Genomic DNA, 72,089 nt, shown 5'->3' with positions numbered 1-72,089 from the left:
TTATGCTGCATGGAGCTCTAGTCCAGCACAGGGGGGTAAGTCCCTAGAGCAACCTGTTGAGGTCACAGATGGGTCAGTGATAATATAATTTTTTTCTGGGAAATCAGGAAAATGGCAGAATTCTTTCCCTCATCACATCCGTTGCCTTGTACAGAAAACTGCCAAAAATACAGGAAACACTTGAGTAAATGAGAGATTACCAATTACATTTTTTTGCCAAAAGAGATACAGTATATCTGGTTCACTATCAGAGAAAAAAAGTAGCACTGGATGCTTTTACACAGTCAAATGTTATAAATAATTACATCAATATATAATTATAATTACATCAATATATAAAGAAAAATGTAGCAATACAATAATGTGAGATCTGGGCTCTGGTCAAAAGTAGTGCACTACAGGGAATAGGGTGCCATTTGGGATGAGGCTTAACTAACCACACACTATAGCATGAGACTAGATTCTTGATGTGTTGAATTTATGTTAAATATACAGGATTCGAACATTCCATTCCGGCTGAACAATGGATATGTAGCATTTTGCAACAAAATCAGTTCTAATGCACATCTAAAATCTGTTAATAAAAAAGTCTAAGGACAGTAATATTTTACACACACATAAAGGTACGCATAAGTATTCATTTCTGATGAAAAAACACAAATGTGAAAAATGTGTGGATCTAGCATTTTGGAACTCTGCATATCTTCTCACAGGATGTAAATACAACAAGACGTTTCACATAGCGACCATCTGTAGTTTTTCGTTTAAAGACACAACAACAACATTCTGCCTTTGAATATACTAAGTCTGCACAGTCTCAAAATAATAGTGTCTCACAAGTAAATCACTGTGGGGCCTGGGGAGCATATCAAGTTCGGACATTGTGCTTTTTTTCATATGTGATTTCCTTCCACCAGCTGTAACAATGGGAGGTTATAATTTTATTTTCCATTCCAAATAAGGGTTGACTGTCACTAGTTGTTCAGCGGCTCTGCTGGACCGGAATAAGGCAAAGTGGTGCCTGGGAGCAGTGTTTGTGTTTGTATGTACAGTACCAGTGAAAAGTTTGGATACACCTACTCATTCAAGGGTTTTTCTTTATTTGTACTATTTTCTACATTGTAGAATAATAGTGAAGACATCAAAACTATGAAATAACACATATGGAATCATGTAGTAACCAAAAAAGTGTTAAACCAACCAAAATATATTTAATATTTCAGATACTTCAAAGTAGCCACTCTTTGACTTGATGACATCTTTGCACACTCTTGGGATTCTCTCAACCATGCATTCCAGGTTGTCACCTGATGTCTTCACTATTATTCTACAATAATAGACACACACACGCACACGACACACACACACACACACACACACACACACACACACACACACACACACACACACACACACACACACACACACACACACACACACACACACACACACACACACACACAACATGCTTTTATACAATTATAAAAAAATTTGGTATGGATAAAGGGAAACTTATCACATTTCCTGGACGTCTGAATGTTATTCCAGTCACCCAAGTCACAGACTGTTCTCCTTGCTACCGCACGGCAAGCGGTACCGGAGCGCCAAGTCTAGGTCCAAAAGGTTCCTTAACAGCTTCTACCCCCAAGCCATGAGACTGCTGAACAATTAATCAAATCGCCCCCCGCGCTATTTACATTGGAACCCCCCTTTGGTTTTACACTGCTGCTTCTCACTGTTTATTATCTATGCATAGTCACTTTACCCCTACCTACATGTACAAATTACCTCGACTAACCTGTACGCGCGCACATGAACTCAGTACAGGTACCCCCTGTATATAGCCTCGTTATTGTTATTTTATTGTATTACTTTTTATTTTTTACTTTATTTAGTAAATATTTTCTTAACTCTATTTCTTGAACTGCATTGTTGGTTAAGGGCTAAGGTCTACACCTGTTGTATTTGGCGAACGTGACAAATAAAATAACATTTTATTTGAAATTGCTCTGCCTGTGTCATTGGATGATGAGAGGAGAGAGAGGAATGGATGATGAGAGGAGAGAGACACTGAAGGATAGTTTTGAGGTATGCCAAACCCCCACATACAAACATCCGCCAAGTATGCAGGAAATTGAGATTCCTTTCACGCACTGATGCAGCATAGACATATAATGGAACATAATTTCCCATTTTAATAAATTCACTGTGTGTGTGTGTGTCTCTGATGAACTGAATAGCTGTGGTTTGGGGCCTGTATTTCGAGAAAGGCCCGTGTGATGGACCACTATGTGTCTCGCTCTCACACACATCATCCCCCCAACACACACAGGCATGCACACACACACACACACACACACACACACACACACACACACACACACACACACACACACACAGTAAATACCTAAAAATGGTGCTCCCATAGCTCTCCGTCACAGACCAAACTTTTCATGCATCTGCTTTCCTCGGGCTGACTGTGACTTATCATTTCTGAATGACGCTTCATAAACACACAAACATGCACACATGCACACGCACACACAACATCTCTCTCTCTCTTTATCTCTCTCTCTCACTCTGTTAAACACAAACATTGAAAAACACAAGGACAGCAGTGGGAGAGTAGGTGAGCCATTTACTAACAGGTCTGATTTAGCTAGTCATTACCTAGTATTCAAATAGATAATACTTGCAAACTGGGTGCTGACATTGGGAAACCCAAACAAAGATACAATCGTGAAGATAAAAATACAGGCCCGGATTCAATCTGAATGCGGGTTTCGAGCATCGCTGCTTTTAAAGATGGAATCAGCATTAGGGGAAACATCGACACTGTTCGCACCGGCCCCATTGTTATTGTTTTGGTTTTGTTGCCTAAGACCTACATATTTTGCAGTAGCTCTCTTTGTGGCTTGTAATATCCCAAGCAGAGCTAATATGGCACAAATGGGTTTTCTCCCTGGTTGGTCATTCAAATGGTTTTTCTCCCAGTGTACCGTGAATAGGATCTCTGTGAACACGGGAATAGACCTTTAAAAGCCACAATGCCTATAACCTGTGATCAGATTGAATCCTTTAGACCTTAGTTGAGTTGGCTTTCAGAACGTATACTGTTCTAAGCACACTCCTTATGATTGGTCGATCCACTGCCACATCCAATGGGTGAAAACGTTGTCCATGACAGCACAGCATATTGGATTTTTCTAATTTTCTGTTTTGGATTTTCTAATTTTCTGTTTTGGTTTCAAATGTTACATTTTATTTTGGATTTTCTGTGTTGTATTTCCAATAGGTGATATATTTTTGGTTGGGACAGATTTTCTGAGTGCTCCCCTGAAGCTTTGTTGGGTTGGTTGGGGTTAGTGAACTGAGCCTCAGAACCAGCTGGCCGAGGGGACTCTTTTCTATGGTCAACTCATTTAAGGGCTTTGTAATGGTAGGAGTGGGGTTGACTTGTTTGTAAATTATTCTAGCATTTGGTGGCTATTTTTTGAATATTTATCAGAAGAGGGAATTCTCTCTCTCTCTCTCTCTCTCTCTCTCTCTCTCTCTCTCTCTCTCTCACCCACACAACAAAATGAAAAAATAATCACCAGTACATTGCCTTCCCCTTTGTGTTTGTAGGCGAATATTTAATGTGATAGTAGAGCCAGAGACATTGTGTACAGGGGTCCCCCTGCTCCCTCTCCCTGGACCAGGGCTATCGGTTAAAGCTGTGGAGCCATTCAACAGGAACACACACACACACACCAATTTACAGCTGATTATCAAGTTACCATACAGACCCAACACAGGAGGACTCTAATGATAAAGACACAGGGAAGCCTGTTTGAAGCAGAAGCGTGTACAATGAATTGGTGGATAAAGTCAAGGATGGATGGTTGCGTCATCCAGCAAGTTAGAGTAGATTTTTACTCCTGGTGAGTCAGTTTCCTCTTAGATCTCAGTCAGAAAGGTAGTGTGTGTGTGTGCCTGTGTGCCTGTGTGCCTGTGTGCGTGTGCGTGTGTGTGTGTGTGTGTGTGTGTGTGTGTGTGTGTGTGTGTGTGTGTGTGTGTGTGTGTGTGTGTGTGTGTGTGTGTGTGTGTGTGTGTGTGTGTGTGTGTGTGTGTGTGTGTGTGCGTGTGTGCGTGTGTGTGTGTATTAAAATATTTCTCAAAGTTTCTGTCCTTTTAAATATAGAGCCACTGATCCAGTGTGTGTCATCTGTAGTGTGCCTTCAGAAAAAATTCACACCCGTGGACTTTTTCCACATTTCGTTCCACTTTTTGCCGACACAAAATACCCCATAATCTCAAAATGGAATTATGTTTTTCAAAATATTTATAGATTAATCAACAGTCATCTGTAAGGTCCCTCCGTCGACCAGGGAATTTCTAACACCGATTCAACCACAAAGACCAGGGAGGTTTTCCAATACCTCGCAAAGGGCAACTATTGGTAGATGGGTAAAAAAACGCAGACATTGAATATTCCTTTGATCATGGTGAAGTTATTAATTACACTTTGGATAGTGAATCAATACACCCAGCCACTACAAAGACACATGCGTCCTTCCCAGCTCATTTGCTGGAGTGGAAGGAAACTACTCAGGGATTTCCCCTTGAGGCCAATGGTGACTTTAAAACAGTTACATAATTGAATGGCTGTGATGGGACAAAACTGAGGATGGATCAACAACATTGTAGTTACTCCAAAAGACTAACCTAGATGACAAAGTGAAAAGAAGGAAGCATTAACAGAATAAACATATTAAAAACATGCATCCTGTTTGCAACAAGGCACTAAAGTTATACTGCAAAAAATGTGGCAAAGCAATTCACTTTTTGTCCTGAATACAAAGTCTTATGTTTGGGGCAAATCCAATACAACACATTACTGAGTACCACTCCTCATATTTTCAAGCATAGTGGTGGCTGCATCCTGTTATGGGTATGCTTGTAATAGTTAAGGACTGCGGTTTTTCAAGATAAAAAAGAAACGGGAAATCAAATCAAATGTTATTGGTCACATACACATGGTTGGCAGATGTTATTGCAAGTGTAGCGAAATGCTTGTACTTCTAGTTCCGACAGTGCAGCAATATCTAACAAGTAATCTAATAATTCCACAACAACTACCTAATACACACACATCTAAGTAAAGGGATGGAATAAGAATATATACACATAAATATATGAATGAGCAATGACCGAGCGGCATAGGTAAGATGGAATAGATGGTATAAAATACAGTAAAAACATATGGGATGAGTAATGCAAGATATGTAAACTTCATTATTAAATTGGCATTAATAAAGTGACTAGTGATCCATTTATTAGAGTGACCAATGATTTCAAGTCTGTACAGTATGTAGGCAGCAGCCTATCTGTGTTAGTGATGGCTGTTAAACAGTCTGATGGCCTTGAGATAGAAGTATTTTTTCAGTCTCTCGGTCCCAGCTTGACGCAACTGAAATGACCTCACCTTCTGGATGGTAGCGGGGTGAACAGGCAGTGGCTCGGGTGGTTGTTGTCCTTGATGATCTTTTTGGCCTTCCTGTGACATCGGGTGCCTTAGGTGTCCTGGAGGGCAGGTAGTTTGCCCCCGGTGATGCGTTGTGCAGACCGCACCAGGAGTGGAGCTAAGCACAGGCAAAATCCTTAAGGAAAACCTAGTTCAGTCTGCTTTCCAACAGACACCTTTCAGCAGGACAATAACCTACAACACAAGGCCAAATCTACACTAGAGTTGCTTACCAAGAAGACAGTGAATGTTCCTGAGTGGCCGAGTTACAGTTTTGACTTAAATCTACTGGAGAAAATGGTTGTCGAGCAATGATCAACAACAATTGTTGCCAGAGGTGCTTCTACAAAGTATTGACTCAGGGGTGTGATATTTCTGTATTTCATTTTCAGCACATTTGGAAAAAAATCTATAACATGTTTTCACTTTGTCATTATGGGGGTATTATGTGTAGATGGGTGAGAACAATCTTTTTTATTTTTTATGAAAGAACACAATGTGGAATAAGTGAAGGGGTATGAATACGTTCTGAAAGCACTGTATATGCAGGCATACAACAACACACAAACACACAATCCCTCTGTGTGGTAACATTGCAGCATTCCACAGAGTACCAGTGAAGCATAACATTGCTAACCTCAATCCAAACCAAATGCTTGGAGAAATGATACTTAAACTTGCATGAGAGCAGCAGAAATATTTATAACTGAAGTGTCATGTTGAACATCCCTTTGAAGAAACACATATTTATTATTAATTACCCTAAATTCTGAGATTTAATATGGGAAATCTTTTTCAAATATGGAATGAGATTAAGGGAAATTGAGAGAAAATTACAGTGGAGAGGACAGATCCATGTAAAAGAGCATTAGCTAAAGCTAGATTAACACCTAGCGGTTGTTATGAGCCTCTGCTGTCATACTCTGATCTGTTTCACCTCTTTTGCGTTTGTCTCCACCTGCCACCAGGTTTCTCCTATTCTTCCCCATTATCCGCTGTGTATTTATACCTGTGTTTTCTGTTTATCTGTTGCCAGTTTGTCTTGTTTGGTCAGGTCTTACCAGAGTGTTTCCCCGTTTCTCCAGTTCTTGTTTTCTTGTCTTCCCGGTTCTGACCTTTCTGCCTGTCCTGAGCCTACCTGCGGTTCTGTCCCGGATTGACTCGGCCTTGGCTTACGAACCTCTACCTGCCCTCGACCTGCCCTTTGCCTGTCCCTATGTAAAAATAAATATACTAAGAACCGAACTGTCTGCCTCCTGTGTCTGCATCTGGGTCATATCCTGAGTCGTGATAGTACAATCTGGCCATGACTGACCCAGCAGACTCGGACACTGGCTCCCTCCAAGGAGCCACTATTGGAAGACACGAGGAGTTACTGCATAACCTTGTGTAGGGACTCCATACCTTGGCAGAATGCCATGACCAAGTCTTTCATGCATTGTTTGAACAATTCCGTTGACTTTCTACTAGACCGCAAGCCACGGTAACACCCAGTAAAAAAATAAAATATATATATTAATTTGGTGCCTTTTCCCTATATTACATCCAGATCTCCCATTACTCACACTCCTCTCCATGCTATCCTGCTGTGGGGTAGCGGTCTAAATCTCTCCGGGGAGATTCTGGGGCCGACGAGAGCTTTATGGACGCCCACCTGATCTATTAGGCTATGGGTTCTATTCTGGGTTGGAGCCTGTTCTGTCAGGCACATTGCCTCAAGGCTGCATAGCCTGCCCCTGGGCGTTCACCTTCAGGCTTGGGAAAAGCCTCAGACTTCTCATCCGTTCTCACGGAGTACCAGGACCTCTAGGAGGTTTTCAACAAAACCCTGTGCCCATGTATCGACTACCGGGGCCTTAATGACATCCCGAACCAAAGGTTCCGTTTACTCACGGTCCCGGGCAGAGGGTATGGGGGTATAATGTCACACCCTGATCTGTTTCACCTGTCTTTTTCTGTTTGTCTTTTGCCAGTTTGTCTTGTTTTGTCAGCGTATTTCCCGCTTCTCCAGTTATCTAGTTCTTGTTTTCTAGTCTTCCCGGTTCCGACCTTTCTGCCCGTCCTGACCCTGAGCCTGCCTGCCTGCCGTTCTGTCCTTGATTGACTCCGCCTTGGATTACAAACCTCTGTCTGCCCTCGACCTATCCTTTGCCTGCCCCTTTGTAATAATACATTTTCTAAGAACCAAACTATCCGGCTCCTGTATTTGCATCTGGGTCATATCCTGAGTCGTGATATCAGATCAACAACCAAGCATCGATAATGCATACAGTACATGGAGTAGAAATGGGGCACAGTACCAACTGTTAGGGATTGACACAATAAAGGCCAGGCTACACTTCAACTCTTCATGTTCTGTGTCTGGAGCCAGGAGGGTTCTGTTCAAGTGTATGTGTCCACTGAACCTGAAACCTGGGATGCATAGTGAGGGACCCAGACTCTAGTCAGACAAGGACAGAATAAGCAGCAGAAGATAAGCCAAACTCAGGGTCTGTGTTTTGAGATGAGTGTAGTTGTATTAAAGAGCCAGATAGCATTTCCAACATCAGAATACTCTTCTGGTGAAAGCAGGCTTGCCTCATTTGACTAAATGTTTAATGTTTTAGTGGTATTACTTCTGGTTTTGCTGGGAACAAATACAAGGAATTCATAAATAATAAGCAGGAAGTGGTACTCAGGAGAGGCTGCTTTTAGTTTTGGACATGGAACCCTGTTATATGTTTAGCTGCAGCATTATATGTGCAGGAAGTTGGAGCTCTGTTCAGTGTTGACCTACTTTCATATGGTGGTTTTTGCAAGTCATTCTGGGTTCGAGGTAGAACCATATTACCAAGTCCAGAGTGACAGGAGTGGAGAGAGGGTAGATGGGAGGAGGAGCTGACAGGGAGGAAGTGCCTGGGGGAATAGAGATGCTTGAGAGATTGAGATGGACACAGAGATACAGATAAACACACAGAAATCCAGAGGAAAAGAGAAATATAGAGATAATGAGGTAGACAGAAATATATCCACTCAACACTTACAACACCAGCCTGAAAAACAATGATAGACACTTAAAGTGAACGAAGAGAGACAACTTCTCATACAGTTAAAACAAAACATCCTTACCCAGGTCTCAATGGTCTTGCATGGCTTCGTCCTTAGTTATGTCTGGTCTGGAGGAGACTTTGCCTTTATACACCACTGTCTGAGCCTGTCTAAATATAGCTTTTGGTCTTAAACTTCCTGCTTTCTGGATCGTTTAGGATTACATGGCAGAGTTGAGATAGGGCGGTCGAGCATTGACAGCGTGCAATAGCTGCTCCTCTCACCAGCTGTTATCACTGGGAAAAGGATGCTCGGGCCATTTCTCCGTAAACCTGCCCCTGATACAGCAAATCCCTCATGAGCCTCAGCCAACAAGCTCCCTGTGCTGACAGATTAACCCTCTAGAGTCAAAGCCCTGTCTAAAATGGGGGGGTTCTAAGCTAACAATACCAAGGAGAATTTGGATATTTGATTTTGAATATTAAGACCCCTTAATTAAGATGTAAAAAAAATACCCCCAAATTATTGGATGAAACATTGAATTTGGCCTGACTGCTATTAGACAATAGAAAGGTGTTGAATAACAGATTCAATACATGGACAAACAGATCTAAAGGAAGTTTGTTCTGAAGTGACTGTACTACATCTGAGAGATATAAGAAAGTTCAGGAGTATTTAAAAAAAAAAGTATATATTTGTACATGTATGTATTCCCTTAATGTAGGCACTAAACTATCTCCATATGTACTACATTCATTATTTCAACTGTTACCGTTGGACCTTCAGATGAGTTTTGTGGGGCTTGTGGGCGTCCTAGGGCCAAACGAAGAACCCCAACGTGTCCGTGAGAGTCTCAGCTCTCCGCAGAGGAACATATAAGATCTCCTAAGCCTGTGTTTACCACAAACCATATTTCCGGCATTTATCCAAAAACACTATTCTTATCCCCATAGGCTTTGGCCAACGAGCCATGGCGGAGTCAGTGCGAGTTAGTGCCTATAAAAAGACGCCATAACTATTGCTCTCTATAAAGGACAAACATTTCTGTATAATCAGAATTGATGAGCAGGTACTGCACATGAGTCATTTGTTATCAACCTCACTACAGATACAATAGGCCATTAATGAATTCCGTTTCATGGGTAAGTCAGATGGATTGTGTACAGGCAGGGTCCTATTTCTGGGTTCCTGTCCATATAAGATAATTTAATATGCAGATGATATACAGTTTCAGTGAAAGTTAGATTAGGTTTGTACATGGCAGTGTGAATCTCAAGTTTAGCGTCCAGCTCTTAGTACAAGACAGTCAATAATATTGAAAAGGTTCAGTAAAAATATTTAGCACAGCCTAAAAGGAATGTCCAACTACAAAATATAAACATAACACATTCAAATAACATTTTACTATACTGCATAAGAAAATGCAAATTATCCAGATAGGCTATTTTGAGGGTGGGGGTTGGATGGTGAGAACAGAAGTAGTTAATCTGGTATGACGGGGTACTTCAGGGTAAATGTCAATCACTTTGGTGAAAAATGCAAAACAGCACAACATAAATGGTCATGTCTGATATGAATCCATCCACTTCCTTGTTCCTTGTCAACACAACAAAAGATTCTGAAAGCAAAGCTGAGTATATTGATATTTTTTTATTAATTTACTTGAATATATACGTAAAGTCATTTGCAGGTACGAAAGTACATCTCTCTGTAAGTATCATTACTTTGAGTTGATATAATATGGAACATTCTCATCTGTCTTTACTTCTCTTGCCGAAGTTGAGAATGGTATTCTTAGAAGGTGGCTGGATACATTTGAGGTTGCTGTACTGCATTCCTTAAACCAGTTGCCTTCTAATCACTCTGGCAGAGGATTAACCGGAGACTGTGGACTGACTTGACTTCCAAATACAGCATTATGTTATCCTTCTTATTCTCATCTGTACTTTATTTACAGAGGAGAAGGACATTGAGATTGTAAAATATATTTTACAAGAGAGACTATGCATTAAAGTGGCAGCAGAAAGAACAAATCATTTATAGTGCAAAAAGAACACTGCTGATATAATGCTACAGATGGACCTTCATGTACCTAAGATGCATAGGTAATGCTGTACATTGCAATATAAATGTCCAATACGCACAATAGACCGACTGGGGAGGTGATTCCCCACAGTCAAAGTCCTGCAATATGAGCTACAATGCTAATATTTGTGTACACTCTTCACAGTTGTGTTCTGTGGGTGTCATTGAATAGGCTGATACCCCATTTCATGAACGCAAGATCCATAGTTAAGGCTGTACATTGCAATATGAATGTGCAATATGCACAATAAGTTATGCAATAAGAGCTACAATGCTTATATGTGTGTAAACACATGCTGTGTTTATACACATATAAGCTGTGAAGCATGGTGTTTACACACACCACCATGCTGTGAAGCATGGTGGTGGCAGCATCATGCTGTGGGGATGTTTTTCAGGAGCAGGGACTTGGAGACAGGATTGAAAGAAAGATGAACGGAGCAAAGCACAGAGATCCTTGATGAAAACCTGCTCCAGAGCTCTCAGGCCCAGACTTGAACCTGATTGTTCATCTCTGTAGAGACCTGAAAATAGATGTGCAACGACACTTTCCCATCCAACATGACAGAGCTTGAGGATCTGCAGAGAAGAATGGGAGAAAGCCCCCAAATACAGGTGTGCTTAGCTTGTAGCGTCATACCTAAGAAGACTTGAGGCTGTAATCATTGCCAAATGCACTGTAAATTCATTTTTTAATCCATTTTTGCTTTGATTGAACTTATTTTTTGTCAAGAAAACTGATGAATGCAACTGTTTATGTCAAATTGTTCTGTGTTGTACTTGTAGCCCCGGTTGTCCTGAAGAGAAAAAGGTAAAACACCTAATTGTGAGGCTAAATATTTGATTTAATCTTTATTTAAATAGGTAAGCCAGTTAAGAACAAATTCTTATTTATAATGACAGCCTACCCTGTGCAAACCTTAACGGCACTGGGCCAATTGTGCGCCGCCCTATGTGACTCCCAATCACAGCTGGTTGTGATACTGTAACGTCTCTCGTGAGAATGAGGATCGGACCAAAGCGCAGCGTGTTAAGTGTTCATGATTTTTATTTATCATAACACTTAACAAAGTGAAAAAAAAGATAAACTATACAGAAAACAACTACCTACAAAACACAGGTGGGAAAAGGCTGCCTAAGTATGATTCCCAATCAGCGACAACGATAGACAGCTGCCTCTGATCGAGAAATACACTCTGCCAAAAACAAACAAATACAAAACATAGAAATAAAGATATTAGAATGCCCACCCGAGACACACCCTGGCTTAACCAAAATAGAGATTAAAAGCCTCTCTATAGCCAGGGCGTGACAGATACAGCCGAGAATTGAACTAGAGTCTGTAGTAAACACCTAGCACTGAGATGCAGTGCCTTTGACCACTGCGCCACTCGGGAGCCACAAAAAAAAATTCATGTGAAATACTCTGTGTAAATACTGGAGTGATGTATGATTGTTAATAAATGTCATATACCGATTTTTTTATACTGTGCCCATGTGTATAGGCTGCAAGTATATTGGAATTAAGTTATTTTCAAGCCGTTAAAACAACGACCTGAAAAATAATTATTTTCAACTTTCACTTTCAACCAAAACCTAACTTGGCTTGGACTTCGTGCATAGTCTTTTCAACATCTTTTGAACAAAATTTTACTAGGTGGACTGTTACGTCTACTGGTATGACTTTGACTGGGGTGACTTATTCTCAACAGACAAGCAATGCTACGGGTTGGCTGAATTAATGGTGAGACAATGTATTAAGTCCAGGGTTGCTAATCAGAAGAGAATTGATACTAATTGTTTGGTCTTGGTGTCTGTTTGTTTGGGCCATTATTGCCCCTGGCTTCCCCTTGATGGATGGAGCATGGGGGGCGCAAAACATAAAACCACCAGACATGTCAGACTGCATTCAGTAGTGATTTGAGGCTCCATCCTTGATGTAATTACCAGTTCAAATATCATGACGGAGATGACCACATGACAAACTGTCTCATACCATGTAGAATGTAAAATGGTAAATACCTAAATGTGGTATGTAAAAGATGGTGTTGAAAAATAATACATTACATTAAAACAGAGGTAGATTATATTTTATTCAAACTATTAATATATTTTGATAAAACTCACTATGCAAAGACAAAATCCAAGACACTGCACATATTCCACTGTGATGCTCAATTTCTCACTCAGCTCCTGACCTACACTGAACACAAAAATAAATGCAACATGTACAATGCTGGTTCCATGTTTCATGGGCTGAAATAAAAGATTCCATAAAATTTACATTTGCACAAAAAAGCTTATTTCTCTCAAATGTTGTGCACAAGCGTGCAACTGGCATGCTGACTGCAGGAATGTCCACCAGAGCTGTTTCTTTTCACAACCATAAGCCGCCTCCAACGTCTTTAAGAAAATGTGGCAGAAGTCCAACATGCATCACAACTGCAGACCACGTGCAACCATCTCCAGCCCAGGACCTCCACATCCGGCTTCTTCACCTGTGGGATCAGCAGAGGGGGTGGGGAGCTGAGGGGTATTTCTGCCTGTAATAAAGCCCTTTTGTGGGGAACAACTCACTCTGATTCGCTGGCCTTCAACAATAGCTATTCATTCTATAGTTTACCTTTTCATTCTCTATTTCATTGTTAGTTCATTTGAATTGTAGCCTATGCCTGTCACACGGATGATTCGGTAAGTGTTGGTAGTAGGCCTGTAGTAAGCCTGCTTGTAGTAGGCCTTTGTATACAATTGTTCATCTACCTGTTCCTTTTGTTTGTTTACATTTTGCACCTGCACTTTTGAACCACTGACAACAGCAGTAAATGAAATCATCCACTCCTCAACACACCACTCCCTGCTTTGTCTTGCCATGAAGACCACCTCTCTGGACCCCAACACTATGTTGTAGCATTCATTAGTGAATTACTTAGGGTCCACATAGTCATCGTGATGAGTGGTAGAATTCTGCCCAACCATGGTAAGAGAGCTCCCCTCAGTGGTCAATAGAGCAACTAAGTATCTTCTTCACAGGGGTTCCCAAATGTTTAATATCAAGGCACCATGAATACAATAAGCCTCCAAATTATGGAAGCTCATTCCCGCCACAATTTTCTTTTTTTTAATGTCGATACTATCTAGGTGCAATATAAAAAAGTTGAGATAGTAGATCATACATATAGCATATGTTTCTTCTTTTGTAGCATTGTGTGGCGATTTCCATCTACAGTATACATGTTACAGAGATCAATCAGCACAGCATGGCTGCCGGCAAAAGTATGGCGAGCTGGCATTTGCCCAGGTACTTTTGATTTGGTTTAATAAAAAATATTGACATAAAAGCATTGGAAATTGGTACAAAGTACTGTTGCTAAGACTGATTTGCCTCATGATTTGTAAACTTGTGCACAATCTGTGTTTCAGTCTGAACTGTAGCCTACAGACAACCACAGATGCAGGTAGCCTAGAAAAGCCTATGCGCTCTGATCTCCTCTGGCCAGGGGAAATCAAGAGGTAATGTCATGTATTTACAGCCTAAGCCTGGGGCATCATGCACCCCAAAAATCTAAGGGGTGCATGGCAAGGGGGTGGTCTGGATTTCATTTTTCAGACACCTGAAACATTTTTCCTGCAATCTAGAGCTACAATCATTTTGCTTAATTCTATATAAAAAATACATGTATTTTTCTTCATCCTCCTGACTGGTGTATATTTTTTTAAAGAAACAAAAATGTTTCTCTGCATCTCTGTTAAAATCTGGGTAAAAGATTGAAGGTAATGTGTGTCTTATCCAGTACATTTAGTAATTGCTACCAATCTGGATATGAGGTTTGTCCCCCCTTTCCACTAGATGTTGGAACATTCCTGCGGGGACTTGCTTCCATTCAGTCACAAGAGCATTAGTGAGGTCGGGCACCAATATGGGGAGATTATGCCTGGCTCGCAGTCAGTGTTCCAATTCATCCCAAAGGTGTTCAATGAGGTTGAGGTCAGGGCTATGTGCAGGCCAGTCAAGCTCTTCCACACCGATCTCAACAAACCATTTCTGTATTGACCTTGCTTTGTGCATGGGGTCATTGGGTGGCAGTGTAGCCTAGTGGTTAGAGCCTTGGACTAGTAACCGAAAGCTTGCAAGATCGAATTCCCTGAACAAGGCAGTTAACCCACTGTTCCTAGGCCATCATTGAAAATAAGAATTTGTTGACTGACTTGCCTGGTAAAATAAAAAATTGTCATGCTGAAACAGGAAAGGGCCTTCCCCAAACTGTTGCCACAAAGTTGGAAGCACAGAATTGTCTAATATGTCATTGTATACTGTAGATTTCCCTTCCCTGGAACTAAGGGGCCTAGCCCAAACCACAAAAAAACAGCCCCAGACCATTATTCCTCCTCCACAAAATGTTACAGTTGGCACTATGCATTCAGGCAGTATGCATACCATTCTCCTGGCATCTGCCAAACCCAGATTTGTCTGTCGGACTGCCAGTCCAATGGTGGTGAGCTTAACATCACTCCAGCCAATGCTTGGCTTTAGGCATGGTGATAGCTTGTGTGCGGCTGCTCGGCCTTGGAAACCCATTTCATGAAGCTCCCGACAAACAGTTATTGTGACGACTGTGAGCCCGTTCTGTGAGCGTGTGTGGCCTACCACTTTGCCGTTGTTGCTCCTAGATGTTTCCACTTTACAATAACAGCACTTACAGTTGACCGGGACAGTTCTAGGAGGGTAGAAATTTGACGAACTGACTTGTTGGAAAGATGGTTCCACGTTAAAAGTCACGGAACTTTTCAGTAAGGTCATTCTACTGGCAATGTTTGTCTATGGAGATTGCGTGGCTATGTGCTCGATTGTATACACCTGTTTGCAGCTGTTGTGGCTGAAATAGCTGAATCCACTAATTTAAAGGGGTATCCACATATGTTTGTATATATGAGGTTGGGAGATTGGGGAACCTATCTGGGCTAGCTAAAGCCAACTTCATAAAATTGCTAGGTGACTAGTAGAGTTAGAGATACACCACAAAAACGCCAACTCACTTAGCTGGCATGCCTGCTGGCAATATGCAGAAAAATAAACATGTTTTAATTTTTTCAGGGTTAGTTGTCATCTCAAGAGGCACTTAGATATGCAGAAAAATATACATATATTTTTGTTTACATAGAATTAAGTAGAATTATTAAAAATGCAAAATTCCTCCCCCCTCTGCCATCCTGTCATACTTTGTTCTTCCTCCGATGTTTGGGGTACATGGCATCCCTTGACTAAATCCTGCCATCTGTCATCACAAAAACAGAATGCTCCTCCTAAAGTTTAAGAGAGTCATACAGCAGATGGCGCAAGAAGACAACGCGTCCTCGCCACTCCGAAGAGGGAGAGAGAGAGGGGCACGAGTTTTCCAGTCAGCCAAATTCTTCTCAGAACTGCAGTCACGCACCCTTGCTTCTTGACTCCCCAGCGCGAGCTGCTATGCATCTGCAGCAGCCACTCCCTATTCTCCCTTTTGGCCGAAACCCGGGAGTGCCTTAGGCAACAGCTGTATGCGCGAGGAGGCAGGCATGCCCAGAAGCCGGCTCTGCTGAAGAGACCGCGCGCAGACGACTTTGAGAAAGGCGGGAATATAGGAGAACACCGCTCTTTTCAGAGAGCTTCAAAATGGGCGTGTGAGTAATAGAACAAACATGCATTTGGTATAATTATATGGACGTTAGATAAAGAGTGTATATTTGGGTCCATGTGTGAAGTTAGGATTGGTTGGACTGTGCACTGAATTCGTAGGTTACTGACTGTTGTAGGATAGATACTTTTATCCTCCCATTGGAGTAGCCTAGTACAAGGATGGAAAAGGCGACGCAGCCTCAGCTGATGGTCAATAGCGCAGAGAGTCCGACGGAGGTGCCTTCAAAGATAAGCGATGAGGAGCTGCTCAAGTGGAGCAAAGAGGAGTTGGTGCGTCGGCTACGGAGGGCAGAAGCAGTGAAGATGGGCTTTATGCTTGACCACGGGAATTTGATCCGGGAGGTGAACCGGCGGCTCCAGCAGCACCTGACCGAGATCCGGGGTTTGAAGGTGAGGCAGGTGTGATAATGCCGGGCGCGCACTGCTCTATGGATGTCTAACGGTCTCATGTTGTGTAGACTTTGTAGGCATGTTTCCAAATCAAAAAGAAATGGACTAATCGTGCGTTAAAAAAAGCTGTAGCCTATAGTGTTACCTCTGCAAACTCCTTGAAAATAATGAAGGTAGGTGGTTCGAAGGTAGAAAGTAGCCTATATCATAATCCAACCCAAAGATCCACTTGTTGCCTTTATGCTTTTCCTATTACAGATGGAACTGCTGAGGATATTTAAACACAACCAAAAAGTACATTTTGGAAGGCCTATGATTTGTTTCAAAATCACAGTAAATCATCAATAAAATACATCACCATCACAGGCACACACATGCTCCCCCTCAATAAACAATTGCATGCTCAACATTATTTATCAGAAATCCCATATGATAAATGATATAACACCTGTGTGTGTGTGTGTGTGTGTGCGTGTGTCCAGGATGTGAACCAGAAGCTGCAGGAGGATAACCAGGAGCTGCGGGACCTGTGCTGTTTCCTTGATGACGACCGTCAGAAGGGCAAGCGTGTGTCTCGGGAGTGGCAGCGTCTGGGCTGCTACAGCGCCGGCCTCATGAGGAAAGAGGTGGCCCTCTACCTGCAGAAACTCAAGGAGCTGGAGCAGCGCCAGGGAGAAGTGATCAGAGAGAACCTGGAGCTCAAAGAGCTGTGTATCCTACTGGACGAGGAGAGAGGGGGAGGAGCAGGGCAGAGTGCAGGGTGCAGAAGCTCCATCGACAGCCAGAGTAGTCTGTCTCAAACTGGGGGGGCTACACTGGGCTTGCTTCGAGACGTGGGGGATGGGAGCAGCACCTCGAGTACGGGAAGCACGGATAGCCCCGACCACCCCCACCGCAAGCCCCCTTACCAGGGCTCCAGCCTGGGCTCCAAACCTGGCTCCAACCATGACAAACCAGAAGGCCCTGGCCCCGAATCTACAGGCCGCCGCCACAGCTCCACCCCGGACTACCACACCTTCCCCCAGGCCTGCAGGCCCCGCGGGGGGTCCCTTACCAGCCCTGATCCCAGGGGCCTCCGGGGGCCCTGCAGCCCAGAGAAACACGGCATATTCCCTACCCGACTGGCGGCTGAGGCCCACTCCAAACCCAACAGTGCTGGCATGCTGGCCCAGAAACCGCTTTTGGGGTCTGGGCAAGGGATAGGGCCAAACCAAGGTTCAGGCCAGTCAAGTCCTGACCTCTCACAGAGACACAGGGTTAATGCGGTCGGGGTTGGATGTTGGACCCCTGAGCCCAAACAGGCACTGACGGGGACGCCAGAGCACCTGAGGAAGGGTCGGGTGATTGTGGGGAGCCCTGAAGTGTTACGACACCACAACCACAGCCCCAGTTCAGAGCACTGGAAGGGGAGGTACGGCAGCAGCCCCCCAGCAGGCAGAGAGTGGGGACAGATGAGGACCACTGGAGATGAGTTGTCCCCTCACAACGGCAGCATCTACAGTGGCATGAACGGTGAGTTTTTATCCAGAATAGTAATAATGCTTAAAAAAAAGAATTATACAGGACAATATGTAGCTGAGGTGGTTCAAGGAACTATGCTTGTGTGATGAGTCTGAGACACCCCATCTGAGACATAATACTCATGCCTAGGCTTTAGCTCAGTGTGCTTACACAGTCTTTTGGTGTGCAGGCTATGTGGGTTAGCACACCCTGTAGCCCTCTAGGACTAAAGTTGATGACCACTGTATATGGCTAGGTCAACCGTTTAAATCAAATATAATTTTATTTGTCACATGCACTGAATACAAAAGGTATAGACTTTACCATGAAATGCTTTCTTACGAGCCCTTCCCAATGATGCAGAGTAAAAAATAATGCAAAATATTAACAAAAGTGGAATAAAATACACAAGAATTAAGCTATGTACAGGGAGTAGCAGTACCAATACCACATCACTGTGATACTGCAAGGTATTTGAGGTAGATATGTACACAAAGACAGGGGGAAATTGACTAGGCATGTGTAACAAAACTGTCCTTGCAATTTGTGTCTAGTAGCCAATGGGTAGGTTAGGCTATGGCAGGATCAGTCACCGTGAAATCTAAGCTTGGGCGATATACAGTTTATACTATATACCGGGGTATTTCGAAATACTGACGGTCTGATTTTTTATATCGTAAAAACAAAAAACTTGCGGGGGCTGCATGGGTGCGTGCTAAGCCACTGCTTATAACTTTAAGTTAAGTTTAACTATAAGAAACTTCAAATCTATCAATTAAATTATATCCACCTCAGGGCTCCAGCTATGCATTTGGTTTGCTAACTTGCTAACTAAGTGGCTAGATTTCAAGATCAAGCTTAGTTCCATTCAGCCACAAGAGCATTAGTGAGGTCGGGCACTGATGTTGGCCGATTAGGCCTGGCTCGCAGTTGGCGTTCCAATTCATCCCAAAGGTGTTCAATTGGGTTGAGTTCAAGGCTCTGTGCAGGCCATTTCTGTATGGACCCCACTTTTTGCACGGGAACATTGTCATGCTGAAATATGAAAGGGCCTTCCCCAAACTATTGCAACACAAAGTTGGAAGCAGAGAATCGTCTAGAATGTCATTGTATGCTGTAGTGTTAAGATTTCCCTTCACTGGAACTAAGGGACCTAGCCCGAACCATGAAAAACAGCCCCAGAACATTATTCCTCCTCCACCAAACTTTGGCACAACAGTTGGCACTATGCATTCAGGCAGGCATCGTTCTCCTGGCATCTGCCAAACACAGATTCATCTGTCGGACTGGCAAATGATGAAGTGTGATTTATTGCTCCAAAGAATGCTTTTACACTGCTCCAGAGTCCAATGGCGACTAGCTTTACACGACTCCAACCGACTCTTGGCTTTGTGCATTGTGATCTTAGGCTTGTGTGCGGCTGCCCGGCCATGGAAACCCATTTCATGAAGCTCCCAGGAAACATTTATTGTGCTGATGTTGCTTCCAAAGGCAGTTTGGAACTCGGGAAGTGTGTTGAAACAGAGGACAGACGATTTTTACACGCTACGCTTTTAAGCACTCGGCGGTCCCATTCTATGAGCTTGTGTGGCCTACCACCATGGCTCAGCTGTTGTTGCTCCTTGACGTTTCCACGTCACAATAACAGCACTTACAGTTGACCGGCACAGCTCTAACAGGGCAGAAATTTGAAGGACTGACTTGTTGGAAAGGTGGCATCCTATGACGGTGCCACTTTGAAAGTCACTGAGCTCTTCAGTAAGGCCATTCTACTGTCAATGTTTGTCTATGGAGATTACATAGCATTGTGCTCGATTTTATACACCTATCAGCAAGGGGTGTAGCTGAAATTGCTGACTTGCAAGGGCTGTCCACATACTTTTGTATATATAGTGTAGTTTGTACTTAAAAATGTTTTATTAGCGCCCCTTGTGTGCATTTACAGTAATACCGTATACTCCGGTATGATACAGAAACAGTACCATCGCTAGTGGTATCACCAATGTGGTTCAGCAGTAGTTACAGTGTTAGCAAATTAGCAGTGATGTCACCGCTCTGTGGGATTCTCTCTCTGTGGAGTTGTGGTGGAGTTTGTGCATGCATGGGTGTGTGTTCGTGTGTGTATGAGTGATTGGGGGAGGGCATATGATGTAACACTCCCCAGGGTGTCTGAAGTCAACACAGGTAACACAGTCGTGTGTGTTCAGGGCTGTGAGTCAGGCAACACACACAGCCTGCAGTTGTGCCACTAAGCACAGCAGGGTCCTGCCTCCTTGGTTCATTTTTATTATTATTATTATCAGCATCTTTTATTTATTTTTACCCACTGTTCCAGGGGCATTTGTGTGTGTGTGTAAGAGTTCAGGGAGTTATTTTGCAGGACTGTGTGTCCTGGATAAACAGAGAGAGAGAGGGAGTAGGGCTGTCCACTTAGTTAAATAAGAGGCTTTTATTTTACATTTAAATAACATTACATCAAACAGATTTTTATAATAACCTAGACAAAACATTCCTCTTTTCATAGTAAAAGCCTAATTTATACGTACAAATATTGTGAGGATCGATGCTGGAGACTAGAAGTACGTGAGTGAACAGGGAGTGTCAGGGATTTCAACAACTAATGACACCTGCCTCTGATTGAGACCCATACTAGGCCGAAACATAGAAATACCCCAAAACATAGAAAAACAAACATAGACTGCCCACCCAACTCACGCCCTGACCATACTAAATAATGACAAAACAAAGGAAATAAAGGTCAGAACGTGACAGGGAGTGAACATTTAATGAAACAAGGACATGAAACAGAACAGGAACAGCATCTGGACAGGGAAAAAATAACGACATCAATGCTGACACAGGGAACAAACTGAGGAGCACACAGATATAGAGGGGGTAATGGAGTCCAGGTGAGTCCAATATTGCGCAGCTGTGCGTAATGATGGTGACAGGTGTGCGTAATGAAGGGCAGCTTGGCACCCACGAATGCCAGAGAGGACAAGCTGGCTGAGGTGTAGAAGCCCGACCAGCCGGCTGAGGCGTGGGAGCCCGGCGAGCGGTCTGAGGCGTGGGAGCCAGGCGAGCGGGCTGAGGCGAGGGAGCCCGGCGAGCGGGCTGAGGCGAGGGAGCCCGGCAGACCGGCTGGGGCGTGGTAGCCCGGCTGACCGGCTGGGGCGTGGGAGCCCGGCTGACCGGCTGGGGCGTGGGAACTGATGAACCGGTTGAGGTGTGGGAGCCTGATGGGCCGGCTGGAGCATGATGTGGGGTGGCCGTCTGCCGAGCCAACCAGGGCAAAAAGACCTCTCGAGCCAGCTAGGGCGTGGAATCCCAACGAGATAGCTGAGGCAGCCCTGGTTCCATCGGCGACGGCACCCGGACGCTACCTCACCAACCGAAACAAAAACCCCAAACTCCTTGATGCTTCCTTTACTCGTGTCAGCATTCTGTGAGGATCGACCCTGGAGACGAGAAGCAGGTTCAGGGAATGAACATTTAATGAAACATGGACATGAAACAGAACAGGACCAGCGTCAGGACAGGGGGAAAATAATGACATCAATGCTGACACAGGGAACAAACTGGGGAGCAGACATATATGGAGGGGGTAATCAACAAAGTAATGGAATCCAGGTGAGTCCAATATTGCGCAGCTGTGCGTAATGATGGTGACAGGTGTGCTTAATGAAAGGTAGCCTGGCGCCCTCGAGCGCCTGAGATGGGGAGTGGGAGCAGGCAGTATGCTAGTTTTGGGGATAAATTATGTGATTGTGTCTTTCCTTTTAAGAATGAATGTGCACATGTTTAAATGTGTGTGAGACAGAGAGAGAAAGCGACAGAGAGAGCGACTGAGTAAGTGTGTGTGCGTGCAGCCCTGAGTTGGTAAAGATTACTGTAGAGTGCTGAGTGGATGCTGTTTGTAAGGCCACAGGGTTTGAGTCCTGGAGGTGAGCAGTGAGCCTGACACTGCACTTATCACCACAGAACTACACTCTCATTTACACACTACTGTCTACTCGGTAGGAAAGACACTACAATATATACTGAACAAAAATATAAACGCAACATGAAACAATTTCAAAGATTTTACTGAGTTACAGTTCATATAAGGAAATCAGTCAATTGAAATTGTAAGGGTTTTCTTCTGGTGAAAGAGAGGCGGACCAAAATGCAGCGTGGTGGTTATTCATGTTTTTAATAAAGACGACTATACATGAACAGACTATCTAAAACAAGAAAAGTGAAAACCTAAACAGTCCTATCTGGTGCAAACACAGAGACAGGCACAATCACCCACAAAACCCAACAAAAAACAGGCTACCTAAATATGGCTCCCAATCAGAGACAATGACTAACACCTGCCTCTGATTGAGAACCATATCAGGCCAAACATAGAAATAGACAAACCAGACACACAACATAGAATGCCCACCCAGCTCACGTCCTGACCAACACTAAAACAAGGAAAACACATACGAACGATGGACAGAACGTGACAGAAATAAATTCAGTCGGCCTTAATCTATGGCAGTGGTGGAAAAGTACCCAATTGTCATACTTGAGTAAAAGTAAAGATACCTTCATAGAAAATGACTCAAGTAAAAGTGAAAGTCACCAAGTAAAATACTAATTGAGTAAAAGTCTAAAAGTATTTGGTTTTAAATATACTTAAGTATCAAAAGTAAAAGTGTAAATAATTTCAAATTCCTTATATTATTAATCAAACCAGATGGCACCATTTTTTTGTTTTTTATTTTATTAATGGATAGCCAGGGGCACCCACCAACACTCAGACATCATTTACAAATAAAGAATTTCTGTTTCGTGAGTCCGCCAGTAGGGATGACCAGTGATGTTCTCTTGATAAGCTTGTGAATTGGACCCTTTTCCTTTTCTGCTAAGCATTCAGAATGTAACGAGTACTTTAGGGTGTCAGGGAAAATGTATAGAGTAAAAAGTACATTATTTTCTTTAGGAATGTAGTGAAGTAAAAATAAATGTTGTCAAGTACTTTACACCACTGATCTATGGATTTCACATGACTGGGCAGGAATTGTGTACACATCATTGTGACATGAGCCATGCATTATCATGCTAAAACATGAGGTGATGGCGGCAGATGAATGGCATGACAATGGGCCTCAGGATCTCGTCACGTTATCTCTGTGCCTTCAAATTGCCAACATAGAGCGTTGAAGCTCAAGGCTCAACTTCTCTGCTGTTTTGGTGCCCGTGCACATGAGCAGATACTCTGTGTGTGACTGTGTGAGTGCGAAGTGGTGAATCTCGCTCATCTCAATATCTCCGGTGCTGCTCATGGCAATGTAATTTCACTAAGCCTAACATTAAGATCCATTTTTTATGAGAGGATTGATCATTTAGAGGCATATTGAATAGGGATTAGAGTGTAATTGAGAAGTGGGCCTGTGTTACTGTGTACACTATAGTTTATTTGCTTTGAACTCACATCCCTGTCAGAACAGGGTGTACAGTAAAGTATGAAGGGCTTGAAGTGTGTTCATATTTCTTTCTCTCTCTTTCATCCTTCGCTCTCTCTTTTTCTGTCAGCCTTTCACTCTCTCTGCTCCCTCCCTCCCTGCTGTGGAAGCGGAGTTTATTGGGAAATTAATGTCTGGTGCTCACTCACCCCTCTAACACCATGAGAAAACGATGGGAGAACAGTTTTCAGGAGCTCTGCCGCTTAACACTGCTCTCTATATCCTCCTGCCTCTATGTTTTTATCCCTATTCTTCTTCCATCCTTCATCTTCTCACCCCATAGCCTCAAATCACCCTACCTCACTCTCTTCCTCCCCTCTTTCTATCTCCAGCCCTCTCTTAATGTCGCAGAAGTGATTGGGCTCTCACATACTATGTGTGGCTTGGTCTGTTGGTCTCAGGCACATAGAGGCACCAGTTACAATGGCAGAACACCAGCCAGGCTAAGTTTAATTTTTTAAAAATCTTTATTTAACTAGGCAAGTCAGTTAAGAACAAGTTCTTATTTTCAATGGCGGCCTAGGAACAGTGGGTTAACTGCCTTGTTCAGGGGCAGAATGACACATTTTTACCTTGTCAGCTCGGGGATTCAATCTTGCAACCTTTCGGTTACTAGTCCAACTGTAATGGCTGTTTAAAGAAGAGGAGAACCAAGGTGTAGCGTGGTACATGTTCATGATTTTTTATTGGAACACTGAAATAACAAAAACGACGACGACGACGACGACGACGACGACGACGACGACGACGACGACGAGAACGAACGAAACCGAAACAGTTCTGTCTGGTGCAGACACAAAACAAGTACCCACAAAACACAGGTAGGAAAACGCTACCTAAGTATGCTTCTCAATCAGAGACAACGATAGACAGCTGCCTCTGATTGAGAACCACATCCAGCCAAGCACACAGGAATAGAAAACATAGAACACAAAACATAGAATGCCCACCCCAACTCACGCACTGGCCAAACCAAAATAGAGACATAAAATGGATCTCTGAGGTCAGGGCGTGACACCAACGCTCTAATCACTAGGCTACTTGTGTCGGTGACAATCCGGTTCCCTATGTCTGTGTGCAATGTGTGTTCCCTGTGTTGTGCTCTATCAAATTGAATTCAATTGTATTGGCATGACTTTTGTCCAATATTGCCATAGTGGTAAATAACATGGTTAATCACAACAAGCAATTAATGAATGCTTCATCACATTTTTCAAAAGCCTGAAGGTAACATGCTTCCTGTCTGTATGGTTTCCATGGGCTTTAGCCATGTCTGTGTGTCTGTGCTCTCTCTGGTCTCCATCTGTCTTGCCTGCTACTCCTCAGCTCTTCTACTTAGATTTTTCATCGAAGGTCAGCAATGTCCTCTCTCTTCAAAAGAAACCAACTGTACATGTACATTCAGCATGGCATTATGTGCCATAGTCTCTGGCATGGGTAAATCTTCATTATAAAACAGAGCTTTGTCGACAAGAGCCAGCAGCTTAACAAATGATGGCCGTCAACACTATGGCTGTGCTGTGTTCAATAATTGAGAAGGCCAGCCTTCTGGCAATCAGTAAAAATTTCCGAATGGTAAGAGTTTTTTTATGCATTGTAGTTGCTTTATGGACATCAGTTGGGCCTGTGCAAGTCAGACCAGCTCCACACACACCTCCCTGGGACTGCCCCTGGGGGGCTTTAACCTTTATCCCAGTTAGAAAAGTGCTACCGGAGTCAGGGATGTGTTTGCGTGTGTGTGTCATTTTGTGTGTAACTGCACAGCGCATACCTCCTGACAGCGTCCCCTTGAATCTGCCCTCTACCCTAACATACATGCACATATGCACGCACGTAGGTGCACACACACACACACACACACACACACACACACACACACACACACACACACACATACACACATACACACTCTCCCTAGGGGCAACTAATCCAGTGCTAGGGTGCTCATCTGAGAGGACATGGGCTGTGACCTGGACTTCCTTGAATAAGCACCTTCCAAATAATTGCATTGTTTGGTCTATTACCCGTTAGAAATGCATTCATAAGCTATGTGATATTTGGCCAAGAAAATAGCAACCCACACACGGCTCCTGCTTGTGACACTTGTTTTATAAGCCCAGAATCACTTTGCGTACCCTGCAAAGCATTCCATTCATCATCACATTTGCAGACTTACAGTATGTAAGAGCCCACTATTCGTAATGTGATAAGTAGATTGGATAGTCATAATCTAGGCTAATAATATAACTCAATAACTTTTTGCAAAAAATACCGTTCAATGCATGGCTGAGCACATACAGTGCCTTGCGAAAGTATTCGCCCCCCTTGAACTTTGCGACCTTTTGCCACATTTCAGGCTTCAAACATAAAGATATAAAACTGTATTTTTTTGTGAAGAATCAACAACAAGTGGGACACAATCATGAAGTGGAACGACATTCATTGGATATTTCAAACTTTTTGAACAAATCAAAAACTGAAAAATTGGGCGTGCAAAATTATTCAGCCCCTTTACTTTCAGTGCAGTAAACTCTCTCCAGAAGTTCAGTGAGGATCTCTGAATGATCCAATGTTGACCTAAATGACTAATGATGATAAATACAATCCACCTGTGTGTAATCAAGTCTCCGTATAAATGCACCTGCACTGTGATAGTCTGAGGTCCGTTAAAAGTGCAGAGAGCATCATGAAGAACAAGGAACACACCAGGCAGGTCCGAGATACTGTTGTGAAGAAATTTAAAGCCGGATTTGGATACAAAAGATTTCCCAAGCTTTAAACATCCCAAGGAGCACTGTGCAAGTGATAATATTGAAATGGAAGGAGTATCAGACCACTGCAAATCTACCAAGACCTGGCCGTCCCTCTAAACTTTCAGCTCATACAAGGAGAAGACTGAACAGCGATGCAGCCAAGAGGCCCATGATCACTCTGGATGAACTGCAGAGATCTACAGCTGAGGTGGGACACTCTGTCCATAGGAAAACATTCAGTTGTATATTGCACAAATCTGGCCTTTATGGAAGAGTGGCAAGAAGTAAGCCATTTCTTAAAGATATCCATAAAAAGTGTTGTTTAAAGTTTGCCACAAGCCACCTGGGAGACACACCAAACATGTGGAAGAAGGTGCTCTGGTCAGATGAAACCAAAATTGAACTTTTTGGCAACAATTTCTTCAGCAGGGACAGGGAAGATGGTTAAAATTGATGGGAAGATGGATGGAGCCAAATACAGGACCATTCTGGAAGAAAACCTGATGGAGTCTGCAAAATACCTGAGACTGGGACGGAGATTTGTCTTCCAACAAGACAATGATCCAAAACATAAAGCAAAATCTACAATGGAATGGTTCAAAAATAAACATATCCAGGTGTTAGAATGGCCAAGTCAAAGTCCAGACCTGAGAATCTGTGGAAAGAACTGAAAACTGCTGTTCACAAATGCTCTCCATCCAACCTCACTGAGCTTGAGCTGTTTTGCAAGGAGGAATGGGATAAGATTTCAGTCTCTCGATGTGCAAAACTGATAGAGACATACCCCAAGCGACTTCATGATTGTGTCCCACTTGTTGTTGATTCTTCACAAAAATATACAGTTTTATATCTTTATGTTTGAAGCCTGAAATGTGGCAAAAGGTCGCAAAGTTCAAGGGGGGCGAATACTTTCACAAGGCACTATATAGCTTAGGCTATAGGCTATATCAGATAGCCTACCTTTCTTCTTTCTCTGCACAAAAAATATTTTGACACATTTTATGCAATTCTACTACACTTTATATGGCTAGAGGTCGACCGATTATGATTTTTCAACACCGATACCGATATTTTTTCAATTTGGTTTAAATAATGCATAAACACAGTGTTGGAGAAGAAAGTGTAATATGTGCCGTGTAAAAAAGCTAACAATTTAAGTTCCTTGCTCAGAACATGAGAACATATGAAAGCTGGTGGTTCCTTTTAACATGAGTCTTCAATATTTCCAGTTAAGAAGTTTTAGGTTGTAGTTATTATAGAAATTCTAGGACTATTTCTCTCTATACCATTTGTATTTCATATACCTTTGACTATTTGATGCTCTTATAGGCACTATAGCTTTGCCAGCCTAATCTCGCGGGACTTGATAGGCTTGAAGTCATAAACAGCGCAATGCTTGAAGCACAGCGAAGAGCTGCTGGCAAACACAGGAAAGTGCTGTTTGAATGAATGCTTACGAGCCTACTGCTGCCTCCCACCGCTCAGTCAGACTGCTCTATCAAATATCAAATCATAGACTTAATTATAATATAATAAACACACAGAAATATAAAATCCAGAAACGTTCATTTCGAAAACAAAACGTTTATTCTTTCAGTGAAATACGGAACTGTTCTATATTTTATCGAAAGCTTGGCATCCCTAAGTCTAAATATTGCTGTTACATTGCACAACCTTCAATGTTATGTCATAATTATGTAAAATTCTGGCAAATTAATTACGGTCTTTGTTAGTAAGAAATGGTCTTCACTCAGTTCGCAACGAGCCAGGCGACCCAAACTGCTGCATATGCCCTGACTCTGCATGCACAGAACGCAAGAGAAGTGACACAATTTCCCTCGTTAAAATAAATTCATGTTAGCCAGTTATGCATTAGGGGGCGCTATTCAAATTTTTGGATGAAAAACGTTCCCGTTTTAAACAAGATATTTTGTCACGAAAAGATGCTCGACGATGCATATAATTTACAGCTTTGGAAAGAAAACACTCTGACGTTTCCAAAACTGCAAAGATATTATCTGTGAGTGCCACAGAACTGATGCTACAGGCGAAACCAAGATGAAATTTCAAATCATCGAATAGATATGTGAAAAACACCTTGAGGATTGATTCTAAACAACGTTTGCCATGTTTCTGTCGATATTATGGAGTTAATTTTGAAAAACGTTCGGCATTATAATGACTGAATTTTCGGTTTTTTTTCTTAGCCAAACGTGATGAACAAAACGGAGCGATTTCTCCTACACAAATAATATTTTTGGAAAAACTGAACATTTGCTATCTAACTGAGAGTCTCCTCATTGAAAACATCCGAAGTTCTTCAAAGGTAAATTATTTTATTTGAATGCTTTTCTTGTTTTTGTGAAAATGTTTGCCTGCTGAAGGCTTAATGCTATGCTAGCTATCAATACTCTTACACAAATGCTTGTTTAACTATGGTTGAAAAGCATATTTTGAACATCTGAGATGACAGTGTTGTTAACAAAAGGCTAAGCTTGAGAGCCAATATATTTATTTCATTTCATCTGCGATTTTCATGAATAGTTAACGTTGCATTATGCTAATGAACTTGAGGCTATAATTACGATCCCGGATACGGATTGCTCGTAGCAAGAGGTTAACCAGGCAAAATGAACTAAATATGCAGGTTTAAAAATATATACTTGTGTATTGATTTTAAGAGGCAGTGATGTTTATGGTTAGCACCGACAGTGCTTTTTTCATGAATGCGCTTGTTAAATCATTAGCAGTTTGGCGAAGTAGGCAGTGATTCAATGATAAATGAACATGCACCGCATTGATTATATGCAACGCAGGACAAGCTCGATAAACTAGTAATATCATCAACCATGTGTAGTTAACTAGTGGTTATGTTAAGACTGATTATTTTTTATAAGGTAAGTTTAATGCTATCTAGCAACTTACATTGGCTCCTTACTGCACTCGCGTAACAAGTGGTCAGGCTGCCACGCAGTCTCCTTGTAGAGTGCAATTTAATCTGTCATAATCGGTGTCCAAAATGGGCAATTATTCATTGTTATGAAAACTTCAAATAGGCCCTAATTAATCGGCCATGCTACAGGCATTAGTAGAATATTTTTTTATACAACAAATTACAGGTAGTCCCCTTTGTTGACACTGACAAACATGTCAAGGAAAACAACGTTGTCCACATAATAGGCCTACAAGAAGGGGAGACACAAATATAATACGAGGTTCATCTAAACTGGAGGAGGTAATTATTGTCCAAAAACAAACTTTTGGTGGCACTTACCCAACAATGATAGTGAATATGCACAGTACGCATTCACCTGGTATATAGCCGATGCTCTCCGCTGGTGTCAGTAAGATAGACTATACTGTTGTTCTCTCACTTAATTTTATAACTAAAAGACAAATTGGAGTCCTTTCATTGCCTTCTCTTTGCCGCAATTGCCATTTGCTTTCCAAACTATGTTTTCTTGCGATTGTATTTGGAAATATTGCGATAAGCCTGGCAGGGCCTTTACTTTTCACTAACAGTCGCAACTCAACAATAATCTTCCCATATTGTGCACGCTGCCTTGCCTTGCAACTGTTGGCAATGCGATTTAAAACAATACACTTTATTATTTTTAAAGAAGTGAATGTTCCTCTGTAGCCAAATCATGCTTTGGTAGGCTAGTTTGAATGATTGTATTTATTTATGTATAGACAGGAGTAGGATAATTAGGCTACACCATTTTTGCTATTTCAATACATTTACTTTAGGGAAAGCTTAGCTATGCATGGGATTATAGGCATGTGTGTCTTCTCTAAATAAGCAAATGAAATACGGCCTTGGCTACAATACAGCACAGTAAAGCAGAACATTGATACGTTTGATTTTCATGTATTTATTATGCAGTTAATTTTTTTAATTAATTAATTAAGCAGTTTATTATTTTTATTAATCAATCAAGGCAGGGCCCTCCAGTTACCCACATGGGCCCCCTACCTCCTCTCCTGCCCCCATCTGATGATTTGCAGAACGGCAACAGGCAGAGAGCAGGCTCCTGAGTACTCCTGTTGTTGACGGTTTCAGTAAAAAAACAAAAAACAACAACATACAATTCTACATATATACTGGATAGATAAGATATAATGTATATATTTAAAAATATATATATTACATTTTTTTGCTGCCTCTTGGGCACCCCACGGGCCTGGCCCCAGGGTAAGCCCCTGCATTAATCTGACACTGTTACAGTTACATATTAAGATATTGATTTTGGACTATATTATATAGATATTTGACTCCAAGTATTGATTTGCAAAAGACAACAAGAAAAAATGTTTTTATTTATGTTTTTATTTATTGCTACTGTACTGAAGGCAGTGATAGCTAAGGCTAGTCGGCAGTAACTGCGCCAAAAGTTAATTATTTTTCATCCCATAGCTTGATCTCCATCTTGTTTTTAAATGGTGAGCCAACATGTTTTCAACACTTTTATTTCCCTGGCTGATCAAAATGAGTTTTCTCATGCTCTCTCTTGTCTCTCTGTAGCAGACAAGCTATAAAGTGAGCAATATGTTTGGAACATCAAATCGCAATAAAATCACAGTATCGAATCATATAGAATTATGAAAATCGTGGGAATCGCAATACGTATCTTATCGGCACCTAAGTATGTAAGGTCCCTGGCAATTCCCAGCCCTAGTTCCAAACACAACATCATAATAAGTGTCTCTTCTTCTTTGTCCCCTTCTATTTGCATCATGGCTCTTGCTTGTCATCCACAGTTAGTATAGCACCATAACATTCCTATTTATTCACTAGGTATAGTGTCTGCCACGGGAGGTTGCTGAGAGGATAACCACTCATAATAATGGAATGGAGCAAATGGTATGGCATCAAACACCTGGAAACCATCTGTTTGATGTATTTGATACCACTACGCTGATTCCTCTCAAGTCATTACCACAAGCCCGTTCTCTAGAAGTAAGGGGCCACCAACCTCCTGTGGAGTGTGGGTATAGTTTTGTTGGTGCTTGATAGCCAGTATGTCCTTTCCCTATAGGTGTACACCTCGGACTAATGACACAATATAACACTATTGATCTCAAAGGAAACAATGCAATACTGGGTTTATCTGGGGTACATGATGCACTGCATATGATTTCCATTTTATTTTTTACGACCCACAGGTGTAATAAGGACACAATTGTATTGTTCGGCCAATGTAACAACAACATATCAATATATCGGTACAAATCAATGTTCTGCTACAGCCATACAGCCCTAGAGTAGCACTATAGATGAGAGCACTTACTTAATATTCTGTGGGCCTTAGTGGAGGGATCGCAATCTGTCAGCCAGTCAGTCAGTGAGGCGTGGTGTCAGTTACTGTGTAAATAGGGGATCATTCTCCATGTTGTGTGCCCAGGGTAAGAGGCATTAGCATTGGAGATGTGACTCCCAACATGCCCTGCTGAATGTTCAGGCTGCTTCATGATCCGTAGGTTTCCCCTCCTGTATCCTGCTCTTGTACCTCTGGGCCTGATGTGACATCACCGCACTGCTCTGGTCTGTCCTGTTCTTTTCTTTTCTGTTTAGGACATTTATATTGCATTATTAACTAATTGAATTTAGAGGGCTTTTGAATTGCTCTATGGGTTTCATTGAGTGTTGGGGGGAGGGGGTGGTGGTGTAAAAGGGTACACATCGGTTGCTTTAGCATCAAGCTGTTTCTCTGCCTCTTTTGCTCTCTTGCTCCCTCTCTCTTTCACTCTCTCTCTCCTTCCCTTCCTTCCATCTCCCTCACTCTGAGAAAATGAGTCATTCTCTTATGTGCCCAGCTGTTGGTAAGAGGAAGCCCAGTTCTCTGAATAATCCGTCTGGTACACTGAGCAGTAGGGCCATGTTTCCGACTTTGCTTGTTAACACCCTGACCAGTGTCTCAAAATACCTTGGGATTTTAATAAAGGTGGTCCAATGCATACAATGCTATTAGCAGTTGTCCAATAAGGATGAACATGTCTGATATCACGGTAGGGAGTCATCAGTCTGACAGGCCTGTTATGGCTCATTTAAAAAGGCCAATGTTGTTATTACCAGAGCTGCATTCTTATTCCATATGGAAGTGGGACTAGGGAGAGTGAAAAAGCATTGGCTGAATCCCCCATAAAGCATTGTCAGGATAGCCCTTGTTTTTTTGTGGTGAAATTCTGAAGAAATTTACTTTCATACACCTGAGTCTCTTTTCAGAACCAAGTCTCTATTCATTCCCAGGTGTGTAAGAGAGGTAAAACAGTAGATTAGAGGAATGAGAGTCCAGCAACCTCACAATAAGATATGCTTGAATATTTTCAGTCACATACAGTCCTTGGTCCAGGCATTCTGCAGTGCCATTTGTGTGTGTTCCCGTGTTACAACCCCTTCACTGCTGCTGCCCATGGATCTGTCCTGTGGGGAGTGCCAGTGGAGGGGCAGGAGGGGACAGGGAGGGCATGAGGATTTTGCCAGATTTGAATAGTGTAGCGTAAAATACATCCCAGATGGTATTACTCTAATTCTATGTTTAACTGCCCTCTTAAAGGGTAATTCCACTGCTTTTTAACCTCATAATCATTATCTCCAGCACCATGCAAATGTTTACATATGTGAAAACTGCACATTTCTATGTTCTGTAGTTAAAAAGATAAGAATAAACTTTTTGATAAGTGCTACTTGATGACGTCATCAAAATGCATTTTTTACATTTATAATTTTCATAAAAATTCACACCCGAGTCAATACTTTGTAGAAGCACCTTTAGTAGTGATTACAGCTGTGAATCTTTCTGGTTAAGTATTTAAGAGATTTCCACATCTGAATTGTACAACATTTTCCATTATTCTTTTCAAAATTTGAGGCAACCATTTTCAGGTCTTGCCAGAGATTTTCAAGTAGATTTAAGTAAAAACTGTAACTCGGCCATTCACTGTCGCCTTGGTAAGCAACTCTAGTGTAGATTTGTCCTTGTGTTTTAGGTTTTTGCCCTGCTGAAAGGTGAATTCATCTCCCAGTGTCTGGTGGAGAGCAGCCTGAACCAGGCTTTCCTCTTAAGATTTTTCCTGTGCATAGCTCTATTCAAGTAATTTGTTATCCTGAAAAAGTCCTTTATCCCCAGTCCTTAATGGTTACAAGCATACCCATAACATGATGCAGCCACCACTATGCTTGAGAATATGGATTGTGGTACTTAGTAATGTGTTGTATTGGATTTGCCCCAAACATAACACTTTGTATTCGGGACAAAAAGTAAATTGCTTTGCCACATTTTTTGCAGTATTACTTTAGTGTCTTGTTGCAAACAGGATGCATGTTTTGGAATATTTATTTTCTATACAGGCGTCCTTCTTTTCACTCTGTCAATTGATGTTAGTATTGTGGGGTAACTACAATATTGTTGATCCATCCTCAGTTTTCTCCTACCACAACCATTAAACTAATGGTGAAATCACAGAGCGGTTTCCTTTCTCTCCGGCAACTGTGCAGTGGTTTTATGAATTTTGGATCTGTCATCCCAGACTCTGTTTTTTCTCAGGGATGATGGGACGCACTTAATTCCGAGCCCTGGATGGAATTATTTCTAAAGACATAAAAATTATTTGGTTGTAATTGTAATGCTGCAAATGTTATAGGCTATGAGGGACCTTATAGGGGCAGTTTTGTATTTTGAGATATGCAAAGAAAGGCAATAGTGTAGAATACATTTCTGTCAGATTCTCCAAGGTAAAAAATCTAGTAATGCTTTGTATTTTGTAAAGGGGTCCCTTGCATCATATAATGATGCAAAAATTGTGTTACAGACCATTTTTTAATTTGGGAAAAATGACTTCTCCCCGAAAAATCTCATAGTGTTTGAAAATCGCTGTTTTTTAAAATGTTTTTACTTTAGATGACATCATCAAATTGCACTTTAAAAAAACCAAATGTGTTCTTTTCACATATGTGGACACTGGTATGGTGCTGCACATGTGCTAACGTGGATTGGATTGAATCCCAGGTAGGCTATGTGTTGTAGCTCTCAACAGACATTATTAATCTTATAGATCTATCAGTCTGTCAGAGACAGTGCATGACTATCTGTCAAATACTCATCTCTGCTATGGTAGTTGTCTGCTGCAGAGACCATTATATTATTGTTCAATGTTAAAGTGTGTGTGTGTGTGTGTGTGTGTGTGTGTGTGTGTGTGTGTGTGTGTGTGTGTGTGTGTGTGTGTGTGTGTGTGTGTGTGTGTGTGTGTGTGTGTGTGTGTGTGTGAATTAATTAATCACAGCTTTAATTTATTCTGTCAGCCCTCAAATAGCATAATTAATTACGTTTATTTTTTATTTTGAATATGTATTTTTAGATAGTGATTGTATGGATGGGAAAGGGATGACTGACTTTATGTGGAGAAGTGTGTATCTGTGTGTGTGTTTTGTTAAAACCAAAACACTGACATATTTGATATTTTGCTGTTTATTTGTAGGGGTTAGAGGTCTTCACGGATGCACCTGTACCGAGACCCGATCCGGGACAGGAGTGGGTCCGGATCTAGAATTCTAAAGAATATCATGGGTCTGGGTCGGATATGATATGATTGTCACAGGTCTCGGGTATGTGTAATTTTAACTGACTCGTCTGGGAGGACCTGTACAAATCCAAACGCAACTGCTGCAGTAGAGAGAGAGGGACATTTGATAATTTATGCTGCTGCTCTTGCTTTTCACGTGATGGCGCGTGTAGCTTGTTGTTGTTGGTGGCCAATCACAAGTCATCAAAGCGGAAATAGGCTACAGTCATAGAGCCTCGGTCCATGTGTGGCAAAAGTTAGGAGATATCTAATCAATGGAAGATGGAAATACAATTATTTTATTAAAAGTTAAAGGAGAAGGATAGGCTACAACAACCAGGAGCCAACAGGTATGCTGCTACTTAATATTCTGAATGGAGTTTCCCGCTGGGCACAATATCAGGAATCAAGGTGTGACCCAGATGCAGACATGTCAAATTAACACTGGTTTAATAATCCAATAGGGGCAGGCAATAGACAGGTCAAGGCAGGCAGGGGTCAGTAAAACAGGGGTGTGGCAACGGTACTGGATGGCAGGCAGTACCGTTGCCAGAGTGGTCAGGAAGGCTCAGAGTCAGGAGGGTCAAAACCAGGAGGGCGAGAAAAAGAGAGACTGGGAAAAGCAGGAGCTGAGAACAAAAACGCTTGTTGACTCAACAAACAAGACGAACTGTCAAGACACACAGAGAACACAGGTATAAATACACAGGGGATAATGGGGAAGATGGGCGACACCTGGAGGGGGTGTAGACAATCACAAGGACAGGTGAAACAGATCAGGGTGTGAAAACACTGGTTGAATTAACATTGTTTCCACCAACATGGTATAGATGTTGAATAGACGTCTGTGCCCAGTGAGTAGTAACTATGTAAGACGAGAAAGCGCATGCAGCCTCAATAAGCCTAGCTAGCTAGATAGCTTAACTAGCTTCTCCCGGTTTGATGCTGTCAAGACAGGTACTACATAATCATATCGGATGATAAATAACCTAGATATGGCAGCTATCAGTCTACTATAGCGCATCTCGGCCTGGTTTGTTGCTCTCGTCTCTCCATCCCTCCTCCCCATGTCACTCACTCACACTTACAGTAGCCTACACACACAGCACGGCCCTCGCTATTCTGTCACCTCTTTCTACCTCCTCTCCCTCACACTTTTTAATCTCTGGTTAATAAAGTCACTTAAAAATGGACTTTTCTGTGGCTTCCCTCACTTGTACCGTATCAGACAGGGTCTGGATCCAACAAGGTCTATACTGAATGGGTCTAGTTGTCCTCGGGTCCATTCAGAATGGGTCTTTATATTTTAAAAACAAATGTATGCATAACGGGTCTGGGTGGGAAAGCCCCAGGTTAATTTCGGAAATGTGAAGGCCTCTAGTAGGGGTCAGAAGTGACGTGAGCAGCAACAGATTCTGCTCCATTTGTTTGAGCGAGAAATGTTATGTGTGTATGTGACAGTGTGTGTGTGCGTGGGTGGTGTGTGTCTGTCACAGAGAATATGATTATGTACGCATGTGTCTGTGTGTACGTGCTTTACAGTGCCGTTAGTGAAAGCACTGCTGTTTGGGTCTCAGCTGGCCTAACTCTCATTGTTTGTTCATAGGTTGAAAGTGTTTGCTCTGAACAGAAGGAAACTCTTTTGTTTTTGATGAGAGGGGGCACATCACTCTGATGGCTCTTTCACTGTGGCCATTCTAGACTTTGCGTACTTGGACCATATTACATTGAAGGAAGTAGTAAAAGCATCAGGTTATTGAGCTTTACGTACAATACCGTTCAAAAGTTTGGGGTCACTTAGAAATGTCCTTGTTTTTGAAAGAAAAGCACATTTTATGTCCATTAAAATAACATCAAATTGATCAGAAATACAGTTTAGACCTTGTTAATGTTGTAAATGACTATTGTAGCTGGAAACGGCTGATTTTTAATGGAATATCTACATAGCTGTACAGAGGCTCATTATCAGCAACCATCACTCCTGTGTTCCAGTGGCACGTTGTTTCACCTTCATTAAGGCCAGCATCCCTGAGTCGCCTCTTCACTGTTGACTTTGAGACTGGTGTTTTGCGGGTACTATTTAATGAAGCTGCCAGTTGAGGTCTTGTGAAGGGTCTGTTTCTCAAACTAGACACTCGAATGTAATTGTCCTCTTGCCCACTCCTCTTTCTATTCTGGTTAGAGACAGTTTGCACTGTTCTGAAAAGGGAGTAGTACACAGCGCTGTATGAGATATTCAGTTTTTTGGCAATTTCTCGCATGGAATAGCCTTAATTTCTGAGAACAAGAATAGACTGGCGAGTTTCAGAAGAAAGTCTTTGTTTCTGGCCATTTTGAGGCTGTAATCGAACCCACAAATGCTGATGCTCCAGATACTCAACTAGTCTAAAGAAGGCCAGTTTTATTGCTTATTTAATCAGATCAGCAGTTTTCAGCTGTGCTAACATAATTGCAAAAGGGTTTTCTAATTATCAATTAGCCTTTTAAAATGATAAACTTGGATTAGCTAACACCTCTGTACGACTGTAGATATGTAGATATTCCATAAAAAACTGCAGTTTCCAGCTACTGCAATGTACTGTGTTCGCTCACTGTGAATTAATGAGTGGGATGCACATAAAGGGAATGATGAAGACTGAGCAGTTGTATTTGAAGTACTCTTTGTGGTCTCTGCCACTGTTATGCCAAGCTGAATATCATTCTGTCTTTCAGGAGCTGGCTGTGTGCACATGAACACACACACACACTGCTCTAGATTCTTCTGCTATTGTTATCAGCGATATTCTTTGTTCAGGCTCTTCTTTTGAGAACTTGTTCACCCAGACAAAAAAAACACGGCTGAAGAATCCTGGCGAAGCAAAGAACACAAAGACAGGACCTTGACTCGCTGTTTTCACTGAGAGAGAGAACATCCACACACCCAATGGAAATTTGCACGAACCTCACCCATTTGAATCCCAATCCTGGTAAATGTTTCCATTTTGCGCAAGTACTATGAACAAGAGCCTCGCTCCCAATCTGGATGTTGGTGTCCCTATAAGAAGTATGAATTCATCCCGTGATAATAGTGTTGGTTGGCAATAGAGGTCGACCGATTCAGATTTTTCAACGCCGACACCGATACCGATTATTGGAGGACCAAAAAACGCTGATACCGATTAATCAGCCCTTTTTTAAAAAACATTTATTTGTAATAATGACAGTTACAACAATACTGAATGAACACTTATTTTAACTTAATATAATACATCAATAAAAATGCAAATAAAAAAATAAAAAAAGTTTTGGAGAAGTGAAAGTGCACATGTAAAAGTGCATGTGCCATGTAAAAAAGCTAAGATAATTTTCACCATAAAATTAGACCTTTATAATAAAGCATTACATGCGTAATCACATTTGCTGCCACTTCCTAGAAAAAAAATAATGGCAATTGATTGCATTTTGTAACATTTACGCTTATAGCCTACTGCTGTGTGTGCATTGTTGCGCTTATAATGTAAAGAAATAGCCTAATAGTTTATCAACATTTTAAGCTAAACATTCTGATCTGTTGCATCAGCATCATTGCTTTTAAAAGTGTTTGATGCGAGTGGTTGTATTAATTTGGGATCTATTATCACGAGTACCAACGAAGGTGGCTCCCCTTCTTGTTCGGTGGGCGCTCGGCGGTCGTCGTCGCCGGTCTACTAGCTGCCACCGATCACTTTTTTCTTTTTCGTTTGTTTTTGTCTAATTGTTTTCACCTGTTCCTTGTTGGGGTTTTGGGATGCGTGTTATTTAAGTTCGATTAGCCAGCTGGTGTTTGTGCGGGCTTGTTGTTATTGTTACGTTAGTGGTGTGTTGTTGTTTTTTGGGTTTTCGCTGTCCGGGTTTTTGTAACATTAGTTTTGGGTTTGTTTGCACCTGTGTTTAGGGCTTCACCCAAGTTTAGACCTGTTACTTTGAAAGAGGACATTAAAGCGTTTTTTCCCATTCACTTTCTGCTCTCTGTGTCTGACTCCACACTCCATCTGTCACGCATAGGTGGAATAGGTGGCAGGGAAGTAAGGCGCAGGAGAATCAAATGGAGTGTAAATATAGAGTCTTTTAATAAAGTTCCAAGAGTATGCTCCATAACAATAAATGAACAAACAAACATAACATGGGTATGAGGACCCGACGCACACCTATACAAACACTCACACTATACTGACAACAAATCAATCTCTGACAAAGACATGAGGGGAAACAGAGGGTTAAATACACAACAGGTAATAAATGGGATAGAAAACAGGTGTGTGGGAAGACAAGACAAAACCAATGGAAAATGAAAAAAGGATCAATGATGGCTAGAAGACCGGTGACGTCGAACGCCGAGCACCGCCCGAACAAGGAGAGGCAACGACTTCGTCAGAAGTCGTGACACTATCGCACCCCAGAACTGTCCCAGAGTAATTTTGGAACATGTATTTAAAATCAAATCCAATTTTATTTGTCACATGCGCCAAATACAACATGTGTAGTAGACCTTACCCGGAAATGCTTACTTACAAGCCCTTAATAACCAACAATACAGTTTTAAGAAAATATAGTTAAGAAAATATTCATTAAGTAAAAAATTAAATACATTAAAAAAAGTAACACAATAAAATAACAATAATGAGGCTACATGCAGTGGGTACTTGCCAGGTGGTAGCAGAGAGAACAGTCTATGACTTGGGTGACTGGAGACTTTGACAATTTTTTGGGCCTTCCTCTGAAACCGCCTATTATATAGGTCCTGGATGGCAGGAAGCTTGGCCCCAGTGATGTAATGGGCTGTACGGAACTTGAATGGGGGCGTGTTTGTCCCTCCTTTTCCTGTAGTCCACGATCATCTCCTTTGTCTTGCTCACGTTAAGGGAGAGGTTGCTATCCTGGCACTGTACTGCCAGGTCTCTGACATCATCCTTATAGCTGTCTAATCATTTCTGGATGAACATTTTCTGGTTTGTTTACGGTCTTATACAGCTTGTTGAATTCGGTCTTAGTGCCAGCATCGGTTTGTGGTGGTAAATAGACGGCTAAGAAAAATACATGTGAAAACTCTTGGTAGATGGTGTGGTCTTCAGCTAATCATGACGTAGTCTACCAATACCCTGAGATTACCTTAATATTAGACATCACGCACCAACTGTTATTGACAAATAGATACACACCCCCACCCCTCATCTTACCAGATGTAGCTGTTCTCTCCTGCCGATGAACGGGAAACCCAATTATCCATGTCGTTGTTCAGCCCAACTTATGTGAAACATAAGATATGACAGTTTTTTATTTCCCATGGTTAGGATAGTCTCGAACAGAGCTCATCCAGTTCATTCTCTCCAGTGATTGCATGTTGGCTCATTGAACATACTGTAGAGGCGTGGTACCCACTCGCCGACAAATTCTCACAAGGCACCGTGATCTACGCCCCCTGTATTTCCTTATTTTCTTCATGTGAATGACGGGGATTTGGGCCTTGTCTGGGACAGGCCGCCCCCTTTGTCCATTTCGAGGTGAGTAATCGCTGACATCCAGACGCTCTTTTCGGTCATAAGAGACGGTAGCATCAACATGATGACACAAAATAGCAACATTGGTTAGGCGCATGTAAAAAGGCAGCAATCCCCTCTGTAGCCATTCTTTTTTCTTGCACAGGAGGACAAGTTGACCAACAGAATAGATTGACTTTTGTACTATGGGGGATAGTAGATTGACATAGGCTGGTGCTTTTGCTGTTCGTTAGGCCTACTCATCTTGTGGACAGTTCTAATATCTTCAATATGCGCCTCGGAATTCGATAAGAGGGACACGCACAGTTACTTCCACAATGTGTCTCTTCATTGACTTGTAGCTCACCTGAAATGTCTATCAGAAGGACCTGATCACGTGACGGCATTTTTTTTTTTTACATTTTCAGATGGGCCATTTATATTTTCCAACAGGGCTATACATTTGGGTAAGGTTTTTATTCTCGCCTGAGTAGCCTCGTTTCAATGCCAAAAATAAAATGAAACCATCTAGTGTTCAGCGAAATAACAACCCAATGTCAAATACAAGTAGCCTAGTCAAATAATTAACATCCAATCACATTAACCGTTACTCTCTTACGGGAATTCCACTAACGGGTCGTATGTAGCCAAACATAGCTGCTGCTCATGTTGGTATCTGTACTGATGGTGCAAAAGCCATGACAGGGAGACATAGTGGATTGGTAACGCTCATGCAAGCAGTTTCTCCCGACACCACTTGGGTACACTGCAGCATCCACCTGAGAGGCTCTTGCTGCCAAGGGAATGCCTGACAGCTTGATCGACGTTTTGGACACTACAATGAAAATGGTTAACTTTGTTAAAAACCTCTTGGAACTCCCTCTCCCGGATCCGGGAGAATTGTCATAAACTGACACTAATTAGCATAACGCAACGGACAAAAAATATTACTAGAAAATATTCATATTCATGAAATCACAAGTGAAATATATTGAAACACAGCTTAGCTTTGTGTTAATCACCCTGTCATCTCAGATTTTGAAATTATGCTTTACAGCCAAAGCAAGACAAGCATTTGTGTAAGTTTATCGATAGCCTAGCGTAGCATTATGCCTAGCTAGCTGCAGGCAGCTTGGTCACAAAAATCAGAAAAGCAATCAAATTAAATCGTTTACCTTTGATGAGCTTTGGATGTTTTCACTCACGAGACTCCCAGTTAGACAGCAAATGTTCATTTTGTCCCATAAAGATTATTTTTTATAGCCGAAATACCTCCGTTTGTACTTCACGTTTGGTTGAGAAATCCACCGGAAACTGCGGTCATGACAACGACGAAAACTATTCCAAATGACGAGAATAGTAATAGTTAAATAGTTAAAAAAATACAAATGACAGCATCCCTGTTTCCTGTTTCTGGTGATGACAACAACCATGTGAATACAAGAACACGTTGTTAGCAAGTTCATTTGCTGTATTGACACAGATATTGTTAGAAAACAAGGCCATTCGCGACCACTACAGTAATTTTTTTAAATGCCGTTGATCGCAACTATGGGTTCTAAAAGGGTTAAATAACAGTAAATGACCGTGAGACCGGCAGGTATTTGCTTGTCAATCACCGGCTGCCAAAATGTCATGACCACCACAGCCCTACACCTGATCAACATGAAGTTCTAACGGGAAGTCTTATAGAGTGAGCAGAAAAGCTCCTAAAGCAGACTGTCTACAGAACTGATGACATGGCTTCTCCACTCCTTCAATAAAGGGTTAACCACACCTACCTCTCCTCATGGCAGTGTGCGTGCGTGCATTCGAGCATGCATGAAAGAGAGATTGGAGTGGCGAATAGAGGAAAAACAGTGTCTGTTTATTCTCTAGGGTCTCATATAGTGTATTGTGCTTGGGCTATTTTTAGGCCTGAGATTTGAGCCCTGCTCTAGCTGTGAATAAAGACGCTGAGAAAGAGGATATGATGTCAGCATATGCTCTACATCCTGTTTTAATTGTCAATCACACTTCCTGTTGTCATGACAGGCGTGCTAACTGGGCTGCATTCACTTTAAATGATAACCTGTGTAAACATTTCAGAATAGCATTAGTTCTGAACTAAATATAGCGTTGCACAAACCAACAGCATAGTGACAAGGAAGATGTTTTTGTAATTGATGCATGGACTATGTCTGATATGTATTTTATTTTATGTGTGCATGTGTTTCTGGTGTATGTAGAGCAACAATACTACTACAGTCGATGTCGGAAGTTTACATAGACTTAGGTTGAAGTCATTAAAACATGTTTTTCAATTTCTTGTAAACAAACTATAGTTTTGGCAAGTTGGTTAGGACATCTACTTTGTGTATGACACAAGTAATTTTTCCAATTGTTTACAGACAGATTATTTCACGTATAATTCAGTGTATCACAATATCAGTGGGTCAGAAGTTTACATACACTAAGTTGACTGTGCTTTAAACAGCTTGGAACATTTCAGAAAATTATGTCATGGCTTTAGAAGCTTCTGATAGGCTAATTGGCATCATTTGAGTCAATTGGAGGTGTACCTGTGGATGTATTTCAAGGCCTACCTTCAAACTCAGTGCCTCTTTGCTTGACATCATGGGAAAATCAAAAGAAATCAGCCAAGACCTCAGAAAAAAAATTGTAGACCTGTACAAACAATAGTACGCAAGTATAAACACCATGGGACCACGCAGCCAGCATACTGCTCAGGAAGGAGACGCGTTCTGTCTCCTAGAGATGAACATACTTTTGTGCGAAAAGTGCAAATCATTCCCAAAACAACAGCAAAGGAACTTGTGAAGATGATGGAGGAAACGGGTACAAAAGTCTCTATATCCACAGTAAAACGAGTCCTGTATCGACATAACCTGAAAGGGTGCTCAGCAAGGAAGAAGCCACTGCTCCAAAACCGCCATAAAAAAGCCAGACTACGGTTTGCAACTGCTCATGGGGACAAAGATCATACTTTTTGGAGAAATGTCCTCTGGTCTGATGAACCAAAAATAGAACTGTTTGGCCATAATGTCCGTTGTTATGTTTGGAGGAAAAAGGGGTAGGATTGCAAGCCGAAGAACACCATCCAAACCGTGAAGCACCGGGGTGGCAGCATCATGTTGTGGGGGTGCTTTGCTGCAGGAGGGACTGGTGCACTTCACAAAATAGATAGCATCATGAGGTAGGAAAATTATGTGGAGATATTGAAGCAACATCTCAAGACATCAGTCAGGAAGTTAAAACTTGGGTCTTACAAATGGACAATGACCCCAAGCATACTTCCAAAGTTGTGTCAAAATGGCTTAAGGACAACAAAGTCAAGGTATTAGAGTGGACATCACAAAGCCCTGACCACAATCCTATAGAAAATGTGTGGCCTGAACTGAAAAAGTGTGTGCGAGCAAAGAGGCCTAGAAACCTGATTCAGTTTCACCAGCTCTGTCAGGAGGAATGGGCCAAAATTCACTCAACTTATTGTGGGAAGCTTGTGGAAGGCTCCTCAAAATGTTTGACCCAAGTTAAACTATTTAAAGGCAATGCTACCAAATATAATTATTTAAAAATAAAGTGGTGATTCCTACTGACCTAAAGAAGGGAATTTTTACTAGGATTAAATGTCAGGAATTGTGATAAACTGAGTTTAAAAGTATTTGGCTATGGTGTATGTATAACTTCCGACTTCAACTGTATGTACCATTTGGTACCAATTCTGATGAATTCTCTGTGGTAGTTTATAACGTACCAACACATGCTTTTTACCACACTACCTCTCAGTACCAGGGCAGGCAAACAGTAGCTAGACCAGGACTTTATATATTGTATTGAGTGTTCTCCAGTACCCCTGCTGTGTTTCTACTGAGAGAAGAGAAGAGTGAGAACATTGCTCTGTGGTGGGTGGATGTTCTCGGTAAGCCTAATTTGCCTCCAGAGATGACACACACAGCATCAGTGTGTGAGTGTGTTTGATCATAGGGTTTTTAAATAGTAGTTTATCCTCCTAACAGCGCTGATTCCCTGACGTGCTCCAATCACTTACATTTACTCCATCTCTAGGCTCCGTCTCCTGGCTCCCGGCTGTGAGCACTAGGAAACAAAAAACAACTACAACTGGAAAGTGTGTTTGGAAGTGTGAGAGTGTGTATGTGCTGCCACTGTTGGGTATTTTTTGCTCTTTTGGTTGCTAGCAGGAAGGAAGTAGGCCAATAAGGTGGTAAACACACCACACATATTTGGTAAGAAACTCATTGTGTTGACCTGGGGTGCTGTTGGATTATGGGCTGTTGGAGGTCAGGGGAGGTCCATGGGACTGTGAGGCAAGAGCCAGTGCCAGCAATCATTCTTATTTGTGTCTGTCTGTCTGCCTGTCTGTGTGCAGGGTTGGGGAGTAACGTGTTACATGTAAAGGATTATAAAAAAAATGGTACTGTAACTTTAATCCGTTACGTTACCAGCAAAAATATTATTACCGATTCTTTTGAAAAACTAGATGATTACTTCGAGGATTACTTTTAAATTCAGAAAGGATGTTTGCGAAAAAAAAAACTATTTGGACACTTTTCTGTTTTCTTAATGACATTCAAATCAGCATTGAAAAAAGGAGCAAGTTTAAGTTTGTTCGACCTGATCGAGTCTGACCAGATGTCAGCGACCAATATGATGACACACCAAATGTGTTTGATGGCTTGTGGGAAAAGATGAGGAACAGGCTTTTGTAGGCTACAATCTAAGCTATGTCTTCCAATGGTGCGGCTGCTGTAGGCATCCAAAGAGTATCCAATTTGAATGAACGCTTGGAGGTAAGGATGACAGTAGTCGTGTAGTCTTCAGCGATACGGATAGCACTTATTATTGATATCTACATAGCGCATTGATGTGAATCACACTGCTGCTCTCTCATTTAGCTATTTGACTGGCATACAGTACAGTAAAAGTTTGGACACACCTACTCATTAAAGGGTTTTTCTTTATTTTTGTAGAGTAATAGAGAAGACATCAAAACTATGAAATAACACATAAGGAATAATGTAGTAACCAAATAAAGTGTTCAACAAATCAAAATATATTTTAGATTTTAGATTCTTCAAAGTAGCCAGCCTTTGCCTTGATGGTAGCTTTGCACACTCTTGTCAAAGCACGTAATTCCATGAGTGCAGCATTTATTTTTAAACTCGAATCAATGAGCCCAATCGGTTCCATTACAACAAAATCATAAACAGTGTATGGCTGGCCAATAAGTCCTTAGTTTTGGGGTCATGCTCAGGTAAAACAATTTGGCTTATCCATACTTCCATATTTACAAGTCTTATTCTTGAAGATCAAGGGGAATAACATTTATTGGAGTAGTAGAAAGCGATGGGTTAGAAGACGCCTACATAACCAATCCATAAAGTAAAATGTAACATCCATATATGGCCAGCTATGTACACTTTAACACTGATTTATCCTGAAATAGATGTCGTTCAATTGCCAAGGCAGCAGCAACTCTTCCTGGGGTCCAGGAAAATTAAGGCAGTTAAATACAATTTTAAAAACATTACAATGCATTTTACAAATGATTTCAAAACACATTGTGTGACCTCAGGCCACTATTCTACTACCATATACACTATATATAATTTGTGGACATCCCTTCAAATTAGTGGATTCGGCTATTTTCTGCCACACCCGTTTCTGAAAGGTGTATAAAATCGAGCATACGGCCACGCAATCTCCATTGACAAACATTGACAGTAGAATGGCCTTACTGAAGAGCTCAGTGACTTTCAATGTGGCACCGTCAGTTCGTTAAATGTATGCCCTTCTAGGGCTGCTATGGTCAACTGTAAGTGCTGTTATTGTGAAGTGGAAATGTCAAGGTGCAACAACGGTTCAGCCATGAAGTGGTAGGCCACACAAGCTCACGGTACGGGACCACCGAGTGCTGAAATGCGCAACGCGTGAAAATCGTCAGTCCTTAGTTGTAACACTCACTACCGGGTTCCAAACTGCCTCTGGAAGCAACGTCAGCGCAAGAGCTGTTTGTCGGGCAGTCGCACACAAGCTTAATATCATCATACGCAATGCCAAGCATTGGCTTGCGTAAAGCCCGCCGCCATTGGACTCTGGAGCAGTGGAAACACGTTCCCTAGAGTGATGAGTCCTGCTTCACCAACAGGCAGTCCAACGGACGAATATGGGTTTGACAAATGCCAGGAGAACTCTACCTGCCCAAATGCAGTGGCAACTGTAAAGTACAATGACACTTTAGACGATTCTGTGCTTCTAACTTTGTGTCAACAGTTTGTGGAAGGCCCTTTCCTGTTTCAGCACGACAATGTCCACATACTTTTGGCAATGCAGTGAAGCTACAACACCTCGTCCAGTGTGTATGTGTGTGTGATAGTGATCATAGGTCCTCTACTTGGGACAGCTCCTAATCTAGGCCAACAGCTGCTTCCCTGGCTTCTCATTTACATTTCCACTTTGAAGCATTTTTTTCTGAAGAGGAATATTTGACAAATTAATTGCTTACGTGTTAAGTTAACCCACCCACACACACACTTTCATCAGCAGATGTATGTACTCACGTACACATGTGTACATGCAAATATCTGTCTGTGCATGCACGCACGCACGCACACACACGCACGCACACACACACACACACACACATGTCCCAAGTTGGGCAATTGTTTGAGATGCAGGTAGCCTAGCGGTAAGAACATTGGGCCAGGAGCCTAGAGGTCACTAGTTTGAATCTCTAAGGGTGTCTCAGGGGTAGTTAAGATATGCAAAAAAAAAATGAAATGCACATGTATAATACACACTTGTGTAAATTGGACAAATATAAGCACCCATCAAATTATAATTATAATACACACTCCCCTATCCACGTCAGCTGACTGTTCCTAGTGTACACTGTGTTATGTAATCAAATAGATGCACTGTTTATTTGCTAGTGTAAGCAACGCTTAGGGGTTGTTCCCGGTGCTTTGAGCTTTTTGGTAGCCCACAAGGGAAATAGCCTAATGCAGGGGTTCAGATTCAGAACAGACCTTCACTGACACTGTGTCTGTTGGCTGCCATGGAGGTATTAGGGAACATAATGAATATTGTTGATGTGGTGTGTGTTGTTTTGCGTGTGGGTCGGTGTGTGTGTGTGTGTCTTCACCTTGGTATGTGTGTTTGTCTGTGTGTGTGTGTGTGTGTGTGTGTGTGTGTGTGTGTGTGTGTGTGTGTGTGTGTGTGTGTGTGTGTGTGTGTGTGTGTGTGTGTGTGTGTGTTTACTCTTGGAAATCTTCATAGAAGCACGGTGCTGTTGATCAAAGAGTCACTTCTTTCTATGCTCCCTTCTATCTTCCCCTCACAATGAGGCTATGCCTCAGAGGACCCTAACAAAGGAGAGCCAAAACACACCCTCACACACACACACACACACACACACACACACACACACACACACACACACACACACACACACACACACACACACACACACACACACACACACACACACACACACACACACACACACACACACACACACACACACACACACACACACACAGGTGCAGCAAGGCAGAGCAGACAGCTGTGGACTAGCCGGAGGTCTTTGTCCCCGTCTCTGGCTGGACCAATGGGAGTGCAGGAGGAAGCAGGTCAATAGGGGCAGAGAGGGGCAAGAGGACCAGGGTCTCTCTGCTCAAAAGGGATGTATTTAGTAAACGCAGACTCATATGCACGCTCACACACACAAACACACTCCATGTGTATGACAGATGATGAATGACCGTGGTCCCTCGTCAACTCTTCTTTCTTCCTGCCTCTCCTTCTGAACACCTGTTCTGCCACATGTTCACTGGAAGTTTGATCTGGTCCTGCATGAATAACCAAGATGGCTGAGGGCTCTGAATGGTAAAAATGTACTGCCCAATATCGACAACACATTACATTTACATTTGAGTCATTTAGCAGACTGTCGCGATCGTTTGAATGAATGGACCAAGGCACATCTTTAATAAATATGAAACTCACCAAAAACAATACAGAAGAAAACGAAACGTGATGTTCTGGGCTGCTCACAGGAAGCTACACAAAAACAAGATCCCACAAACAACAGGTGGGAAAAGCTGCCTAAATGTGATCCCCAATCAGAGACAATGATAGACAGCTGCCTCTGATAGGGAACCATACCAGGCCAACAAGGAAATAGAAAACATAGATTGCCCACCCTAGTCACACCCTGACCTAACCAAATAGATCCTTTTAATTCTCTAAGGTCAGGGCGTGACGGTACCCCCCCAAAGTTGCGGACTCCGGCCGCAAATCTGAACCTATAGGGGAGGGTCCGGGTGGGCATCTACCCCCGGTGGCGGCTCCGGTGCGGGACGCAGATCACGCTCTGCTCGTGGGGTCTGCGGTGGCGCATCTGGTGCGGGGATTGTTGCCGGAAGCTCCGGACCATGAGTCATCGCCGGAGGTATCGAACCGAGAATCAAGAATCATCACCGGGGACTCTAGACCGTAGATCGTCGCCGGGGACTCCGGACCGTAGATCGTCGCAGGAGACTCCGGACTGGGAAACGTCTCTAGAGGTTCCGGGCCATGGAACATCACTGGAGGCTCCGGGCCATGGATCATCACTGGAGGCTTCGTGCCATGGATCATCACTGGAGGCTTCGTGCATGGAGTTGGCACAGGATGTACCAGGCTGGAGAAACGCACTGGAGGCCAGGTGCATGGAGCTGTTACAGGATATACTGGACCCTAAAGGAGCACTGGAGGTCTGCTGGAGCGTAGAGCTGGCACAACCCGTCCTGGACAATTGACCACCCTCGCACGACAAGTCTGGGGAGCTAGCACAAGATGCACTGGGCTGTGAAGATGCACTGGAGACACAGTACGTATGGCCGGCGCAGGATATGCTGGGCCGTGGAGGCGCACTGGAGGTCTGGAGCGTAGAGCTGGCACAACGCGTCCTGGACAAATGACCACTCTCGCACGGAAAGTGCGGAGAGCTAGCACAGGACGCACTGGGCTGTGAAGACGCACTGGCGACACAGTACCTATGGCCGGTGCAGGATATGCTGGGCCGTGGAGGCGCACTGGAGGTCTGGAGCGTAGAGCTGGCACAATGCGCCCTGGACAAAGAACCACCTTCGCACGGCAAGTGCGGGGAGCTGGCATAGGATGCACTGGGCTGTGAAGGCGCACCGGAGATACAGCGCGTAGAGCCATCAAAAACTATACAGAAGAAAACGAAACGTGATGTTCTGGGCTGCTCACAGGCAGCTACACAAAAACAAGATCCCACAAACAACAGGTGGGAAAAGGCTGCCTAAATATGATCCCCAATCAGAGACAACGATAGACAGCTGCCTCTGATTGGGAACCATACCAGGCCAACAAAGAAATAGAAAACATAGATTTCCCACCCTAGTCACACCCTGACCTAACCAAATAGAGAATTAAAAGGATCTCTAAGGTCAGGGCGTGACACAGACGCTCTTATCCTGAGCGACTTACAGCTAGTGCATTAATTTCAAAATATCTAGGTGGGACAACCACATATCTCAGTCATAGTAAATACATTTTCACTCAATAAAGTAGTTATCAGCAAAGACAGTGCTAGTAGGGACAAAAAAGGGGGTGGGTGCTGTGTAATTATTTAAGATACTCTTTGAAGAGGTAGGGTTTCAGACGTTTTCAGGAACATAGGCAGGGTCTCTGCTGTCCTAGTGTCAGGGGGATGCTTGTTCCACCATTGGGTGCCAGGACAGAGAAGAGCTTGGACTGGGCTGAGCGTGAGCTTCCCTCCCTTAGAGAGTGATGCTTAGGGCCAAGAGGCCAGAGGTGGCAGAACAGAGTACTCGGGTTGGTGTGTAGGGTTTGAGCATAGCCTTCAGGTAGGGAAGGGCAGTTCCCCTTGCTGCTCAGTATGCAAGTACCATGGTGTTGTAGTGGAATGTGAGTGGATGTGACAATACACATGCTGAAGTAATAGTGCTTTAAGGAGTTATTTTGACCATTGATACCCAGGTATTGAGTTTTTAAGTACCTAGCTCCACATAGAGAGTCAGTGTAGTGGTATGTGTGTTGATAATTGTTTTCAAAGCAGTGCCTTGCCTTTATCTCTGCCCCTTCCCAAGGACATTCATATGTAGTCCTGTCATTGGTAGACAATCAGTTTAGCTCAAAGCCAAAGTGTGACCATGGCAACTGATACTCAATAATGGTAATTTATAGTTAAAGAGGCCTAGGGTCACAGTTAAAATGTGTAAGTGATTTATGGCTAAATGGCATGCTATTTGTCACTATGCGTGTGTAGGCTGTGTGTGTGTGTGTGTTTGTGTGCCTGCGTGTGTGCCTGATCTAGTGTGACTGAACATACAACCGATATCTCAGTCCTAACAGAATAACACCTTCATTATGGCAAGAGAGAGAGAGAAAGATAGGGAGACAGAGATGAGAGAGAGAGTGAGTGAGTGAGTGAGTGAGTGAGTGAGTGAGTGAGTGAGTGAGTGAGTGAGTGAGTGAGTGAGTGAGTGAGTGAGTGAGTGAGTGAGTGAGAGAGAGAGAGAGAGAGAGAGAGAGAGAGAGAGAAAGAAGGATAGACAGGTGGAGCTAGATTCACATACAAGAAGACAGAGAAGGAAATAGATGTGATGTGTGAGGAACAGACAGAATAGCCAAAAAGGATGACATCTCTCTCAAATCAAATCAAATGTTAATTGTCACATACACATGGTTAGCAGATATTAATGCGAGTGTAGCGAAATGCTTGTGCTTCTAGTTCCGACAATGCAGTAATAACCAACGAGTAATCTAACCTAACAATTCCACAACAACTACACACACGTGTATGGGATGAAGAATATGTATATAAAAATATATGAATGAGTGATGGTACAGAACGGCATAGGCAAGATGCAGTGGATGGTATAGAGTACAGTATATACATATGAGATGAGTAATGTAGGGTATGTAAACATAAAAGTGGCATTGTTTAACCTCTCTGCGCACAGAACCCGTTAGCGGGATGAAATTCGACAACATACGGTGATCGCTACATAAATAGTCATATTAAACATTCATGAAAATACAAGTGTCTCACATGTTTCGAAAGCCTAGAATCTTGCTAATCCAACTGCGTTGTCAGATTTGAAAAAGGATTTACTGCGAAAGAATACGATGCGATTATCTGAGGATAGAGCCCCATAAAAAACAACTATTTCAACCAGCACAGGCGTAACAAAATCACAAACTGCAATAAAATAAATCGTTTACCTTTGACAATCTTCCTCTGTTTGCAATCCCAATGCTCATTGTTACAAAATGAATGGTCTTTTGTTTGATAAAATCCATTTTTATAGCCTAACACGAAACATTTTGTGAACCTCTTGTGTCGTGAATTCCGTCTCATTCCATTTTCGATGACACATTCGATGTAAATACACACACGAAACATGACTTTTCCAGGCATGTTTGGTTTCATTGCAATCAACTGGTTTGTTTTTAAAGTGGCTAGTGATACATGTATTACATAAAGATGGCAAGATGCAGTAGATGGTATAGGGTACAGTATATACATATGAGAGTAATGTAGGGTATGTAAACATTATATTAAGTGGCATTGTTTAAAGTGGCTAGTGATACATTTTTCCATACATTTTTCCATTATTAGAGTGGCTGGAGTTGAGTCAGTATGTGGGCAGCAGCCACTCAATGTTAGTGGTTGCTGTTTAACAGTCTGATGGCCTTGAGACAGAAGCTGTTTTTCATTCTCTCGGTCCCTGCTTTGATGCACCTGTACTGACCTCATCTTCTGGATGATAGCGGGGTGAACAGTCAGTGGCTCGGGTGGTTGTTGTCCTTGATGGTCTTTATGGCCTTCCTGTGACATCAGGTGGTGTAGGTGTCCTGGAGGGCAGGTAGTTTGCCCCCGGTGATGCGTTGTGCAGACCTCACTACCCTCTGGAGAGCCTTGCGGTTGTGGGCAGAGCAGTTGCCGTACCAGGCGGTGATATAGCCCGACATGATGCTCTCGATTGTGCATCTGTAAAAGTTTGTGAGTGCTTTTGATGAAAAACTGAATTTCTTCAGCCTCCTGAGGTTGAAGAGGCGCTGCTGCGCCTTCTTCACCACGCTGTCTGTGTGGGTGGACCAATTCAGTTTGTCCGTGATGTGTATGCTGAGGAACTTAAAACTTACTACCCTCTCCACTACTGTCCTGTCGATGTGGATAGGGGGGTGCTCCCTCTGCTGTTTCCTGAAGTCCACGATCATCTCCTTAGTTTTGTTGATGTTGAGTGTGAGGTTATTATCTTGACATCACACTCCGCGGGCCCTCACCTCCTCCCTGTAGGCCGTCTCGTCGTTGTTGGTAATCGTCTGCAAACTTGATGATTGAGTTGGAGGCGTGCATGGCCACGCAGTCGTGGGTGAACAGGGAGAACAGGAGAGGGCTCAGAACGCACCCTTGTGGGGCCCCAGTGTTGAGGATCAGCGGGGTGGAGATGTTGTTACCTACCCTCACCACCTGGGGGCGGCCCGTCAGGAAGTCCAGTACCCAGTTGCACAGGGCGGGGTCGAGACCCAGGATCTCGAGCTTCATGATGAGTTTGGAGGGTATTATGGTGTTAAATGCTGAGCTGTCGTCGATGAACAGCATTTTCACATAGGTATTCCTCTTGTCCAGATGGGTTAGGGCAGTGTGGTTGCGATTGTGTCGTCTGTGGACCTATTGGGGCGGTAAGCAAACTGGAGTGGGTCTAGGGTGTCAGGTAGGGTGGAGGTGATATGGTCCTTGGCTAGTCTTTCAAAGCACTTCATGATGACGGAAGTGAGTGCTACGGGCGGTAGTCGTTTAGCGCAGTTACCTTAGCTTTCTTGGGAACAGGAACAATGGTGGCCCTCTTGAAGCATGTGGGAACAGCAGACTGGAATAAGGATTGATTGAATATGTCCGTAAACACACCAGCCAGCTGGTCTGCGCATGCTCTGAGGACACGGCTGGGGATGCCGTCTGGGCCTGCAGCCTTGCGAGGGTTAACACGTTTAAATGTTTTACTCACATCGGCTGCAGTGAAGGAGAATCCACAGGTTTTGGTAGCGGGCCGTGTCAGTGGCACTGTATTGTCCTCAAAGCGAGCAAAGAAGTTGTTTAGTCTGTCTGGGAGCAAGACATCCTGGTCCGCGACGGGCTGGTTTTCTTTTTGTAATCCGTGATTGACTGTAGACCCTACCACATGCCTCTTGTGTCTGAGCCGTTGAATTGCGACTCTACTTTGTCTCTATAGTGACGCTTAGCTTGTTTGATTGCCTTGCGGAGGGAATAGCTACACTGTTTGTATTCGGTCATGTTTCCGGTCACCTTGCCCTGGTTAAAAGCCATAGTTCGCGCTTTCAGTTTTGCGCGAATGCTGCCATCAATCCACGGTTTCTGGTTTGGGAATGTTTTAATAGTTGCTGTGGGTACGACATCGCTGATGCACTTGCTAATAAACTCGCTCTCCGAATCAGCGTATTCGTCAATGTTGTTGTTTGACGCAGTGCGGAACATATCCCAATCCACGTGACTGAAGCAATCTTGAAGCGTGGAATCAGATCGGTCGGACCAGCATTGAACAGACCTGAGCGCGGGAGCTTCCTGTTTTAGTCTCTGTCTATAGGCTGGGAGCAACAAAAATGGAGTCCTGGTCAGCTTTTCCAAAAGGAGGGCGGGGGAGGACCTTATATGCGTCGCGGAAGTTAGAATGACAATGATCCAGGGTTTTACCAGCCCTGGTAGCACAATCAATATGCTGATAGAATTTAGGGAGTCTTGTTTTCAGATTAGCCTTGTTAAAATCCCCAGCTACAATGACTGCAGCCTCAGGATATGTGGTTTCCAGTTTACATAGAGTCAAATAAAGTTCGTTCAGGGCCGTCGATGTGTCTGCTTGGGGAGGAATATATGCAGCTGTGCGTGTAGAAATCAGCTGGCTCTACCGACTCCAATAGCATGTCTCGAGTGAGCCTTGTTTCCGTGAAGCAAAGAACATTACAGTCTCTTATGTCTCTCTGGAATGCTACCCTTGCTCGGATTTCATCAACCTTGTTGTCAAGATACTGGACATTTGCGAGTAGTATGCTCGGCAGCGGTGCGCGATGTGCCCGTCTCCGTAGCCTGACCAGAAGAACGCTTCGTCTCTTACTCCCAGGCAGGTACACAGTGCTATGTTGACAGACACTGAAGCAGAGGATGATGGGCAACAGGAAGTGGCGCCCAGAGGCTGTGGTCATCCATGCTGTAACAGACATGGAGAGAGATCTGAGAGTAACATCACTCTCATACATTCACTTAATTTATGCCCCAACCACACATCTGAGCCTTTCACTGTGGGTCTTCACACCTTTGTGTATCAGAGGGCACTGTGTCAGAGGGCACTGTGTGTGTGTGTGTGTGTGTGTCTGTCTGTGTGTTCTTCTTACTCAGTATATCAAACATAATTAAGATGATCATTATAAGCTAATTAAACCAGCAGACCCCCTCATTGTAAGTGATCCTGCTATATTACAAAACACTTGAATTAGTTGGTTGGTTTCCACCTAATGACTGTCATTACTACAATGACTCACTGTTATGGCCACACACACTCACACACACACACACACACACACACACACACACACACACACACATGGATATACTGTGGGAATCAAGACTCCCCATTGTCTTGTACCGTAACAATTTAGTCATTTAACAGACACACTATTACAACAATACTCTTTTCAATATTTTCTATTCTATTATTTGCTTGTATTATTGTCATCAGGATGTTGTGCTTGTCCTTGGAAAATGGGTATTACGGACTGCTGTATAACATATAAATTATGTATCATATTTATTGATGTTGTTTGCAGCTCTCATATCTGCTGGCTGCTGCACCAACACCTGTAGGAGTGTGAAGCTTTGGGACAGGTAAGGCATATATACACAGGTATGCACACCAGTGGAGGTTGGTGGGAGGAGCTATAGGAGGACGGGCTCATTGTAATGGCTGGAATGGAATGAATGGAATGGTATCAAACACATCAAACATATGGAAACCACTTTTGACTCTGTTGCATTTATTCCATTTCCGCCATTTGAAATAGCCCATACTCCTATAGCTCCTCCCACCAGCCACCTCTGATGCACACACACTCGCTCACAAGCATACTGCACAAATATTTTCGGGAAAGTGATTGATGACAATGGACTCTTTCATGTGTCTTGAGTGTGTGTGTGTACGTGTAGTCGTCTACTGTATGCTTACGTGTCTGCATGTGTGTGTGCGTGTGTGTGCTTGTATTTGGGCTCCCTCTGCTCTGACCCCAGTCTTAATGTGCTGCCTGTAGGGTGAGTGATGGGCTGGGTTAATATTTAATGATGAAGCACTTTTAATGGCCGAATATATCAGCCCTCAGGTTACCTAGAGAGGTTTGCTCTCCTCATTCTGCTGAGCACAGGCTCACACACACATGCGCACAAACACAAACACACGCATGGACACTGGCACGCACACATGCATACACAGTAATGGTAATACCCATTTTCCATTCTTGTCTTTCAGCTTTGATGCCTCCTGACCACCACAAGCCTCAGTCATACATGCTGCTGTGACCAGAGTCTCTAAAGGGAAGGGGGAGAGAGAGAGAAACAGTATAAAGACAGTTGCAGTAGAGAAAGTTCAAGATAAATAAAGAGAGAAAGAAAGACGGGCAGAAAGATACAAAGAAAGAATGAAAGACAATGTCTTGATGAGGGTGACTCTCTGACTTCAGCCATGATCCTTCTTGACTTCAAATAGAGGAAACATTATTGTTTTAGAGGCAAAGCCAAACACTCCATGATTGCCAAACGAATATTGCTGTCAGTGAGATATGATAATCTGTCTGTTGCCAACAGAATAGTCCTACCTCCTTTGAGAAAGAAACCTGATGAAAGAGAAAGGAACAAGACTTGTAGGCCATGGGCCCTTTACAGACCAACACATGCTCCCCATAATACAGTGCAATACTCTGTTCCCCTTTCAGCTTTGTGTGAAGTTCCAACTAGTGTTACTGGACAGTACATAAACCTTGTGTCAAAGTTAAACTGAGAAGATTGCATCATATTGACCCATATTATACATTTTGAAATTCACAAACGTTGGTTTCAACCTGCTCATATGACAATGGCTGTGGAGCAAACATATCAAAATCCTATCCTCAATTCATGTGATATGTGCGGGGCCACAGACACATACACAAACGCGCGTGCGAACATACACACATTTCACACACATTTCATTACTACTAACGGACTGCTATATAACCTCGTCTCCCTGTGACTTGATACATTTGTGTTGATAGAACTAAGATAGAAATAAGATAAGTCAAGAGTAGTGTATATCATCTTAGTTTTCTATATATATATAGATATATATATAAAACAATGAAAGTTATTATTTTTGATGTACTGGTGTTATATCTATAAATATCATATCAGGAGATGTATGCATAAGATAATAAAGTGTCTTTATGTAAAATACCTAATCTGGAGAGTCTTCTGTTTGGTCCTACACACACCATACACTGGCACTATATTTGTGTTTGTGTGTAGGAGTGCATGGATTCATGTTAAGGATAGAGCGAGCGACTATTTCACCTCAGCAGAAGGAACCACAACAGAGGTATTCAGCACTTACGCACTTAACCCATCGATTCAGGACCAACACAGCTACACAGAGCAGATAAGAGCTTATGATGATCAATCTCACCTCTGCTTGACCGAGGATGATATGATTTTCAGAGGCTTATCTGATCAATATCTCTCTATGGTCAACTTGTTTGTGTGTGTTTTCATAACACACTATATGATACAGCTTGCTGCCATGGGTAATGGGCTCACATTATTTATTTACTCAGATGGCATCGGATCAAATAAATTCAAATAAAAACCACCCACCCACCCACGCACTCACTCACTCACTCACAGTTAGAAACACACATACACCTCTACACTCTCCAACCCAACACAAACAAATACACACACAAAGGATTTTTTTCTCCATCACACACAATTATTTCGCAAAAACACAAACCTGTGGGTGGCGTAGGCGAGGGGAGTGTTGTGTTGTGCTTATTGCCACTATCGCTGTCAGCAGGGCCGAACTGCCTGCCTACTGCAATGGTCCTACTGCAATGCACCAGTAGTGGGCCCTACTGGGATTGCCTTCACTACTGCCTGCAAGCTGTGTCTCTGTCAGCCTACCTGACTACCATACACACCGTGTCTATCTGTCTATCCTGTACTTACATAGACATCAACAGGCTGGGAGGCCAAAGAGGATGGCATAGATTTCATAACTGCACTATTGTTCAAAGAAAATAAGACAATTCCTAAAGACTGCGATTGTCTACATTGCAACATGCCTTCGTTAGCACTTTCATACCTGGTTTGTTTGTGTGCATGTGTGACTGTGTGTGTGTGTGTGTCTGTTTTTGTGCGTCGGTGTGTGTGTGTGTGTGTCTACCTGGAACTAAAGAGGGTTGTCGTGGAAATTTCCTCTATTTACCAAATCATGAGCGCAAACCACACACAAGTCAGAGTTAGTTATCAAAGTCCATCTTTAATTATATGAGCTCTATCACAACCCTGTGACTCTTAGGTAATTCAGTGTCTCTCAATGAATTCTCTGAGAGCCCCTTCTGCATTGCAACTGCGATCCTTTAATAGCAAAAAACACACATAGTCAGACAGCATAGACATAATAAATCGTTCAGCTTTGTCTCCTTACTCAAACCCCAGAACCATAAACCAATCCTCCATATCAACAGGCATATATCAAATTGTCATTTAGATACAACCAACTCCAAATACAACCAATCCTATCTTGACAAGATCACAGAGACACACTGACTGGTACACAGACATTGTGGAGCCAAGAGATACACGCTTGATGACACTTTGTGGTCCTTCTGTAGCTCAGTTGGTAGAGCATGGCGCTTGTAACGCCAGGGTAGTGGGTTCGATCCCCGGGACCACCCATACGTAGAATGTATGCACACATGACTGTAAGTCGCTTTGGATAAAAGCGTCTGCTAAATGGCATATATTATTATATTATTATATTACTTTGACCTCTCCCCTCTCTGCGGCCCATGCAACTTAGTCTTGACATAGAACAGATACTGCAACCCTGCCACAGTATTATACAAAAATAACATTCTTGATGAGAAGTAACTTACAAACATATGATGAATATAAAACATCTTACCTATGTTACCAACAAATTCTGATTATTCCACAACAGGGTTCTTCAAAGGGTTTCTCCTATTGGGACAGCCACAGAACCCTTTTAGGTTCTATTTAGCACCTTTTTTTCTAAGAGTGTATGTTTGTACCCATTTGGTGGATGTGGCAATTTGTGGCCTGATCAATATGGGTGTAACCATTTGAAATCGCAAATGTATCAAAGTGCAGCACACCCTACACAATCACCCTCTGGGCCACCATAATCACAATGTCTTTCAACTGGGCATCCACTAGGCCTAAAGGACCGTTTTGTTTGTGTCTAATTAAGCATTTCACACCGTTCAGTCATACTGAACGCGCCGCTGGCCTATGTCTTAGAGGGGCTGCTTGCACAAATATAATGCAAGACCCCAGCGCATATATACAATGTATTGGATTTGATCACTTACAGTAGCTATCACAATGCGAGGATAACCAATTTGATCTAATGGATTCTGGGTTAAGTTTGATACATTACCACCACCATCTAAATATTTTCTTATACATTTGAAACCAGTTAAATACTGTACCACATCCAGACTTGTGAATGAATCATAAAAATAAAAAGGATTGCAAATGTACCATGGATTTACAGTATGTATCAAACCCCCATTGAGTCAGTATGTACTGAAAGGTTGTGTTTGATAGCTTCATGAAGTCGTGAAAAGTGCTGTGTGCTCACTGAACGGGCAACTGTGGGGAGTCGACAATAAGGCAGATTGACAGGCCAAATATGGACATATATCTTAAACACATTTAGCAGCTTACATCAATTATAATCCTAATTCATCTCTACTGTTAGGTCACACGAATGCTCACACACACAACCACACAAGTTTCTCTTTCCACTGCTTTGCCTTGCACCATGTTGCCTATGTTGTATTCAACCCCCATCCCCACCACTTACATAACACTGCCCTGTTGTGTACAACCATGACCTCATCACCATGGAAACAAACCTAAACGTTCAGACGCTATTACGGTTATCAGGGTTTCCACAGTTACTGTGTGTTATACTTTGTGTTTCAGTGAGTGTGTCTGTCTAACTCAGTGACCTAACTATGAGCGACCAGTCATTTTTTATGTAAGGATGACACGAAGAGACAGACAGCAATGGCAGGGCACATGGCAATGGTCGGTGATGAGAGGGCAAGCGACCAGAGTCGAAAACACGGTATGAATGTGACACGACATTACGTCATACATCCAGGGTCAGTTCCCTAATCTTTTGAATGGGCTTGACAATTATATAACATTTGTGGAAACGCTGTCATGAAGTATAGTGCATTCGGAAAGTATTCAGACCCCTTCACTTTTTCCAAATGTTGTTACGTTACCGCCTTATTCTAAAATGGATAACATTTATTTTTTCCCTCATCAATCTACACAAATATCCCATAATGACAAAACGAAAAAAATAGTTTTTACAAATATTTTGAAATGTATTAAAAATAAACTGAAATACCTTATCCATAAGTATTCAGACCCTTTGCTATGAGACTCGAAATTGAGCTCAGGTGCATCCTGTTTACATTGATTATCCTTGAGATGTTTCTACAACTTGATTGGATTTTTGATGAACATTTTTGGTAAGGAAAACACTGTTCACTTCTGGTCCAAACATATGTGATGAAGTGGATGATTATAATAATGCATTTAAACGTTGTAGATGTAAGTGTAGACCAAACGTCTATGTAATATAGCCTATAGTAGTAATGATTATTTGTGTCGGACTCAAACAAGAAGCTCCTTATTAAATATATTCATAATCTTCAGTTACAACATGCTAACACAATAAATGTAATTCTACATTTCAAAGGAAAAAAACTACAGTTGAAGTCGAAAGATTACATAAACCTTAGCCAAATACATTTAAACTCAGTTTTTCAAAATTCCTGACATTTAATCCCAGGAAGGATTCCCTGTCTCAGGTCAGTTAGGATCCACACTTTATTTTAAGAACATGAAATGTCAGAATAATAATAGAGAGAATGATTTATTTCAGCTTTTATTTATTTCATCACATTCCCAGTGGGTCAGAAGTTTACATACACTATTAGGTAGCATTGCCTTTAAATTGTTAACTTGGGTCAAACGTTTCGGGAAGCCTTCCGAAAGCTTCCCACAATATATTGGGTGAATTTTGGCCCATTCCTCCTGACTGAGCTGGTGTAACTGAGTCAGGTTTGTAGGCCTCCTTACTCACACGTTTTTTCAGTTCTGCCCACAAATGTATTGGATTGAGGTCAGGGCTTTGCCATGGCCACTCCAATACCTTGACTTTGTTGTCCTTAAGCCATTTTGCCACAACTTTGGAAGTACAGTGCCTTGCGAAAGTATTCGGCCCCCTTGAACTTTGCGACATTTCAGGCTTCAAACATAAAGATATAAAACTGTATTTTTTTGTGAATAATCAACAAGTGGGACACAATCATGAAGTGGAACGACATTTATTGGATATTTCAAACTTTTTTAACAAATCAAAAACTGAAAAATTGGGTGTGCAAAATTATTAACCCTAACCCTGTTTTTTCTCAGTCTCTCTTTTCCTCACCTTGTCATGCAGTTTGGAAACTGTAAGAATGACCAAGAATAAAAATAAAAGAAATACTGTAACATTGGATCATGCATGCAATTAAGATTACCCAATCACATGCACACACACACAGGCTCTTCAATCACCAGCAATTATCTGGATTAAACACATTTAAAACAGCACTTAATACCCACTGTCTTCTCACTGATTACAAGTGTATCTCCCCTTTCCTGGCTCTGTGCTATCCCTCCCTCTCAGTTGTCACTTTTTGATTAGATCAGGGGTGCACCTCAGTTGATGTGGTGGGGGTGGTATGTGTGTGTGTGCAGCTTTATTGCTTTCTCATCCCTCAGCGTCAACAGTGCCACCACTATCTTTCAATTTTCCAGTGTCTCCCAGGGCTGTGTGTGTGTGTATGTGTGGCTTCTAGGAAGATATATCAGATCGTAGTCTCATAAATATCCCTCTGCTATAATCTGAGACAGTGGCATGTATTACCTAATTGTTTCCAATAAAAAGATTACAATTATAAAATCATTATCTATGCGTTTTCATAATTTTCCGTCAATTCACAAGTGTATGCATCTGATGCTGCCTGGACCAAAAGAGCAAGCAAAAAGCAGTCATTTTCAGAAAAACGTGTCTGTTTCTGGTCTGCTTGTGTTGATGTCTCACAATAGTGTCACGAACCGGCTCAAAGCCCGTAACAAATGGAGACAACGTGGAGATAAGGAGTAGCAAAATATATATTTATTAACTAAAGCAACTAAGTATAATATACAATGGTGTGTGTAATCAGTAATCAGTAGTGTAAGTGAGTGTTTTGCATGCATGAATGTGATAATGCAGGGTGATGAAAGGTGCCAAAGCAAACAAACAAAAGGCCACCAAGAACCACACCACAATCTACAAAAGGTGTCTGCATGGAGAGAGTCTCTTCCATGAATGTGGAAGAGGTCTATTTATCCCGGGAGACACCTGGCCCAGGTGTTTCCCATGTAGCTGACGACCCTCCCAACTCCGCCCACCGGCATCCTAATAAGGAAACAAGAACAAAGAGAGAATATGGCAGACAGAGTGGGAGGGTCGTCACAATAGCTAGCTTGCTAAATAATAATAATGCTCCAGTTTCAACTGTTCTGCCTTATTATTATTCGACCATGCTGGTCATTTATGAACATTTGAACATCTTGGCCATGTTCTGTTATAATCTCCACCCGGCACAGCCAGAAGAGGACTGGCCACCCCACATATGCTCTCTCCAATTCTCTCTTTCTTTCTCTCTCTCGGAGGACCTGAGCCCTAGGACCATGCCCCAGGACTACCTGACATGATAACTCCTTGCTGTCCCCAGTCCACCTGGCCGTGCTGCTGCTCCAGTTTTAACTGTTCTGCCTTATTATTATTCGACCATGCTGGTCATTTATGAACATTTTAACATCTTGGCCATGTTCCGTTATAATCTCCACCCGGCACAGCCAGAAGAGGACTGGCCACCCCACATAGCCTGGTTCCTCTCTAGGTTTCTTCCTAGGTTTTGGCCTTTCTAGGGAGCTTTTCCTAACCACCGTGCTTCTACACCTGCATTGCTTGCTGTTTGGGGTTTTAGGCTGGGTTTCTGTACAGCACTTTGAGATATCAGCTGATGTACGAAGGGCTATATAAATACATTTGATTTGATTAATACCCAAAAAACACCAGTCTCGACGTCAACAGTGAAGAGGCGACTCCGGGATGTTGACCTTCTAGGCAGGGTTGCAAAGAAAAATACATATCTCAGACAATAAAAAGAAAAGATTAAGATGGGAAACAGAACACAGACACTGGACAGAGGAACTCTGCCTAAAAGGCAGAGACTGGTGTTTTGCGGGTACTATTTAATGAAGCTGCCAGTTGCGTACTTATGAGGTGTCTGTTTCTCAAACTAGACACTGTAATGCACTTGTCCTCTTGCTCAGTTGTGCAACGGGTCCTCCCACTCTTCTTTCTATTCTGGATAGAGACAGTTTGCACTGTTCTGTGAAGGGAGTAATACACAGCGTTGTACGAGATGTTAAGTTTCTTGGCAATTTCTCGCATGGAATAGCCTTCATTTCTCAGAACAAGAATAGACTGACGAGTTTCAGAAGAAAGGTCTTCAGCTGTATTCAGTATTCAACAGTATTCAGCTGTGCTAACATAATTGCAAAAGGATTTTCTAGTGATCAATTAGCCTTTTAAAATTATAAACTTGGATTAGCTAACACAACGTGCCATTGGAACACAGGGCTAGAAGCGGGCTAAACTAACTTAAATAACCCCACCCTAACAACCAAACAATGAACAGGTGAAACCAATTAGACAAAACCAAACGAACACAGAACAAAGGATCGGTGGCAACTAGTAGACCGTCGACGACAACCGCCACCCGAACAAGAAGGGGAGCCACCTTCGGTAATATTCGTGACACCATCATTAAAATGTCCTGTTTTTTCAATTGTTCAATATTCTTTTTATGTGTTATGTATTTTAAAATTATTGTTTTGCAACTATTAGTAATGTAATTTCAGCATTTCTTCAGTTTTATCTGTGAGCAAGAGTAAATAAACTCAAACTTATTTGTATATCACGGGTGACTCAAGGTGACTAATTGGTTATTGAGCAAACAATTCAATTATCACAACATAGGTTGTAAAATTTCTTTTTTACTGTCTTTGCTTCCTCAGTGATTTTACCCACGCAGCCTACTGGTCTGAGAGTGAGAGAGAGTACAGAGAAACAATGAGCAAAAATGTGGCTTAGAGTTTTTTTTTGGAATGATTTAGTTATTGAGTTTCCCTCTACCTTTTTTAGGATAATGTTGGTTGAGTGTTAGTACAACAGAACTAGAATTGACTTCCAAAAATATAGTAGCTGCTTTTACAAACCTCTAGGCTAATCAAGAAAAACAACAGTTATCAAATTATATATATTTTTGAATTATAATTAAATTGTTTCATATTACAGTATAAAGCAAAGCAAACATATGAAAGAAAGAATCCAGAAATAATGAAATTATCTTTGTACGCAAGAATCCTTGTTAATTCTTTGTGTTCATGAAACATTACAGATGGCTTCTACTGCAATTCCAACTGCAGCGTTGGGGTTGGTTGGCTGATTCATCATGGTAATATTTCCTTTAGAGATCTACTGTAGTAAAAGTACACTTAACTCCCCTCTCAAGAGCCCTTCCTATTCTTCAGCAGCTTTATAACAAACCCCTACTTTTAACTTTAAGGTAACATCATTTGTATACGAAGTACTTTTAATGTGATTTTCAGGCTCTGAGAAGCCTTGTAAAACACGATCCCTAGTTGTCAGGGGTTGTGTTAACAGTCTAAACAACACATTTGGAGTATTTGGCTTGTTTGGCTGAAAAACAAGACATTTTCTGGTTTTACCAACTATGTGCAACTTCAGAATTTCTGTTTTGTTATTATTCATCCATCATTACTTGACACTATAGGACAGTGTCCTCGGAATAAGTTTCATTGTACCCTACAAACCTATGAAAACAGGACGAAGGAGAAGACAGAAGACCAAGGAGATGTCATACCCTATTAGTACGGTATTTGCTTGTACAGTATATGGAGGAGTTTGTGTTTTCAAACTGTGTGTGTATTTGTCTCTCTGGATCTCCAGTGTGTTGCCATTATTCACACATCTCTATCTCCCACCCTGAAATCTCCTGTCTGTGGTGCGGCTGCATAATTCATTCAACTTCTATTTCAATCCTTTTTAAGCAATTAGGGGTGTGCGCCGCCCTCTGGAAAATTCTTGGGAAATTATGATATCAGTATATTTTCAGCAGGAAGACACGTTTGCTCAGCTCTTTCATATTGTTCTGTGATGTGTCTACAAGGCGGAGCATGACACAGATCATGTGTACAGAGCTTTTCAAAAATGCATTCTAAAATGGTCATTTACAGATGACATAATGTATTTCAGATTGGCTCTCTCTTCAATAAACAACACTGTTACTAGCAATAGAAGTGTGCAGATTTCTCTTATCTTCTAAGATGAGCTACTTCTGAAATTAACATTAAATAGCATCTTTAGCAGATTAACTAAGCATTTGTGAGAACAGAGAGCAAATGTTGTGTCTGTTCAGTTATGCAGATGAGATGTTGAACACCCACGCTATTTACTAAACAGAAGACGGATGGTCTGACATTTTTCCCACCTCTCCTGGAGTATTGGCAAGACAACGGTGATTGGGAACATTGTTCATTTGCATCGGACAAAGAGCGGAAATTAGATTCCAGTGATGATGGATTGGCTTTGTCTTAGTCAGATTGAAACAGACTGAGTGGAATTCCAGACCGGAATTCTCAGAGTCACAGTTTCCCATTTTACACATCCTCCCTCCAAATGTATTTCATCCTGACGTTGTCTGAATGAGAATTTAATATAAGGTGAAATGATGATTGTTCTCAACCACGCTAATGCTCATCACAATAGCCCATATGAATATAGTGAAATTGGATTTCTACGTGACAAAGGCAATTACTGATTTGCTCATATGAAACAGCTACTCCATTTTGGCTCTATTTTAACCCCTCAAGTTTACTTGTCAATGAAGAAATGCTGAAACCACAAAGCCAACCTGTTGCGTAATTTATGTACATTCAAGATTGTGTTTCTGCTGTTTGGAAGCATTATTTACATGACAGATTTCTTCTGACAGGACAATGTAAAACATCCTATTAAAATCATAATAAATATGTGCAGCCTTCTGACAGGAATACCTGGTACATGTATCAACCTCGTTCACTCAGGTCATTCATTCACAGAATCCTTAATTTTCTGTTGATGTGATTTGCCACTTTGCTGTGAATAACCAACATGGCCATACTCCAGGATGACTCAGCTATGCCAGTATCAGCATGACAGTGGAAGACCAGGTGGGACACACTGTCTGCTGACTCAGAGAGGCTGAAGGACATCCGCACAAACACACACACACCTGCATGCACTGCCAAATCCTCACACACAGTTTAAAATTTAACAACTATTTGGTGTGTTGAAAATGTTTTGTGGAACCAATTTTCAAACCATATGGGGGTTCCCAGGTTAACCTATGGGACTTACCTGATTTGCAAGAGCTTACTTAGCCAATTACACTCCTTTCATTTGAACCTTGCACACAACACACATGACCACTATTTCAACTTCAGGGAGGCCTGAAAAGCATAAACAAATGGTATTAAGGCTGAGCGTTTCCATCGATAGCACAGTAAACAGAGGCTACAGTCATTTCTAGCTATAATCAATAGCATGAGCCCAGTGTGAATGGCGGTGTGGTGACCACTGTAATTTTATTCTTACACTGTGTGCACAAGACAGGAACACAATGAATGGATGAATTCACCAACCAACAAGAAATCAACACTCAGTATTAAATGACAATACTATTGCTCTACAGCACACCAGTCAATCATAGGGTTCACAAAGGAGCCTCCTCTGCACACGCCAGTGTTCTCCCCAGCTGTTTGTTACAACAAGTTATCTTTGTTCCTGTAACAACACAATTGCATTGTTTTTTAGCAGACAAATATAATGGGGTTCTAAGCGACACAGAATGGAGTAAGCATTCTTTTAAAGCCATCGCTGTTAGAAAAACAACCAATTATGGCATGCTTATGCGATAGAACATGAACACATAGTTACAGGAAGCCATATTACCATCTTCACAAATTGCCCCACGGATTCCATCATTATTTTCTATAATAGAAGGTAAGCAGAAGAAGAGATTGTGGTGAGAGGGAAACTTCATCTGAGGCAGCTAATGAGTAAACAGTGTGGTTGCAGTAGCTGAGAGTTATTGGTTTTACTGGTTTATTCTGAACCCTATTAGCTTTTGCAGAAGCGGCAGCTACTCTTCCTGGCAAGTAACAAAACAGTGATAAACTGACAGACAAGAGCAGCTACACAAATGTAAAACACGACGATATACAAACAATACAACTGAAGAATGACGTGTGTGTAGGTTGTGTCTTTGTGTCTGTGTGTGTTTGTGTGTGTCATTTCACAGGCCCTACTGTGCCATACACACATTGCCTCCCAACTCTCTCTCTTTCTACTCACAGACATGCGCGCACACACACACACACACACACACTATACTGTAGATACTAGAAGCTGGTAATGAGATTGATTTAGAGAAATACACAGAGAGAATGTTAGAGAATGTTTTACAGTTTTACGAGTAAGCAATCCCCTTAATCTTAGGCAATTGACAAAATAAATGCTTGTTTCACAACAGAAATATAACATCTTTGTAAAACATTATTTGTCATCACCCATTGAGTAAATACCATGAACTGTACGTACACTAGTTTTTCATGTTTTATTTCAAAGCCTTTATTTATTATATCAGCACAAACGCATCAGCAAATAATCTCTTAGTTTTACACATTCATTAATGGTTATATCCTTCCTGTTTGGCCCTGTCCAGGGGTGTCATCGAATGGGGCCACAGTGTCTCCTGACCCCTCCTGTCTCAGCCTCCAGTATTTATGCTGCAGTAGTTTATGTGTTGGGGGGCTAGGGTCAGTTTGTTATATCTGGAGTACTTCTCCTGTCTTATCTGGTGTCCTGTGAGAATTTAAGTATGCTCTCTCTAATTCTCTCTTTCTCTCTTTCTTTCTCTCTCTCGGAGGACCTGAGCCCTAGGACCATGCCTCAGGACTACCTGACATGATGACTCCTTGCTGTGCCCAGTCCACCTGGCCGTGCTGCTGCTCCAGTTTCAACTGTTCTGCCTGTGATTATTATTATTTGACCATGCTGGTCATTTATGAACATTTGAACATCTTGGCCATGTTCTGTTACAATCTCCACCTGGCACAGCCAGAAGAGGACTGGCCACCCCACATAGCCTGGTTCCTCTCTAGGTTTCTTCATAGGTTTTGGCCTTTCTGGGGAGTTTTTCCTAGCCACCGTGTTTCTACACCTGCAATTTTGAAATACCTTCTCAATGGCAGTGTGAGACCCAGTTCTGGTGTAGAGCCAAACTGTAGAGGAGCAGTCAGAGTGGACCACATTGGCACACAACAGACTGACATCATCCCCCACACTCGAGTACAGAGAGAAGGGAACCTCCAATGACACCTGGATAGACTAAACAGGTATCTAACAAAAACATACATTTTGAACACAATTAGTTGAAAAACGAGAATTACAACAAAGTCCGTATTTATTAATTAATGTAATTTATGTTCCAAGCCCCCTGCTCCCCATAACATGGGCTATAGTACTGGTCAAGAGAAGAGCAGTACTGATCATGAGATCCATCAGAAGTCCATGGTGTGTAACCACAGCCGTTCACTCTGTGTCCTGTGTTCTGTGTGTGCCGTAGTCCTAGTCTCTATATAAAACACCCTGATATCTAGTAGTTTGAGGTTGATTGATTGGGCAATTATGTGACATCCTCTTTTTTTTGACCAGCCCCGGGCCGTCAGCCAACAATATTGCCTCTATGTATTTGTTCCCCCAGTAACAATACAGTTCCTACAGGTGATGAGTAGCAAATTCGGACTATTTGGAAAAAATATATTTTAGAAATTGACAATGAAGGCTCTGTGAAGGCCAGTCAAGTTCTTCCACACCGATCTCGACAAAGCATTTCAGTATGGACCTTGCTTTATGCACAAGGGCATTGTCATGCTGAAACGGGAAAGGGCCTTCTCCAAACTGTTGCAACAAAGTTAGATGCATAGAATCGTCTAGAATGTCATTGTTTGCTGTAGTGTTAAGATTTCCCTTCACTGGAACTAAGGGGCCAAGCCTGAAACATGAAAAACATCCCCAGACCATTATTATCTTCCACCAAACTCTACAGTTGGCACTATGCATTCTCCTGGCATCCACCAAACCCAGATTCATCCGTCGGACTGCCAGATGGTGAAGCGTGATTCATCACTCCAGAGAACGCGTTTCCACTGCTCCAATGACTCCAATGGCGGCGAACTTTACACCATTCCAGCCAATGCTTGGCATTGCACATGGTGATCTTAGGCTTGCTTGCAGATGCTCGGCCATGGAAACCCATTTCATGAAGCTCCCGACGAACAGTTCTTGTGCGGACGTTGCTTTCAGAGGCAGTTTGGAAGTCCGTAGTGAGTGTTACAACCGAGGACAGATGTTTTTACGTGCTATAGCACTCAGTTGTCCCATTCCGTGAGCTTGTGTGGTATTCAGAAAAGTATTCAGAACCTTTCCCTTTTTCCACATTTTGTTACGTTACAGTCTTATTATAAAATGGATTAAATCATCATTTTTCCTCATCAATCTACACACAATACCCCATAACGACAAAGCAAAAACAGAAATACCTGATTTACATAAGTATTCAGACCCTTTGCTAAGAGACTCAAAATTGAGCTCAGGTGCACCCGGTTTCCTTTGATCATCCTTGAGATGTTTCTACAACTTCATTGGAGTCCACCTGTGGTAAATTCAATTAATTAGACATGATTTGGAAAGGCATATACAGTACCTGTCTATATAAGGTCTCACAGCTGACCCTGCATGTCAGAGCAAAAACCAAGCCATGAGGTCAAAGGAATTGTCCTTAGAGCTCACAGACAGGATTGTGTCGAGGCACAGATCTGTGGAAGAATACAAAAAAATGTCGGCAGCATTGAAGGTCCCCAAGAACAGTCGCCTCCATCATTCTTAAATGGAAAAAGTTTGGAACAACCAAGATTCTTCCTAGAGCTGGCTGCCCAGTCAAACTGAGCAATCGGGGGAGAACGGCCTTGGTCAGGGAGGTGACCAAGAACCCGATGGTCACTCTGACAGACCTCCAGAGTTCCTCTGTGGAGATGGGTGACCCTTTCAGAAGGACAACCATCTGTGCAGCACTCCACCAATCAGGCTTTTATGGTAGAGTGGCCAGCCGGAAGCAACTCCTCAGTAAAAGACCCAGGAAAGCCTGCTTGGACTTAGCCAAAAGGCACCTAAAGGACTCTCAGACCATGAGAAACAAGATTCTCTGGTGTGACGAAACAAAGATTGAACTCTTTGACCTACAGTGGGGCAAAAAAGTATTTAGTCAGCCACCAATTGTGCAAGTTCTCCCACTTAAAAAGATGAGAGAGGCCTGTAATTTTCAACATAGGTACACTTCAACTATGACAGACAAAATTATGAAAAATGTATGAATTTATTTGGAAATTATGGAAAATAAGTATTTGGTCACCTACAAACAAGCAAGATTTCTGGCTCTCACAGAGCTGTAACTTATTATTTAAGAGGCTCCTCTGTCCTCCACTCGTTACCTGTATTAATGCCACCTGTTTGAACTTGTTATCAGGATAAAAAACACCTGTCCACAACCTCAAACAGTCACACTCCAAACTCCACTATGGCCAAGACCAAAGAGCTGTCAAAGGACACCAGAAACAAAATTGTAGACCTGCACCAGGCTGGGAAGACTGAATCTGCAATAAGTAAGCAGCTTGGTTTGAAGAAATCAACCGTGGGTGCAATTATTAGGAAATGGAAGACATACAAGACCACTGATAATCTCCCTCGATCTGGGGCTCCACGCAAGATCTTACCCTGTGGGGTCAAAATGATCACAAGAACGGTGAGCAAAAATCCCAGAACCACACGGGGGGACCTAGTGAATGACCTACAGAGAGCTGGGACCAAAGTAACAAAGCCTACCATCAGTAACACACTACGCCGCCAGGGACTCAAATCCTGCAGTGAAGGACGTATCCCCCTGCTTAAGCCAGTACATGTCCAGGCCCGTCTGAAGTTTGCTAGAGAGCATTTGGATGATCCAGAAGAAGATTGGGAGAATGTCATATGGTCAGATGAAACCAAAATATAACATCTTGGTAAAAACTCAACTCGTCGTGTTTGGAGGACAAAGAATGCTGAGTTGCATCCAAAGAACACCATACCTACTGTGAAGCATAGGGGTGGAAACATCATGCTTTGGGGCTGTTTTTCGGCAAAGGGACCAGGACGACTGATCCGTGTAAAGGAAATAATGAATGGGGCCATGTATCGTGAGATTTTGAGTGAAAACCCCCTTCAATGCAAGGGCATTGAAGATGAAATGTGGCTGGGTCTTTCAGCATGACAATGATCCCAAATACACCGCCCGGGCAACGAAGGAGTGGCTTCGTAAGAAGCATTTCAAGGTCCTGGAGTGACCTAGCCAGTCTCCAGATCTCAACCCCATAGAAAATCTTTGGAGGGAGTTGAAAGTCTGTGTTGCCCAGCAACAGTCCCAAAACATCATTGTTCTATAGGAGATCTGCATGGAGGAATGGGCCAAAATACCAGCAACAGTGTGTGAAAACCTTGTGACTTACAGAAAACGTTTGTCTGTCATAGTTGAAGTGTACCTATGATGAAAATTACAAGCCTCTCATCTTTTTAAGTGGGAGAACTTGCACAATGTGTGGCTGACTAAATACTTTTTTGCCTGGAGATAACCTGCCACCATCCCTACGGTGAAGCACGGTGGTGGCAGCATCAAACTCTGGGGATATTTTTCAGTGGCAGGGACTGGGAGACGAGTCAGGATCGAGGGAAAGACAAGCAGGAGCAAAGTACAAAGAGATCCTTGATGAAAACCTGCTCCATCGCGCTAAGGACCTTAGACTGGGACAAAGGTTTATCTTCCAACAGGACAACAACCCTAAGCTCACAGCCAAGACAACGCAGGAGTGGCATCGGGACAAGTCTGTGAATGTCCTTGAGTGGCCCATTCAGAGCCCGGACTTGAACG

The 72,089-nt window shown here is 42.4% G+C and overlaps 1 protein-coding gene across 1 annotated transcript; it reads left to right on the top strand.

Annotated features, from left to right (window-relative positions):
* Nucleotides 1-16,021: 16,021 nt before the first annotated feature.
* Nucleotides 16,022-57,030, top strand: LOC118400273 (coiled-coil domain-containing protein 85A-like). Its single transcript, XM_035796958.1, has 4 exons — nt 16,022-16,682; nt 17,165-18,194; nt 55,386-55,443; nt 56,078-57,030. The coding sequence occupies exons 1-4, from the start codon at nt 16,452-16,454 to the stop codon at nt 56,091-56,093; spliced, it is 1,335 nt and encodes a 444-aa protein (XP_035652851.1). The 5' UTR covers nt 16,022-16,451; the 3' UTR covers nt 56,094-57,030.
* Nucleotides 57,031-72,089: the final 15,059 nt, after the last annotated feature.

The sequence above is a fragment of the Oncorhynchus keta genome, chromosome 2 (genome assembly GCF_023373465.1).
Source record: "Oncorhynchus keta strain PuntledgeMale-10-30-2019 chromosome 2, Oket_V2, whole genome shotgun sequence".
Lineage (NCBI taxonomy): Eukaryota > Metazoa > Chordata > Actinopteri > Salmoniformes > Salmonidae > Oncorhynchus > Oncorhynchus keta.
The sequence above is the reverse complement of the archived record's forward strand: the minus strand, read 5'-3'. Positions and strand labels throughout refer to the sequence as shown.

Bases quoted from the DNA above. Each gene is read 5' to 3' on its own strand.
- LOC118400273 (XM_035796958.1), top strand. From the start codon at position 16,452: ATGGAAAAGGCGACGCAGCCTCAGCTGATGGTCAATAGCGCAGAGAGT. The intron at 16,683-17,164 runs GTGAGGCAGGTG...GCGTGTGTCCAG, and splicing joins CCGAGATCCGGGGTTTGAAG to GATGTGAACCAGAAGCTGCA. The intron at 18,195-55,385 runs GTGAGTTTTTAT...TGTTGTTTGCAG, and splicing joins CATCTACAGTGGCATGAACG to CTCTCATATCTGCTGGCTGC.